Source organism: Lathyrus oleraceus, chromosome 3 (assembly GCF_024323335.1).
Source record: "Lathyrus oleraceus cultivar Zhongwan6 chromosome 3, CAAS_Psat_ZW6_1.0, whole genome shotgun sequence".
Lineage (NCBI taxonomy): Eukaryota > Viridiplantae > Streptophyta > Magnoliopsida > Fabales > Fabaceae > Lathyrus > Lathyrus oleraceus.
The window spans coordinates 352,467,872-352,539,960 of record NC_066581.1 but is presented as its reverse complement, the minus strand read 5'-3'; the positions used below and the strand labels follow the sequence as shown (position 1 = coordinate 352,539,960).

The 72,089-nt window shown below is 35.6% G+C and overlaps 1 pseudogene; it reads left to right on the top strand.

Moving 5' to 3' along the window:
- The first annotated feature begins 53,486 nt into the window (after positions 1–53,486).
- On the top strand, positions 53,487–58,897 carry LOC127131253 (lecithin-cholesterol acyltransferase-like 4; annotated as a pseudogene).
- Positions 58,898–72,089: the final 13,192 nt, after the last annotated feature.

Here is a 72,089-nt window from a genome sequence, read left to right as displayed (position 1 = left end):
GTAATCCTCTAGTGGTTGGTGAGCAAGATGGTCTGCTAGTACGCTTCCCTTGATCGCTTTTTGTGCAACATATTGGATATCATATTCTAACAACAACATATGCCATCGAGAAATCCTACCAGTGAGAGCTGGTTTCTCGAATATGTACTTGATAGGATCCATTTTAGATACCAGCCAAGTTGTGTGAGTTAGCATGTACTGCCTGAGTCGCTTAGCAGCCCATGCGAGTGCACAACAAGTCTTCTCGAGTAATGAATATCTGGTCTCACAATCATTAAATTTCTTGCTCAGATAGTAGATGGCATGCTCTTTTCTACCAGTCTCATCTTGTTGTCCCAATACACAACCCATGGATTCGTCGAGCACGGTTAGATACATGATGAGAGGTCTTCCTTCGGCATGGGGCATTACAATCGGTGGCTCTTGCAAGTATTCGTTGATTTTGTCAAAGGCTTTCTGACAATCCTCATTCCACTCCACGCCTTGATTCTTCCTCAGAAGCTTGAATATTGGTTTTCATGTTGCAGTGAGGTGAGAAATAAACCTGGCGATATAATTTAGTCTCCCCAAGAAACCACGAACCTCCTTCTCAGTCTTTGGTGCAGGCATGTTCTGAATGGCTCTAACCTTGTCAGGATCTACTTCAATTCCCTTTTGGCTTACAATAAAGCCTAAAAGCTTTCCAGATCGAACCCCAAATGTGCATTTATTAGGATTAAGTCTCAACCTAAACTTCCTCAAACGTGTGAATAGTTTCTCCATGTTGGTGATATGCTCTTCTTCTGTCTGGGATTTGGCAATCATGTCATCGACATATACCTCAATCTCTTCATGAATCATGTCGTGAAAGAGAGTCACCATGGCACGTTTATATGTTGTCCTAACGTTTTTTAAAACAAACGGCATTACTTTGTAACAAAAGGTGCCCCAAGGAGTAATGAACGTGGTCTTCTCCATGTCTTCGGGATCCATTTTAATTTGGTTGTATCCTGAGAAACCATCCATGAAGGAAAACACGGAGAACTGAGTTGTGTTACCCACCAGTACATCAATGTGAGGTAATGGGAAATCGTCTTTGGGACTAGCTCTGTTTAAGTCTCGGTAGTCTACGCACATGCGGACTTTTCCATCTTTCTTCGGCACCGGTACAATGTTGGCAACCCATTGTGGGTACTTAGCGACTTCCAGGAAACCAGCGCCAAACTGCTTTCTTACCTCTTTTCTGATCTTGAGAGCCATATCTGGTCGAGTTCTTCTTAGCTTTTGTTTGACATCAGGGCATTCTTCTTTAAGGGGAAGCTTGTGGGTCACGATGTCGGTATCTAATCCGGGCATGTCTTGGTATGACCAAGCAAACACGTCGTCATATTCGTGGAGGAGCTCTATCAGTCTTGTCTTCATTGTATCTTGAAGCGTTGCGCCTACCCTTACTTCTCTCTTAATAACTTCAACGTCTTCCTGGTGTGGTTGAATGACCTTTTCTTCTTGTCTGAGTAATCTGGCCAACTCTTCAGGGAGTTCGCAATCTTCCCCCACTTCGTCTTCAGCTTGGTAGATTGGACAGTCAAAGTCATATTGGACCATAGCAGTGTCGCTATCAATGGTCTCGGTGGTGTTTCTGCATGTTATGATTTATGCAGTTTATTTAGAAAGTGCGTGCATAAAAATTGATTGCCATTTTCGTAAATAGATCAAAACGAAAGAAAAGGAACAAAAATTTGGATGCAAAACGTCATTTCATTAATGATAAAAACTCTTGAAAAAGATAAATGAGGTCCTACAACATGCCACTGTGCCTTGGGCAGAGCACAGGGTTTTGTCTAAAAATGATAAAATTACTTTTGAAATATTTGGGGAACTTCCACAACCTTCTAGTTGGTTAGTTCTTCATTAGGTACGGCTTGACGCATCCAGCTGGACACCCCCTCCTTACGGTCTTCTTCACTGATCATTGCCACCTGCTTGCCAAAGATGTGGCCAGCGCTGGTGAATGTTTTCTCCACAGAAGGAATCTTCCCTTTGTCAGATTGGTTACCAACTTTTTGTGATGATGGGTCATACCCCAAGCCAAACTTGTCTCGTTTCTCTTTCAATTCCACCACTTTGCCCCAATCTTATGCATCTTCACTTTCCATAACAACTTTAGCTCCTTGCCATGAGGCCATGGATGGTCCGGATTTCGGGACCTCCAAGGTCTGTTGAACGGCCATTATGTTTACCACTTCCAGGGATTGGAATGGTGTCTCAGTGATTTCGCTATCCACCTTGATATATCGAAAAGATGTTAAGTGACTGACCAAGATATCTTCTTCTCCTCCAACCACAATCATTTTGTCATTTGTAATGAATTTTAGTTTTTGATGCAGAGTGGAGGTGACAGCACCTGCGGAGTGAATCCAGGGTGTCCAAAGTAGGCAACTGTAACCAGGATGTATATCCATGAGCTGGAATGTGATATTAAAAATAGTTGGACCTATCTTGGTTGGTAAGTCAACCTCTCCTATCACTGCTCGCCTTGAGCCATCAAATGCTTTTACGATTAAGGTGTTGGGCTTGATACTTATCCCTTCTATTGGCTGTTTTATCAAAGTTTTCTTCGGCATGACATTCAATGAGGAACCTGTGTCTACCAACACCCTTGACAGGATAGCATCTGTAACAACCCAAATTTTAGTATTTATTTCTTATATTATTTTTTTTATTATATTTATTTGGGGTGTTAATTAATTAATTGGTTGTTAGGTAGTATAATAACTGATTGAATTAATTGTCTGGGTGTGTATATTGTGTTGGTTTAATTTAATTGAACTAATTAGAGATATTAATGCTATGTCTAATTGGGCCTATTAATTAAATTAGAGGTATAATTTCTTAAGCCCAAATATATACTAGGATAGTAAGAGGTGGGGAGAGTGAGAAGTAGCACTCATTTGGTCATTTTCAAGGCAACAGAGAAAGAAAAGAGGAAGGAAGTAAGGAGAAGAGGAGAAGAACAAGGGAGAAGATAAGGTTCCAGAAAATTGAAGAGGTAAGGGGGAGAATCCTTATTATTATGGGTTAGTATAATTGGGTCAATGGGTAGAAATATGTTTAGGTTGAAATCCCTAATTTTTATGGTTTTGGAATTGTTAGGTTTTGATGAGTAATCTTTGATTTGTGATGTTTAATTGCGTTTGGAATGGATATATGGATGAAATTGAGGGATAGATTGAGAAACCACTTAGTTTATTAAATTTCATTACAGTAATGGTAATGTTAAGAAAAATTCTGTTAAACTGAGTAACGGGTTACTTGCTGAAAATCTGCCTAGGAATTGAATTCTGTTAAACTGAGTAACGGGTTACCCAAAATGCGTTAACGGGTTACTTAGTTAAAAATATGTCCAGGAATTGAATTCTGTTTTTGTGTTAACGGGTTACCCAAATTGCGTTAACCGATTACTTATTAAAAATCTACCCAGGAATTGAATTCTGTTTTTGGGTTAACGGGTTACCCAAAATGCATTAACCGGCTACTTAGTTAAAAATCTTCCCAGGAATTGAATTCTGTTTTTGTGTTAACGGGTTACCCAAAATGCGTTAACCGGTTACTTAGTTAAAAATTTTCCCAGGAATTGAATTATGTTTTCGTGTTAACGAGTTACCCAAAATACGTTAACTGGTTACTTGCTGTTGAAAAAGGGAAAATTGAGGATTTTAAATGCTGTAATCATTTTGAAATGAAATCTAAGTGTGCGTATTTGATAATTAGCTTATATATGTGAATAGTATATTTGTTATGAATGTGTATATGTACCATTGGTGGATAATTCATAGAGTTGAATTATGGTGATATGTTGAATGTTAAGATGGTAGAGATGATCTTAATCGCATATGTTGTTGGTATTTGTACATTCATTCATGGCATGGTCGGCTTTATGGTGGAAGCGGTGAATTTGTGGGTTCACATGGTAATAGACGTTGATCCTTGAATGGAAATAGGCGTAGCAGACGTTGATCCTTAAATGGAAATAGACGTAGCAGACGTTGATCCTTAAATGGAAATAGACGTAGCAGACATTGATCCTTTGATGGAAATAGACGTAGCAGACGTTGATCCTTGAATGGAAATAGACGTAGTAGACGTTGATCCTTAAATGGAAATAGACGTAGCAGACGTTGATCCTTGAATGGAAATAGACGTAGTAGACGTTGATCCTTAAATGGAAATAGACGTAGTAGACGTTGTTCCTTAATGGGAAATAGATGTAGTGGCTTTGATCTTGTCCGGATCAGAAGCGTGGCTTGGATTCTAGATATTGAATCGGAAAGTATATGCATTGATGTGATGGTTATGTGTGTATGAGATATGGTAATTGAATTTGGTGATGTTTTGATATATAACTTGGTAAAATGTGTGGTTATGTGATAATTGAATATATGCATTGATGTGATGGTTATGTGTGTATGAGATGTGGTAATTGAATTTGGTGATGTTGGATACATAACTTGGTAAAATATGTGATTATGTGATAATTATGGTTATGTGTATATTTGGGAATATAGCATTGGATTTTAATAATATACTCCTTTAGTTTTGATGTATGCTTGGAACATGTGAAATAAATATTGGTTAATATTATTTACATGGTTATACAAGGTGTGATGAATTCCTTTAATTGTTAATTTAATCATTGTGCTTTATTATACTTCTTCATAATGATTTGAATTCTCACCCTTCTGTTTGAATGTTCCCTTTACATGGGCATCGTGCAGATACTCAAGAGTAGTATTGCTGAAGTAAGTGGACGGTACCTCACTCGAGATTTAGCCAGAGAGTTTCTGTGTTTTGGTTTAGAGACTAGGTAGTGAGTCAATGCTTTGGTCATGTAACACGGGGTAGATTAGTAGTATTGAACTCATGTCTTATTTGGATATGTATTATGTTATTACTTGTGAACATGTTTAATTGCATTTGCTATTTGAGAGGCCATAATGCCAAAGATTCTGGATATGGTTTTATCTTATCTTGAAGAGATTATTGAGAGATGATCATGGTATGGGACATGGATCATTTTATGAAATACACGAGTATTCATTATTTTCCGTTGTGAACGCATATTCTTGATGACTCATGATATTTGAAGTGTGTTATTTTAAATGACCAGGTGTATTGTATATTGATGATGAATGATGTTGGTTTTGAAAGCTTTTAGTTTTTGAAAACGTCGATGTGACGCCCTTTTGTTTATATGCGTGCTTATTTACTCTGATTATATGTTAAGTATTTTGGGGTATAAAAAGGGGTGTTACAACATCCATGCACTTCAAGGAAATATGGAGAGCCTTGTTATGGTTCTTTCCCTCAATCGGTAGTTCGTCATCATTAAAACCCAAGAAATTTCCAGTAGTCACACAAGCTATCACGTGATCAAACTGTTCTGTTGTTGTGTCCTTGGTGATATGAGCGGCGCTCAATACCTTCAACAGCGAATTCATGTGTGCTTCTGAGTTAAGTAGGAGAGATAACCTAGAAATTTTGGAAGGTGTTTGGTTTAGCTAGTCCACCACCTTATAATCGCTCTTCTTGATTATTCTAAAAAACTCCTCAGCCTCCTCACGAGTGACAGCAGCTTTAGGAGACATGTGCATGTCTTGCATCCCTTGATTAGGGATGGGGATCAGGACAACAACCTCCTTCCCTTTAGCTCTTTCAGAAGTATCAGCAGTTCTTGGTCCAAATACCCGGCCACTACGCGTCATTTCTGCTGGCCCCACAATAGAAGTGACATTTGGTTCGTTAATCATTAAAGGTTTATCTTCCTTCCCCTGCTTAAAAGCTCCGGGCTGATATATCCATGGGACTGCCTTCTCATCTTTATATTCGAATGGTGCTGGGAACTCTATCACCAACGGGCTTATAGGTATTTCTACGTTAACTTCATCATAGGGGATATCTACCACGGCTATCTCTTCCTGGCGCTTGTTCTTGACACGGTAAGTTATCTGTAACTCGCCTCGATCCAGCATTTGTTGTATAAAACTCCTCAACTTTTCATTGTTCTCTTCCTCAACCAACTCTTCCAGGATCAGACCACTCTTCAGCAATTGTGCTCCTATCATGGTGATATGGGTTTGAATCTCTTCAACCTTACGGATCAATTTGCCTTGATCACTCTCCTAGATGGCACTGACGGAAGCATCCTTATGCATCGGCATAGGGTTGGTATTCACGTTCGGGCATCTTGGAGTGCAAGAAATGGCCTTGGCTTCGATCAAGTCTTGTACTCGATTCTGAAACGCGAAACAGTTTTCCAAAGTATGACCAGGTGCTCCCATGTGAAATTCACAATGGGCATTAGCGTCGTATCCAGGTGGATACGGAAAACAGCTGGTTTTAACTCCCTCAATGTTAGAAGGCCCTCCTTCTGAAGATATGGGAATATCTGACTATAAGGTACTGGTAGAGGATCAGGTTGTCTTCTTGGAGGTCTTGGCTTGAACTGTCTTGGTGGTGCGGTATTTTGCTGATGATGTTGTTGTTGATGTTGTGGCTGATACATTTGTTGTTGTTGTATGGGCTTTTGATAGCGACTTGACCATATGAAGCTTGTTGCTTTCCTTTATAGTTCCTGGATATGGCGTTTGTTTCACCTTCTCTTTTCTTTGGGAAGCCTCCAAAATATTTCTTTGGTGTGCTAGATGCTGTCACTGCTCCAGGAATCTTTCCATCCCTTAACCCCTTCTCTATGCGGTCTCTAGTCGTAACTAGATGTGCGAAGTCAGATGCGGCACTACTCACTAATCGATCAAAGAATGGGTCCTTCAAGGTATCTACAAATATCCCGGTCATTTCCTTCTCAGACAATGGTGGCTCTACCTGAGCAGCCAACTCTCTCCACCGCTGGGCATATTCTTTGAATGACTCACTCTCCTTCATAGCCATCCCTTGTAACTGCATTCGATCGGGTGCCATATCTAAGTTGTATTTGTACTGACGGAGAAATGCGTCAGCCAAATCCTCCCAACTCTGAATTCGCCCCTGTTCTAAACTCATATACCATCTCAGAGATGCTCCACTCAAACTGTCTTGGAAACAGTGTACAAGTAGTTTGTCATTTTCGGTATGAGCAGCCATTTTCCTGAAGTACATTACCAGGTGACTTCTTGGACAAGTCTGTCCTTTGTATTTCTCGAAATCAGGGGTTTTAAATTTAGCCGAGATGACTAAATTCGATACCAAACGCATGTTCATGGCAGAAGCACCGAAGATGTTGTTTCCTTCTATGGCTTTGATTTTCTTTTCCAGGGAACGGAGCCTATCTGCAGCGGGATCTGAAAGTATCTTAGGCTTTGGTTGATCAGGCATATAGAATGCATCATACTGGTCATCTCCAATTTCGGATCCATGATGAGTAGACGTATCAGAAGGTTATGCACGGTCTCCATCTCCTTTGCCTCCTACTGGCATCTGAACCAATCTCTTCTTGGTGGGGACGTAACTTTCGTCTTGGGGATTCGGACCTGGTGCACCATCATTCCTTCTTGCCCTAGCTTCTTCCTCCTCGCTCCTCTCTCTTTGAGCGATTGCAAGCATTATCTCCAACAGCTGATCCAGCTTCTCCTGGATCGTATTGATGTATGTCCTCATGGTAACCTGGTTTGCCTCAACTTGTTCTAATGTCATCTTGTATTTGCTTCGCGTCTCGTACCGGTGTCGATTAGTCAGTGTGGCTGGATAAAGGGTAAAAAGGTTGGGTAAGTTTTTTGATTTTCATGAAGTGTGATGCATAATGAAGATGCAAATGTTATGCATATTTTATTTCCAGGGAGTCATTCGAGTTTCATTAGTTGTTAGTAATTCGAAGAAACAAAAAATACTTAGAATAGCAATAATGGAGTAATTTTTAAATGTCATTCATTCCAATACATAACATAGAGGTCCAAAAAAGTCATAGTTCAAAAGTACATTTAAAGGAACAAAATACAAGACATAAGCAAATTAAACAGCTGGCTTTCTGGCCTGAAGCTCTTCTAGTTCCTCATTGAATCTCTTCAACAACCCTTTGCAGAGCAGAACGAAATTGATTATGGCTGGAGGAGTGCTATCTTCTTTCAACTCTTCGACTGCGTCTCTCAACCTCCATGGAAACTCTTTAGCTGCCCAATTACAGAATCCTACTAGCCCATCGAGTTTTGCACGAAACTTATCTCTGTCCCCTTGTAAGAAGTCTATGGTCTTCTTAAAGGATTCATAATCTTCAATCACATAGTCTCGCTTTTTTAACCATATGGAGTTGTCTTGGCGTAATGACTCTAGTTGGTTCTTCCAATAGCTTACAGACTCCCCGACATCTCTTACTTCTCGACACTTCTCCTCCCATACCATGGGTGACACCCTAGAAGCTTCAGTGGCTATTTTCTTGAGTCGGCGCTCCTGATCTACTTCAGCTTTTGCATGACAAACAGAATTGGTGAGTTCTTTTATCTGAGCCCCAAGTGTATCCCTTATTGTCTTGTTCTCCTTTGTGGCCAGATGCCACTAACGCTCATTGTCTTGACATTCTTTCTGAGCTTGTCGTAGTTGACCTTTAAGAGTATCCAAACAATGATCAACCTGTTCTAATCCCACTTTGATCTTCTTTCTCTTATGCTCCTCCTTGTTGAACTTTTCCACGTGGGCTTGAGGTTGTGCCTCTTTTCTCTCAAGCTCCCACTTTATATTATTTTTCTCATTGATGGTTTGTTGGAGTTTCGTCTGCAGCTCTTCATTCTCTTTTTCTAGCTTTGCCATGGTGGTCTTGAGTTCCTCCATTTCTTCAATAGGGACATGGGTGAGCTTAGGTTCAGGAAGAGGTATAGGTGTCCGAATGACAAATGGCATTTTAATTATTTGCACCCTTTCCTTTACCCACTGAAAATATGGTTCTTTTGCAATCCCATTTGCTCTCCCTAACTCAGCTTTCCCTTTCCGATTGATATTCTTCCAAGCCTCTTTGATTCGCTGGAATAAGCTAGGATTCTCAACCCCAAAGTCAAGTAACAAGAAAGCTTCCAAAGAATTTTCCTCTGGAGGGCCTTCCATTGGGTAGCCAAGTTGTCTGAGTGATAGAACTGGATTAGCATTCACACATCCTTGAGTTCCAATGAGCGGTAGATTTGGGAAATCTCCACAACTGAATATGATATCTACATTGATATATTCTTTGGAATACCAAGAGAGATCTTCAGATCGGAGTGATCCTAATCTCTGAGGCCAACTAACATCTGACTGTTCAACCCAAGCACATGTCTTCGGAAGATGTTCCAGAAACCACTGATACAATAAAGGAGCACAACAAGCAATCAATCCCTTCTTCTTAGTATACCTATGACTTATGTGATAATAGACATCGGCTAACAAAGTGGGTACTGGGTTCCTAGTAAGGAAAACACAAATGGCAGTCATGTCTAAGAAACCATCCATATTCGGGAACAGGACGATGCCATAGATAGCCAATGCAATAACAGAGTAACAAGAATCCCAACTTTCTGCCTTCAACAGGGTATGAGCTCTTTCCAAAAGAAAACTTAGTGAAAACCCTTTGTTATTTCCTTTGGTCTCTAAGTTATCTTTTGCTTCCTTTCCATCCATGTGAAGCGCACTAGCAATGACCTCAAGGGGCAAAGATTCATCTGTCCCTTCAAATAGTGACTTATCCTTCATAGGGATCCTAACAAGACGCTCGAATTCTTCCAACGTTGGTGCTAGCTGGAAGTCTTGGAATGTGAAGCATCTTAAAGGTAAGTCATAAAATTGGGCTAAAGTGATCAAGGCTGTATGGTCCACTTGTTGATAGAGGATGCTGAGCAAATTGCCATAATTCTTTCCAAAGTTGATTTTGTATACAGGGTGCATCTGAGAGACCAAGTTACGTAAATTCTTCAGATCAGGATCCTTGAACTTGAAGGAGTAAATGTTTCTTTTGCTTGATTCCATGTTTCTTGAACTCCTGCAACTCATGATACTCAGATTCCTTGGAAATAAAATAATATGAATGCTATGCTATGAATGATATTATGCGTGTCACATGTAGGTTAATATACAGGTCGTGAGGGCGGGTATTCTTGGTTACTAAAAAAAACCCTTTTGGTAGGATGCTAAAGGTAAGAAGTTCCCAAAGTCATCAACCAATATTTAAGAAAGTTATTGTCATGATGAAAACTCATATGCAAATAACATCCCCAAACAAAGTTTCATCTGGGTGAGGCCTTCGTATGGTCCCAAAGAGGAAAACTCCTAGTGGGCCCATACTACACAACTCTCGAGTCCAAGGTTCTAATAAGGTTCTCAGAGTCGTAGATCGAGGTTGGGAATACCACTGTAAGGTAGTAATACGTTCAAGGGATCTCATCTGATTGGGGCTTTCGTATTAACCCAACAAGTTTGAAACTTCTTAGGTTAGTACTACATAACCGCCGGATATAGTGGGTTAAAAGGTCCCTGGAGTCATTGATCCAACTTGAAAATACTATCGTCGTGACGAAGACTCGTCGGGCAATAATATCTCAAGAGAATCTCCTATAGGCGGGGTCTTCGTATCTTCCCAACAAGGAAGACTCCTTGTGGGCGCCCACTACGCAACCACCAACTTAATCTTATGGTTTTTCTCAGACTCGGGTGGAGAGCCTATCTCACAAATTACCACCAATCAGAGAACCCCAATAATACATAACCAATAAAACACTATACAATAATTATGACAGAATAAATAACAAACAAACAAACAAACAAACAAAATTAACACACAATATAGAAACTGAACTAAATTAGGCTTCACTCTCTTTTGCTTGGAGCTAGTCCCCAGCAGAGTCGCCATCTGTCGCATCTCGAAAAATACGAATTCTCGTGATGGTCGCGGAAAAAATTAGTGTTCGAACAGAGTCGCCACCGAACTTTATTTATCCCAATGAAGGGATAGGAAAATATCGATAAAACCTTTAAGAAATGGAATAGTGGTCATCGCAACCATATTCGGGGTCGGGAGTGGATTACGTAAGGGGAAGGTATTAGCACCCCTTACGTCCGTTGTACTAAACGGGAACCTTTTAGTTCTAATGTGTGTTTCGAGTGTTAATTTATGTTGTTTGTTTTCTTCGGGTTATAAATATTGAAAATAGAAATGGATGAGAACCTCATAAAAGGGGAAAAGGGAGGTTTTTTATTAGTGTGCTCGCGAAGATACAACAATCTCCTGACTACGTATCCTTATGGTAATAAGGAAATCAGAGCATTCATAGTTCGGGGAACTACGGTTGGTTGGTGTCTTTTATCGAACGACTGTTTAGGTCGCATCCTAAAGGCTAAACGTTGGCTTGTCTACTCTCGGCGAAGGCTTAAGCATTAGTTTGTTGTGCGCATTAAAAAGGATTAAATAGTGTCTTTTTAAAAGAGTTTCAATCACACGGGGGTGACAAGTTGGATTAATATGTCGGATGTTTTGATTGGTTGAGATGTTTTTGGTTGGATGACGATTACTTGGATAGTCGAGTAAGACAACTCGTATCCTAACAGTCGGGAAAGGGAATAGAAGACTCTAGACCACTTTCTTTTTCATCCTTAATTATAGAAAGGATTTGATAATAATTAAGGTGTTTTAAATGGATGACGAATACTCGGATAATCAAGTAAGACAACTCGTATCCTAATAATCGGGAAAGGGAATAGAAGAATCTAGACCGCTTTCTTTTTTCATCTAAGTGATTACGAAAATAAGTTTGCGCATGGTTAATGTATTTTAGCATGAACGAAAAATACTTGAATGACTGAGTAAGACAACACATATCCAAGCATTTGAGAAGAGGAATTGAAGACTCAAGACAATCTCCCTTTTCGTATAGTTCGTTATGAAAATGATTTGATTAAGTATGAGTTGGTAAAAAATGACAATTGTTCGACTGACCGAGTAAGAGAACTCGTATTCAAACAACTGAGGAATGAAATTGAAAACTCAAAGTCAACTCCCTTTTCATTTAGCTTATTATGAAAATATTTCAATTTAATCGGAGTTTGGAAGTTGGTATAGGAACGACAATTATTTGACTAACCAAGTAGGAGAACTTGTATTCAAATAGTCGAGGAGGAAAAATTGAAGACTCAAAGTTACCTCCCTTTTGGTTTCTTGTTATAACAGGATTTGATTTGTTTATACTTAAATGATTTAGAAATGACGACCATTTGACTAATCGAGTAAGAAAACTCGTATTCAAATAATCGAGGAGAGGAGTTGAAAACTCAAAACCATCCACCTTTTCATTTTCAAATGATGTTTTGTTTAGAAGTGATTAAGTATTTTAACTTTCAATGAAAATACTCGATGTTGGATCGAGGTTTTAATTTTGTGTTTACGAGTGGAGTGAATTTTATTTTAGTGAATGATTCATCTAATCGATTAACTAAAACCGAATAGGTCTCATTGTAAGAAAGCCCAAGAGTAAGCCATGTAAGGTTGATGGCGATGCTTTTACAAGCGATCGACTTACAGAGGTGTTTTGAAAATGGGCTCGACTTTGAATCGAGAATTGTTTGACTTTTGTTTTTTTTTAAATTGGTTTGGATATTTTGAATCAATGATGAATTGGATTGAAATAAATCAATCAATATTTAATTAACCAAATTAATTAATTACAGTTTGATTGAATTGATTAATTAAATTAATTAAAACTAATTATCAAAAATTATTTAATTAAGCCAAATAATCATGTTAATTAAAATTAGTTAATAGTAATTAATTGATTAAGCAAAATCTCAATTGATTAATTAACTTAATTAAAACTAATTATCAAAAATTATTTATTTAAGCCAAATAATCATGTTAATTAAAATTAGTTAATAGTAATTATTTGATTAAGCAAAATCTCAATTGATTAATTAACTTAATTAAAACTAATTATCAAAAATTATTTATTTAAGCCAAATAATCATGTTAATTAAAATTAGCTAATAGTAATTAATTAATTAAGCAAAATCTCAATTGATTAATTAATTTAATTAAAACTATTTATCAAAAATTATTTATTTAAGCCAAATAATCATGTTAATTAAAATTAGCTAATAGTAATTAATTAATTAATTAGGCAAAATCTCAACTGATTAATCAACTTAATTAAGTGAAAGAAAATATGTGATAATGGAAGACATGGTTTATGATATGCAATAAAAATATTTAACTCAATTTCCTAGGTCTGCTTAAATTTGATTTTTTTGTTAATTAATAAAAGAAAATTATCCCATTCATTAAATTAGTTTATAACTAAATGACCTGACTCACTAATTAAAATGAAATATGTAGCTGATTGGTTATTAGAATGATAATAATTAAATAAAATTATGATAAAAAAAATGCAGGGTGGGGTGCACGTTATTGGGGATTAATGGATGGGCCAGAATCGCAAGGCCCATAGAAACCCACCTTGGCCAGTTTAAACAAAAATAGGAAAAACGAGTTTATACTTTTCCACTTCCATTCTCTCTCTTCAAACCAAACTCAAACGAAAGTCTCTGTACAGAGCGCCTCCCTCTGCAAACCCTAAATTTCTTCTCTATTGGAGAAGACGATCGGAGGCGGCGGCTCACGGAGGAGCCTCCGCTCTTCTCCGTCGCTTCACTCTCTCTCTCTCCTAACTCTGTTTCATGAACCACTTCCCTCTTTCTCTTTCTCATAATTTCGAGACACACAACATAAAATCATGCGAAAATAAACTCAACCAAAAAACGATTCTCAAACACGCACACAGCAAAATCACATAAAATTTCAGAGGAAAACTAGCTATCAACTACCACGGATTTAGTTCAACACGGAAGGATGACGGTTGCAGTAAAGTGTGATGGAAAATATCTACAAAAAGGGAAACTCATGGAAGAAGATATGTGTGAATCGTTTACCAAATCGGAAGTTCTGAAAATCTCCGGGTTCGGTGACATCCTCCGGATGCCGGCAACGGTTCTCTTTGGCGAGCGATTCTTCAGTGAGGTAAACCACCTCCCCTTTGCTTTTCCGTAAGTTTTTAGGGTTTTTGAGAAATTTCTTGCTGTTGTTGTTCTGATGTGTGAAAAAAATCGCTTTGTTCTTGTGTTCGTTTTTTAGGTTTTTTGAAAATGTTATTGTGTTCTTGCTGTTAACTTTTTAGGGCTTTTTGAAATGTTGCTCTGTGTTCTTGTTTAGGGTTCTGAGAAATAATATCTTGCTGTCTATCTTTGCTGTTAACTTCTCATGAATCTTTTATGGTGAATTTCTTGAGTCTAAAAAAACCTCTCTGCTGTTACACTTTTTCTCCAGATTATCTGGGAGTCTACTTTTGATAATTTGTTACTGTTTTAAGCTATTGTTGCAATGCTTTTTCAGATGTTCAAATTAGTCCTCTGGATAAAGCTTTGAACTGAGTAATTTAATTAGTTGTTTTTCAGTTCTTTAAGTGCTTTTGAAAAGTGCTTTTTATTTAAGCTATTTTTTCTCTTTGCAGGTTACAGGTGAATTGACTTTGATGGAATGGAAAAGTGGGCTGTAAGAAAGCAAGTTTGGAGGTGCGCCCCAAGTCCAAAGAGATTTCATCCTGATTACTTGGTTTTGGTCTTTAGGATTTGTTTCCATTTGTAGCAATTTTTCACTGTAATTACTTAGGTTTTTTTTTAAGACAAATGTGTGCTTGGATTATTTGTAACTTATTGAATTAAATTTAACTATGTAATTACCCTTTAAGCTTTCAAAACTTAACTCAATATTTATTTATGCTAATCAATTAGAGTATTTTGAATTTTGTCATCTTATTTCAGTTGGCAACCTACTTGGGCCACCATGAACGTCTAACCAAAAATTGTTTCTAGCATGTTATCATTTAATCAAAATCTAACTATGATCAGAAATTTAACATGAGGCATGCCAATGCAATTTCAACTTTTAAAAACAACACACTTTTAACTTAAGTACAGAGAAACCAAATATAGTGACTTAATTTAAAAAACAACACAATTCTAACTTAAGTACAAAGAAACCAACTATAGTGATTTAATTTAAAAACAACACAATTCTAACTTAAACACAAAAATCTAAATATGGTACTTTTAATTTAAAAAACAACACATATTCTAATTTCAACACATAAATCTAAATATGGTACTTTAATTTAAAAACAAACACATACATGCCTCAAAAAAATTCAAATTTAATTTGGGAACCTATGAAGAACTTAGAACTTGGCATAAATATTTGGGATGTGTAAATGGACTAGTAAATAGTGATCATAGAAAAAATAACATGGCTCTTAATACTTACTAATAAAAAAAATAGGTTTTGGATTAGTAATGTAAAAAGATTCAAACCACATTTTAGATTATGAACACACTTATGCAAATGGGCCTTTGAAACAAAGAGATCTCATGGGTAAACCACAAATGGCCGGACAAAATTGGGGTATGACAATCATAATACCACGGCTTATCGTCTTTCACCTCCTCAAGTGCAAACACGTGAGTTGGTGTATCCAAGCGCATCACGGTAATATTCAGGACCTCATTCCAATAGTTGACAGCAATCATTGAAGCAAGCGTTGCGAGAGCATCCGCCATCCGGTTCTCATCTCGAGGAATATGATGGAAATCAACCTTAGTAAAGAAAGTTGAAATCCTCCTTGCATAATCTCTATATGGGATGAGGCCAGGATGATTCGTCTCCCGCTCACTCTTAATCTGATTAACAACAAGGGCTGAATCGCCATAAATATCAAGATGTTTGATCCTAAGATCAATACATTCTTCCAAACCCATAATACAAGCCTCATATTCCGCCATATTATTCGTGTATTTGAAAGTTAGCCTTGCCGTAAAAGGAAAATGTGTGCCTTGAGGAGTAATAATCACTGCCCCAATGCCATTTCCATACTGATTGACAGCACCATCGAACACCATACCCCATCGGGAACCAGGCTATGGCCCTTCATCGAGCGTAGGCTCATCACAGTCTTTCATTTTCAAATACAGAATCTCCTCGTCAGGGAAGTCGTACTGCACAGATTGATAACCTTCAATTGGTTGATGCGCCAAATGGTCAGCCAAGATACTACCTTTAATAGCTTTTTGAGCTCGATACTTAATATCATACTTAGACAACAGCATCTGCCAACAGGCAATTCTCCTAGTTAAAGCAGGCTTCTCAAAGATATACTTGATCGGATCCATTTTGGATATCAACCAAGTTGTATGATTCAACATATACTGGCGTAAACGCTTAGCAGCCCAAGCCAAAGCACATCATGTCTTCTCAAGCATTGGGTACCGAGACTCACAGTCAGTGAACTTCTTACTCAAGTAGTGTATTGCATATTCTTTCTTTCCTGATTCATCTTGATGACCAAGGACACAACCCATTGAATCATCAAGCACAGTCAAGTACATAATCAATGGTCTCCCTTCAACAGGCGGAGACAGAATCAGAGGCTCAGACAGATACTCTTTGATACGGTCAAAGGCCTTCTGGCAGTCCTCGGTCCAATCATGACGCTGATCTTTCTGGAGGAGCTTGAATATAGGCGCACATGTGGAAGTCATGTGGGATATAAATCTCGAAATGTAATTGAAGCGGCCAAGAAAACCTCAGACTTGCTTCTCAGTTTTGGGCGCAGGCATCTCTTGTATTGCTTTGACCTTGGCAAGATCAACTTCAATACCTCTCTCGCTGACAATAAAGACCAATAACTTGCCGGAATGGACTCCAAATGTACACTTGTTCGGATTCAAGCGGAGCTTGTACTTCCTCAAATGCTGGAAAAGCTTCCACAAGTGTTCTACATGTTCAACTTCCATTTTCGACTTTGCAATCATATCATCGACATACACCTCGATCTCTTTGTGCATCATGTCATGAAACAAGGTAGTCATAGCACGTTGATACGTGGCTCCGGTGTTCTTCAAACCGAAGGGCATCACTTGATAACAGAATGTTCCCCAAGGTATGATGAATGTTGTCTTCTCCATATCCTCGGGCGCCATCTTAATCTGATTATAACCGGAAAATCCGTCCATAAATGAAAATACATTGAATTTAGCTGTATTGTCTACCAACATATCAATGTGTGGTAGAGGAAAATCATCTTTTGGACTAGCTTTATTCAAGTCACGGTAATCCACACACATTCAGACTTTTCCATCTTTCTTAGGCACAGGCACAATATTGGCCACCCATTGAGGATATGTAGAAGTCACCAAAAACCCCGCATCAATTTTCTTCTGAACTTCTTCTTTAATCTTCATTGCCATATCAGGATGAGTTCTTTTGAGCTTTTGCTTCACATGCACACACCCAAGCTTCAACGACAAGAAATGTTGCACGATATCAGTATCTAGACCATGCATGTCTTCATACGACCAGGCAAAGATGTCGACATATTCTCGTAGCAACTCAATCAACCCCTTCTTGACAGACTCTTCAAGGAGTGCCCCAATCTTCACTTCACGAATGCAGTCTTCAGACCCCAAGTTGTCTGTTTCCAGATTCTCAAGATGTGGCTGAATGATCTTCTCCTCGTGCTCAAGCAGACGGGTAATATCATCAGGAATCTCTTCAACATCATCTTCTTCTGCCTCAAATACAGGGAACTCAAAGTTGGGAGATGGTGTTGGATCATTATGTTCAATGGGTTTGATTAACCTACATAATGATTTTGAATATAAAAGAGATTTCAGAATCCAAACAAGGCAAATCATTATGCAGATGAAAATATTGATTTTATTCTCTCTTTTTTTAGGGTTTTATGGTGATCACCAATTTCATGCAAAAAGCAAAAAGGAAAAAATAATTTGAAAAACAAACATTTAACATGCGATTATTGAATGAATATCATTGTATTAATCAATTATGCCAACAATGTATTCACTTCTCCTTTTGGCACGGGAGAAGGGTTTTTGAACAAAATTAACATATTACGTTGACTTATGGATAACTGTTGGAACATCAACAGCAACCCAATTATTGCAGATTCCTCCAGGTATGACAAAGTTGCCAAGGTCTTCCTCTTCATCTTCTTCAACGATGGCAGCAGCTTCCTGATCTTCAACGGTGTGGATGAAACCTCCACTCTGAAATAGCCCAAGATCATTGGAAACACCAGAAGAATACCCTATACCGGCCCGAGACTTGTTATCTTCCATCGTTATCTTTTTCCCCAAACCACTAGTTGCACCATGCTCAATGGTCAACTTCGCATCATTATAGGAGACAAATGAAGAAAGTCCTTTCCTAGAAGGCTCAACAATAGATAAGGCTTGGAACGGAGTTCCAACCTCATCCTCAGCATCAATGTAGGAAAAGGAAGATAAATGGCTGACCAAGAGAGCCTTCTCCCCCCTATCACCATCAACTTCTTGTTCTTAACGAACTTCAACTTTTGGTGTAGGGTGGATGTCACGGCGCCTGCCTCGTGAATCCATGGTCTACCAAGCAAACAACTGTACGATGGATGTATGTCCATGACCTGGAAAGTGATCTGGAAATCACTAGGTCCAATCTTGATCGGGAGGTCTAATTCACCAATCACAGTTTTGCGTGATCCATCAAAAGCTTTCACTACCACTCCACTCTGCCTCATGGGAGGCCCCTGATATGAAAGTTTGGCAAGAGTGGATTTTGGCAATACATTAAGTGATGACCCTGTGTCCACCAACACATTGGACAGGGCATCGTCTTTACAATTCATAGAGATATGTAAAGCCAAATTGTGGTCTTTTCCCTCCTCGGGAAGATCATCATCACAGAAGCTCAAATTGTTGCAGGCAGTTATATTTGCAACAATGCTATCAAACTGTTCAATTGTGACATCATGATCCACGTATGCCACGTCCAATACCCTTTGCAACGCTTCACAGTGTAGCTCTGAATTCATCAACAAAGATATGACAGATATCTTCGATGGAGTTTGAAGCAACTGCTCCACAACATTGTACTCACGCCTCTTGATGAGCCTCAGCATCTCATCACCATCCTCTTTCAACATGCCAGACTGGCCAACCAGGATAGGAGTTTTGATAGATTTGACAGCAACAGGGTCAACACTCTTCACAACAGAAGTAGAATGATTCGAAGAAGAAGTCCCCACGAGACCGGCAGGATTGACAACGACGTCTTCATGGGATTTCGGCTGAGCCGAGAAAACACGACCACTAAGGGTCACTCCACTAACGTCGAAAATGCTTACAACAGAGGTTGAGGGCAACAACACCTCCTTCCCATCTTCCAACATAACAATATTATAACGGTACGAGACCGCTTTGTCTGACACATACGGGACAGGGCCCGCTGGCTTGATCACAAGAGTTGGCACTACCTTCATCTTGTTTCCATCATACTTGATGACAACAGGATCAAGAATTTTGAATATTGGGGTGACAACATGAACTTCATCCTCGTTACGATTCTGAAGTATCTTAATCATCCCTTGGTCTAACATCTCTTGGATGTCCTTCCTCACCTTGTGGCATCCTCTTTCATTGATAATGCACACCTGACACCTATCATGATCATGCTCATAATGACTGTGTTCACACAACAGCTTATGCATCTCTACGATGGACTGCCTTATGTCATTCACATAAAGGACTTTGTATTTGCTAGGGCACCCCTGAACCATATTGACAGCTTCCTTCCCATGCTCGGGCAATGGGTTCTTCTTGACATTTAGGCCTACATCCTCAAAGAATAATATCCCACTCCTCACAAGGTCTTGCACCTTGGTCTTCAAAGGAAAACAATTCTCCACGTCATGTCCGGGAGCACCAGAATGATACACACAGTGAAGTTCGGGCTTGTACCACCACTGAGGATTGGCTGGCACAGCAGGAGGATCACGTAGAGTTATCAACTTCCTATCAATTAAAGAAGGATAAAGTTCAACATAGGTAATAGGAATCGGTTCAAAGGTCACCCTCTTCCTCTCATAGTTGTTGGTGCTGGTGTTATTATTGTTGCGAGGCTGGTAAGCCTGTTGTTGTTGACGATGTTGTTGTTGTGATTGTTGAGTTTCTCTGGAAGCAGGTGCTATATGAGCCACCTGGTGTTGGTTAACAGTCAGTCGGACTTCTTTCCTCCTCACGGAGGGTCTTCTCTTAATATGGGAAGAAACAACATGAGTCTCCCCTTCTTTCTTCCTGGCAAATCCTCCATATTTCTTTGCCGAATTATCCTCACGGGCCAGACGTCCTTCTCGGACTCCCTCTTCTAGCCTCATCCCCATATTTACCATTTCGGTAAATTCCGAGGGAGCACTAGCAATCATGCGCTCATAGTAGAAAGAGCTCAAAGTATTCAGAAATATCTTTGTCATCTCCTTCTCCTCCAAGGATGGCACTATCTGAGCTGCCAGTTCTCGCCACCTCTGGGCATATTCCTTGAAGGTCTCCTTGTCCTTCTGGGACATCTCCCTCAACTGATCTCTGTCTTGAGCCATGTCCATATTGTATTTATATTGTTTCACAAAAGCCTCTCCAAGATCATTGAAAGTGCGGATGCTTGCACTCTCTAGCCCCATGTACCACCAGAGCGCAACACCTGTTAGGTTGTCCTGAAAGTAGTGAATCAATAGTTGATCATTATCTGTTTGGGTTGACATCTTGCGGGCATACATCACAAGATGGCTAAGTGGACACGTGTTTCCCTTGTACTTCTCAAAGTCAGGCACTTTGAATTTAACTGGAATTTTCATGTTAGGCACCAAGCACAGTTCAGTAGCACTCTTTCCAAACAGATCTTTGCCTCTCAGCGTTTTCAGTTCCTTGCACAACTCAAGGAATTGGTCTTTCATCTCGTCCATCTTTTCATACACGTCCGGGCCCTCAAATGGCTCAGAATGATAGATGGTGTCATCAACACGCGGTAAAGTATGCACAACGGGAGGTGGCACAGACAGGACCGGGCTAGATGCCGGTATAGAAGCAAGAGTGGGAGTGAAACCCTCTGGAATAAAATTAGATGGCATTCCCCAAGGGAATCCAGCAGGCATATTAGGAGCGAAGTGAGTGGTGGCAGCAGGCACTATTGAGGTAACCACTTCAGAGATGACTGTCCTCACGGGAGGAGTTGCAGGAGTTGGAGAAGCTTGACTTTGCGCAGCAAGAACTGACTCCATCATGGCAGTCAACCTGGAAATTTCTTCTTTCAGATCTCTGCTCTCTTGCTCGAGGTGTTCCATGATCTTCTGATGATTTGCTCGGGTGTTGTACTGGTGTGTCAGCTTGTCTTCAAAATAAATGAAAAGCAAAGAGTTAGACCACTGTATCAGGAGCTTGGAACCAAAACCTGCTTATGCATATGATGCATGCAATGCTCGTGCATATGATTTGTTTTTTATCAGAGGAACTTTATAAAGAGCTATTTGCAAATGTTTTGGAAATGTTGAGCTTTTTAAGACATATATGGAATACTCATAGCAATATAATATTTGGAAACTTTTTTAAACCAAATAAGTAGTACAGTCTTGGTAACCAAATACAATACAAGAGAAAAGGAGAATAAACATCCTATGGAGCCCTAGAAGCAATCGTCCAAAGCCTTCGAGATCGAAAGATACGTCGCACGAAGCCTCTTCACCTCTCTCTCATAAGTTGCTTCCATGTCGACTTTCTCCTTGGCGAGCTGATCATCTTCTTCCAAAACCTAGAAGAATGAGGAAGGAGAGAAGTGACCATATCATCATGCTCATAAATGACCTGATGCTCTAGAAACTCTATCACTGCATCCTTATCCTTGAGCTGCTGAAGAAGCTCCTCACGCTCACGAACCCAAGGACGCGAACAATCTTCGTCTCTCAACTTGTACAACAGACGCAGACAACAGACAATGGAATCACCACCCTTTGCATTCCTCATATGCAAAGAGAAATAAGTGTCACCCAACAGAGTCGGAACAGGATTAAGAGCAGAGAAAATCCTAATAGCATTCACATCCACGAAGTTGTCGATGTTGGGAAATAACACTAGCCTATAGATGAGGAACACAAATATGGCTTCAAAAGCTTCCTTACTCATGGCCTTCCTAAACAAGGTAGCTTTGGCAATCAGAAAATCAGATGGGAGACCTTGAATTCCACCTTTGGTAGTCATATTGGCAACAATGTCAGATACATCCACATGAAGCATGTCAGCAATCTCTTGAGAAGACGGAATCTTCTCCAAGCCACTGAACGGCAACTGGTCCAGAATAGGTATACCCACATGATAAGCATACTCCTCTAATGTAGGCAAAAGCTGGAAATCCGGAACAGTGAAGCACCAATACAGAGGATCATAGGACTGCACTAGCACACTCATTAGACCCTCATCCACTTTGGTAGAAAGAATAGACAGAAGCTTCCCATGGCGAGCTTTGAACTCCAAAGGCTCTAGTACATAAGATGCCAAACTCCTTAACTCTTTCAAGTCGGGTTGTCTGAAATTGTACTTCTTCGTATTCCTTCTTTGCTTATCCATGTCTGAAAATTTGCAAATAGACCTCTTAAGTTCCTTGTAAAATCTTTATTGTTGATGACATGAATGCGAATGAATGCATGAATGCATGGATGCAACAAACATACTCAAGGATCAAGCAAGTCACACCACACAAAGGGTCACGGGATGGCTCAAGTCATCATCAATATCAATCATCCATTTTGGTGGATTATGGTTTACACCTTATCAACACCCAAGTTCCATTGATATTGAGGATATACGATAACGGATCGACCGCGAATCACGGGTTTGTTGTAAGTCACGAGCATGGAGTCTCGGTTAAGAACCACCCAATGGGAGTGTACTATGGTTAAACCTGACAATCATGTTCTAAAAAGGTTCCCATAGTTATCATCTCATCTTTCGGATATTATTGGATAAAACAACTACTCGTTCTCCAAAAATATTCTCAAGAGGGACTCTTACGAGTGTAGTATCGTGTAACAATCGCATCAAGTCTTACACTTGAACGACCTTCGCACTACGTCGTAAAATAGGCCAAGATGGGCTAGGTATCTAAGGTCCGTGGCTTCTAGGGTTCCTATTGGAAAGAGTAATGCCTAACCACGACTACTCATGTGACATTGGTGATCCCAATAAAAACCTCCACCAAGTGGATGGACTTGTAAGTTAACTTGTTAAGGAATAACTCCACACAAGTCAACAAGACTATGCTATTCTCCTATCATAAGTGCACTCGAGTTCGGGTATAGAACTCATCTCATAAGAAACCACCAAGCATACAAGCAATTAATATATCAAGTAATTGATACATTACAAACAATATATTCATCCTAAATTTGCACAAAAAATATGCCACATACAACACATATAAGCAAAAAATAGGCTAAACCCATGAGGCATTTGTATGTCCCCAGCAGAGTCGCCACTTTTCTGTAGCGGGGTTTTCGTTACCTTTAGGTTTATTGACTAAACCAAAAGTCAACATACAATTCGAGTCGCCACTGCACTTTTATTTATCCAAAAGAAAGGCTAAAAAGCGAACAAAATCCAAGTAAGAAGTTTTTCAAATCAAAAACTAATAAAAATATCAGAGATCTAGGTAAGGGGGTTGGTTATGAAATGGGAAGATTTTACGCACCCAAAGCATCCTTAGTACTCTAAGGGAACCCTTTTTGCAAATATGTGTTGTAGGTTGGTATTTGTGAAAAGATTTGTACAAAAGACTGGAGGGATGAGAAGAGAATAAATTATATTTACAAATTTGTTGTTTGAATGGATGAACCCATTGCCTACGTACCATCACAAAGTAGGATCAAAAACTCGTAGTTCGGAGTAAAAATCTCAAAGATTGGTGAATTGATTTTAATCAAAAGCCTTAAGGTCTTTTGTTATCAAAGGGAGAAAACTCAACCTAAACCAACAATCCACCATGTGAGTAAGGCTTCAACATGCTAGTGAGGGGTTAACCCTATAATAAGCATGGAAGGCTTATAATCCAACACTAAGAATGAGGTGAGATTTACATCAACCACTATGATAACTCAAACCTATGACTAATGTTTTGAAAAAAGATTTTGAGAAAGTGGCCATTGGAACCACAAAAAACAACTTGAAATGAGTTATATTTACAAGTTAGACTTATTTCTAAAATGAAGTCAAAGTTTGGATTAAAATTTATTCACAATGAGTATTTATGGAAATAGTTTTGAAAAGTCAAAGGCTTAAGGCCTAGGTTTCTAATTTGAAACAAAGTCAAAGTTTTGAAAATGATTTTTGGCTTGGTTAGAGTGGGGAGAAGAAGAGGAGGGCTAGTCCTAAAGCATACAAAGATAAGAGGAGAAAGATAAACCCTTGGAGTTCCTTTTCTTGAAGTCATAGAGATGACTCAAGATGCTCCTTTCCTTTGGACTTAGCACACAAACAAGCAATCAAACAATTGAAATCAAGCTCCTAGGATCTCCACTTGGCTTGGCTCTTAACTTGGCTACTCATGACAATGGTCCTCTTTTCACAATCTTAAGATAGGATTCCTATCACACAAAAGCAAACATCAAAAGGTTCACAACACAATAAAGGGAATAGACAAAGGATAAGTTTGAGTAGAAGTCCTTTGAGGTCAACTTTGAGTTTTAGCATTCTAAAGGCATGAGACCTCGTTTCTCTTCAACAATTTTGAATTCTAAAGGCATGAGGCCTAGTTGCTCTTGAACTCCTTTAAGCATAGGTAAGTCCTAATTCTAAGTCCTTTCTCCTTTTGCATTGGTCCATACAAAACAAACACAAAGCAACACAAAATAGTAATATATATACACAATAATGGGCTCAAATGAGCAAAAGAAAAATGACATAAACATAAAATATATGCTCAAGTGAGCAAAGTGAAAATCAATATGAATAATGAGCAAGAAATAAATGACATTAAAAGTAAATGGCAAGAAATTAAATGCTCAAATTAAAGTTAATAGTTAGTAAGGTTATGTTAGCTTGTCATAAGACAATGTAGCGCTATGTTAAGCAATCGTAAGTAGACTAATGTAGTAGTCACACCTATATGAGGTCGGTCAATAAAAATATAGGCAAAGAACACAAGTTAGAGATCATGACTAGTAAGCCAAGCTCCATAAACTTGCCATGCCAAACAAAAGGGGAATGGCCTTGTATTGACTTTTAGTTATTTGCTTGACCAAGAAGCAACCTATCCTGGACACAATATAACTCGATTGATCATGGATCAAGTTGAGTTTGGTTTGGATCAAAGAAGGTTAAACTTCTCATTTGTCAAGACCAACTTTAAGACTTTAACTCATTGGCCATTGATGGAAAGGGATGAAGATGAAAGGGAGGGGAAAAGAAGATCACAACCAAATCCAATGGATCAAAAGTGAATCAAACCAACATAAATCAACACCAAACAGAAGAGAAATGAAGATAACAAGTCAAAGAGTCAATGGTATTTTTTTGGTATTTTTTGAATTAAAATAAAATGCAAATAAAAAATAAATAAATAAGGTTGAACCTCAAATTCAATTCAAATCAACTTCAACAAGTCCAATTAAATTCTCATAGGTTCAACATGATCAAACAAACTTTGACTAATTTTCTCACCAATTTTTGAAACCAAAAGTATTTAAAATCAATTAAAAACAATTAACAATAGCATACTATGAATTAAAATTTCAAATAATCTCAAATCAAATAAGAAATTGATGACTATTTTCCATTGACTTATCATGATCCATAAATGCTATAAAAATATTTTTGGATTTTTTAAAAGTCAGAAAGTATTTTAAAATGAATTAAAACCATTAAAAATCAAATAATCCATGAAAAATATCAAACGAAGTCACAAAAATAATTAAAAATCATAATATGAAACTAGATTTTTCAAGATTTTTTTTGAAATTGGTCTCATATTTTTCTGACTTCAAATGAATTTTTGAAACTCAAATGAATTAACTGAAAATAAAAAGAAAATGGAAAAAATGGAAAAAAACGCAGCCACATGATGCATTCATTAATTTACATGGCGCTCATGGATGGTCCAGATCATAGGGAACACGGTGTGCTTGAGTCAAACGCGCAACAACATGCATTAAATGAAGTAAACACAATGAATGAACAAGATTAAAACGTGGAAACCAAATCCAAAGGCCAGGAGGATGCACACGTGGTGGTGGTGGTGGAAACCACCATCTTCTCTGGCCAGACAATAAATTTCGGCCACCAGTTGTAGGAAAATAAAACTTAATGGAAATTAAAAACAAGGCCATGGAAATGAAGCTCGTGCGATGGAGTCATCACTGTACCAATGGATCTTCCTCACTCTTCCTATATTGAGAGGAACATGAAGGAGAAAATCATGGTGTTCAAACTGAAAGTTCATGAAATGAGAAATTGAAAGCACCAATGGCTTGCCTCAAGTGTGAGGACTTCAGAAAACCACAGAAACACAAGAATGCTACATTGAATTGAGAGTTCTAGATCCAAAAAGTTTGAGAAATAACCTTTGAATTGATGCACTTCTGGCCACGAATTCCTCAAGTTCCTTGCTCCTCTTTGATCTATGGATGTAGTGGAAGTGAAAGGCTAAGGAATTAGGCTTTAAAACTCAGCTAATGATGCTGAATTTCAACCTCGAAAGTAAGAACAATTTTTGAATAATTCCTTTGGTATGGCTATGGTTTCAACTCTGCAGCAATTCAGATCTCCAAAAGGTTTATCAATGAAGCTCATGGCACCTCTATTTATAACTGAATGTGGCTGAATCCCACGCTTCTTTCATGTGCATGGCAATCTCAATTTGGATGCATGGGCCTGTACAGGCGTGTAGAAGGCCCAATGATGAATGCAAAAGCTTGCTGAGATCAAGTGAAGGGCAAATGGTCGTGTGCATTGGCAAGTTTCATCATAAAATACCAAAATGCACATAATTGGAAATGAATTTGAAACTCACAAATGGTGAATCCCAAAAAGTAATATGAGTAATGGTTGGAAATTCCTTGAAATAAGGAACAAAAGTCATGTTGGAAAAAAATTCATTTGGAATTTGCAAATTGATGAAAACTGGCTTGGAATATTCAAGTACAAAACAGATTCAAGTCACTTTGAAAACGTTTCACAAAACACAAGCTCAATCAAACCCCTCTATCTTCATGATGAAAGCCTCAATTGAAAAAACATCCAACATAAAAGTTATAAATCTTTTCAAGGTGATCAATTTAGACTCAACGTTTGCATCATTTGGCTTTTCTATGACAAATTTATGGGCATTTGAAGTTGGGTACTTTTTTAAATTCAATGAATAGGTCCAAGATGACCTATAATGTTTTGCATTATCACATGTAATTCTTTTAGGATTATGAAATTTTGTCCAACATAACATTTGAAGTAGACATCTCAATATTTATAATGAATTTGGTCGCACCTCAAAATAATACAAATTAAGGCAGTTATGCCCTTGGTAAGTTGACCCGAAATTAGGGTTTCAGTCAAAATGACCTATAATGTTTTGAAATGAATGATGACCTTCCAAGTTTCAAATAGATTTTTGATGAACATGAAAGTTGTTCATATGGTTCTTAAGAACCATATTTCTCTGGGGGTTATCTTCATTTGACAAACACATCAAAATTTATATTTCAAGGAATTTCAGCTTAGTCAGATGACTTTAACTGGTCAACTATTGAAGGCCAAACTTCTAATCTTGAAGAATAAATGATTTAGGGGCCTCAAATAGGCTCATATATGCATAAAATTATGAATGGAAGAACTTCCCTTGATTAAATTTGATCAGAGGTTGAGGTTGCTTCATGGGCAAGGCATAGTCAAAGCATGGTGAAATTAGGGTTTCCTTGGGAAACAATCCTCAAGCCCTTTGGGTTATCTTGATAAAATTGGAAAATTGAGATACTTGGGAGACATATATGGTGATTAGGAAATTTGTAGACCATTGTCATGCTTTTTCTCTTCTTCACCTAGCCATTTCATTGTGCTTAGGAGCCTCCTAGGAGCATTGGGGCACATGATCACTTGAGCTTCAAAACAAAAAGAGTTAGTGACATATTTTTGTGCTTTTGGTTAGTAATCAAAATATGAAAAGCAATGATATACAGTAAAAGCATGCTTGGTGATCTCAAAACACTCAAACAAGTCACAACCCTAGTGTTAAGGAGCCAAACATGCTATGATCCTTGAGGCAATGCACTTGTGCAATAACATGATGCCATGAGGGATCTTAGGGTCAAAATTAGGGTCTTACACCTACATGTTATATTGATCAACTTTTTTTCTAGAGTTTAAGGGTGATTTTCCTTGGAAACCCTAGTTTGACAGGGTATCTTGAGTAACTTCTCCAACAAGCTATCTCACCAATTGATCAAATTTTTTAAGGGACACTTCAAAATTCATCATCTTATGCATATATGATCTACCATGAGCCAAAGAAGTCCAAATAATTGAAGGTTAGCATGTTGGTTGATGGTGGTTGGCCAGATGAATTCATCTGATCAAAATTGGGTACCCCTAGACTCTATCTCCTACAATTTTCACCATATGAAAATGATTCCAAGAGAAAAGTTAATCTAAATTACATTCCAAACAACTTGCATGTTGATACCTAGAGCTAGTTTTTCTTGGAAAATCATTTTCTATGTTGAAACATTATAGGTCATTTTGTCTAAACCCTAATTTGAAAGTCAACTTCCCAAGGTCATAACTTGCTCAATTTTTATGAGATGAAAGATTTCCAAGTTGCACAATCAAATTCAGGATGTCTACTTCAACTTTGATGTTTGGAGTGAGATATAACTCAACTTTTTTGAGCATGTGATATGAGGTTACATTATAGGTCATTTGTGACCTATGCCATTGAGCAAGTGATTTTTCCAAACTTCAAAAAGGCATAACTCTATCATTCCAAATCCAAATGACATGAAATTGGTGACCATTTTGAAGGTATTTAGAAAGAGCTACAACTTTGATGAAGACACTTTTCTCATTTGAAGCTCACATAAAAAGTTAACCAAGGTGGAATATTGAGATATATGGCTTGACACTTAGAAACATTTTCAACATGTTGAAATTTCCAAACTTCCACCTCAAAATTCTCCATGTTCTAAGCTCCAAATGAAAAAGTGTTGAACATGAAAGTTGTTCCCCTTGACCTATCCTTTCTAAAGAGTCCAATTTCATCCATTTTGGATAAGATTTGAATGGGCTGCGCATGGCTTGAACAGGGCATCATCATTTGGCAAAAAACAAACTTCAAGCTTCCATGTACAATTGCCTAGCACTCCAATTTGATTTCAGACTTGTTCACACTCAATTATGGATCGAATGGAATGATCTCATGGGCCTCTACACGCCCATGCACACATGCTTCACTCATTGCCAATTTTGGAAACTCAATTGTAAGGTGCAAATATCATGTGATTCAGCTATAAATAGAGCATCATATGCGCAGAATTGAGGACTCCTTCGCGCCAGCTTTGATCCCAAACACCAAACTCTTCCATTTGAGAGAATAATCCTGAGAATTTCCTTTGGAAATTGAGTTTGAATCTCACTGTTTTGAGATTCAAAACTCCAGGGATCCAAGACCTTTTGTGCATTCTAATCTACTTCTGCAAGCATCCTAAGTAAGATCAAGCACGAGCCAAAGCAAGAACAAGTGAATTCAGACCTGCATTTAAGGTATTTTCCATAAAAATTCATCTCTTCAATTCTCTCTCAATTCTCTTGGATCTTTGGTTGTATGAAGTCCTACCAATGTAGGCAAGAAGATTGAGTTTCTTAGAGGTCAAATCGAAGCAACTCAGTTGACACACCTCAAAATTCAACTCCTCATATCTTTCTATATATGTGGAGTTAGTTGAAATTGAGGTCACATTCGTACTCTACGACATTGTTTCTTTTAGATCATGTCCTCATTTTTCATTTTCTTGATGGTTATGAGTGAACCAGTCCGGCCAGGGTCCCCGGAGAAGATTACCGGCCTTAGGACTCCGGCGATGCGCTGGAAGTGTTCAGAACCATTAATCTGTTTCAAATTATTTTATTCTCACGTGTTGGTTCTGATTACCATCCTTGTGGCACTTTGACTTAAGTCCACGTTTTTTTTTGTTATTTTCTGATTTTCTTTTATTCTTTTTATTTTCATTAATTCATATTAATTTTAATATTGATCCAAAAAATATAGGAGTTTCACCAAAAAATTTCAACTAATTTCCTCTTTCATATTCTGAATTAATATTATTTTTTGGATCATTATTAATATTTTTCATGATTTAATTGTTTTTATGATTATTTTTAATTGTTTAAAAATACTTTTAAGTCTTTAAAAATTCTGAAATTTTTTCTCCAAGGTCCTTTGACCTTGTTTGACCTACGATAAATCTCATGGCAATTTTTTTGGTGTTTTGATGAAGTTTTAGGAATTTGACAAAACATATTTATTTGAAATGCCTTATTTTAGTTTTTTTTAATTTGAATAAATGCCAAATAATTTTGTTGACCAATTGTGATGACTTGTTTGAGTTTGACTCTTGTTGTTGGGCCTTGGTCAAGGTTGGTTTGACTTTGTCAAGTTAATATCATTAGATATAGGGGATTGATGGAATGTACATTCCATCTCCCAAAATGAATGGATGATATTAATTTGTTAAAAGTCCTCCTTTGATCAATTTGAATTTTGATCCATTCCCCTCCCTCTTCATCTCATTCCCCTTCTCTATGTATTCATCTCATTTGGTCTATGATATCTCAAAGTCCTAAAACTAGTTGATTGAAAAATTAACATGAGTATGAATGAGATTAGGCCACCTCTTTTGCATATCTCTTTTTGTGTGTGGTATGTTTCATGAACATAGTCCATTATACTATGTCTCAAACATGCATTAACACCAAAATTCTATTGTCCGGCCTCAAATAGTTGTGACTTCTACACAAGTCCAATTATGATTGTTTAACATAGCGCTAAATTTATGGCACAAAAGGCATAACATTCTAGTTAGTGAGATTGTAAGTCTCCCCTCTTTCAAGGTATTGTGTGAAAACTTGGCTTTTTTCCTTCCTTTGAAAGATGTCTTGGCTCAAGGATCCATGCTTGTGATAAGTGGGTTGAGTGTTCTCCAAAGAATGACTTGAGAAATGAAAAGCAAAAGCAAAACAATACTAACTTCTAATTCATTAACAACTAACTTTTAATTTCAAGCCATTTACTTTAATGTCATTTAATTCTAGCCTTTATTCATTTTCCATTGTTCATATCATTCTAATTGTTTATGTTAATGCAATTTTCACTTTGTCCACTTGGACCATATTGTGTGATATATCTTGTTTGTGTATACTTTTCTTGTTTGTGTGGTCTTTGACCATTAATGTACATCATACAATAAAAACCCTAAAAAACTTATGTGTGGACTGTTGGCTTGATCTTGGACAAATGGACTTAGAACTTAGGCAACATTCCCTTGCTAAAGGACTTGGCCAATGCCAACTTATTGAGAAACCAAGTGCTTGCAATTTGAAACTTTATCTGACACATCATTCAAGATCCCTCTGAGTTCATCTGCAACATGATCATTGTGAAGCTGTTATTTTGAACCTGTGACTTGTGGAATTCATCTGTTACATGTGTTGATTTTGAAGAAGATCATGGAGTGGCTAAAGCTTGGATGTGGCTATCTTTATTTGATGCCTTTTCTCTTCAAGATAATATAATTGTGCATTTGTGTGTTGCTTGATTCTAAATGTCCAAGGGAATTCTGGGTTTCTATTGACATTCTTGTCTATTGGATTGCTACCCATTTGGTCAAATCTTTTCAACTCTAAACTTTTAATTTTGTGCATAGGATTAGTCTCTTCATCTTCTCCCCATTTCTTTAATTTGAAAATCTCTCCCTCCCTTTTCAAAATCTTCTTTGATTGAACTTATTTTGTTCTAAACTTTGACCACTTTTAAAAAGATAGAAACTTTGGCCTTATGCCATTGCATTTTCAAACTTCTTTTCTTAAATCAAATTTGTAAATAAACTTAATTATACGTGACTTAAACGTTCAAAAAGTCAAAAATAATTGACTCATTCAAACCATTTTTAGGTCTTTGTGCCTTTCAAACTTAATTTTTGTTAAAAGCAATACATCCACTTTATAATTTGTACAATGAACTATGAGGTTTTTATCCTTCACTTTTATGTTGGTACGTATGCACAAGTCCGAAGGGCTTGTCAAACACAAAAATATAATTAATGAATTCTTTTCTCATCCCCCCATTCTATTTGTTTGTAAACATCATTTTTGTACCAAATACATATGCACACAAAAAGGCTCCCTAGGAGTACCTAGGACACTTTGGGTGCTAATACTTTCCCTCTGTGTAACCAATCCCCTTATCTGTAATCTCTGACATTTTATTAGTTTTGATTTGAATACTTCTTACTTTTGGGTTTTGTTCGTACTTTTTCCCTTTTCCTTTGGAAATAATAAAAGCGTGGTGGTGACTCTTGTTATTTGATTTCTAGCTTATCCATAGCATGATGATCATAAATTTACCGCTACAGATATCAGTTAGGGAGATTGAACCAATGATTTATCCATATTCGTCCAAACACTGATCTACTTATTCCCCAAGAGATCTTCTTGAGATTTTGACTATAAACTTGAGCGTTTATAAGTTATGAACAAAAACTTTTGATAGATGCAGATCTAAAGATTTTACAATGGCTTATACCCAACCAAAAGAAATCTTTTACCTAGGTTGAGCTAACGAATCGATTAGAGATTTTCCAGACTAATCTCAATAACATAACATAAGTTTTCAGGCTAAGTTCTAAAAATAAACAAAGATTTTAAGGCTGGTTAATCTCAAAAATCAAACTCAATTTTCCAAGAATATAACATTCTTGAGAGTAGTAACAATAAAGGCACAACACCAATACAATTTCTTTCTTCCTCATAGGTAGATTTCACTCACAATACACTAAGGTAACTTTGGTGAAAGAAAAACTATTTAGAGAGAGAAAGAAGAGAGATAAATTCCAAAGAAATAGAGAAATTTGGAATTTTGGCGTGTATTGAAAATGAGAGGTGCCTCCTTTATATACGAGAAGAAATGACTCAAAAAGGAAACGATCCATGAGCCAATTAACTCTTATAATCGATTAGTTCCTAATCATAATCGATTGGATACATCAAATAATTGATTATTTGTGGCCATTTTGGAAAGTCTGAATAGAGAGTCGTTACCAATCATTAAAACACTATCATAATCGATTATATAGTTGATTTTCATTTTTCTAATCAATTAGATTTAGAATCTAATCGATTAGATAGTTCAAAACGTTGTTTTTATGAAGCTGACAATTTCTTAATCTATTTGCTAAGGCGTAAAAACATTTGTACGCGTTTTGTTAGTTAAAGAGAATTTTCAAAAGAGCTTTTAAGTATGAGTGTTAGTTGCCTTAGTATCTTAGGAGTTAACCTCCTACTTTCACATGGCTCTGGTCATCAGATAGACACGACCAAGAAGCTTTCAAGTTCCTTTCCTAGATACACCTATCATATACGCACTTTAATGGAACCTTGAGTCTTGGTCTTGGTGAGTCTTAAAGGTGTCTTCAAGTTGATCACCATTATCAAGGATTTTGAAAGATGTTACCACTGACTTCAAAATTAATTGTATTGTCATCATCAAAATACTTCTGAGGGTTGTTAGCAGAATCATCAACTTTATACCTGCAAGCATATAGATAAAACATTTTACCTCCTTTTGATGATGATAATGCATCTCTCAAGGAGGTGGTAATAGAAAATGAGATAGATAACAATTTTAGTGGTTAAACTCCCCCTCATATGAGTAAAGAGTCTACTATACTACATCTGAGAGTATACTCTACCCCCCTGAGAGTATATGTCTCCTTCTTTGTTATAATCAAAGAGGCATAAAGTAATCTTAACACATATATCACATAATATCACATAGAGAAATGGAATAGGAAAAGTGAGAAAAGACACATAAGCATACTAGTCCATGCATGATTTATTTGGAATTTCTAGTTTAGTTCTTATGAAAAAGAAGATTTCTTTAGGAAGAGGTTTTGTAAAAATATATGTGAGTTAACTAGATGAAGTGACGAATTCAAGTATGCGTTCCCTTATTTCATCATGATCCCTAATAAAATGGTGGCTAACTTCAACATGTTTAGCTTGAGAGTGAAGAATCAGGTTTTTAGTGAAGTTTATGGAACTAGTGTTGTCGCATCTTATCGGGACAAGTCCAATATTAACACCGTAATCACTGAGTTGTTGTTTCATCCAGATAATATGAGAATAATCGTTACACACAATAATATTCTGCCTCAGTTGTGGATATCGTGACACTTGCTTGTTTCTTGCTATGCTAGGAGATAAACGAGTTTTTGAGTAATTGACACGTACCATTAGTACTTTTTCTATCAAATCTACACCCAACAAAGTCATAATTGGTTTAACCAACTAAGTCACAATTTTCTTCCTTTGGGTACCATAAACCCATTTGTTGTCTGCCAATGAGATATCTCATGATGTTTTTGACTATACTCAGATGTGATTCTTTCGGAGACGCTAGAAAGAAAGCACATAGACATACAACAAACATGATATCAGGACGAGATGTCACAAGATAGATAAGAGATCATATCATGCCTCAGTACTTGCTTTCTTCGACTGGTTTCTAATCTTTGTCCTTGTCGAGATTGCATGATATTTACATTGGGGTTTCTATTACTTTGGACTTATCCATTTCAAATCTCTTTAGAAATTATTTACAATATTTGGCTTTATTGGTGAAGGTTCCCTCTTTAATTTAATGTATTTATAGTCTTAGGAAGTTTCAAAGGTCCTAAATCATTAATATTTCAATTTCATTCTGCATCATTTCATAAAATTCCTTGTACAAGGATTCGTTTGTAGCACCGAATATGATATCATAAACATAAAGCTGAACTAATAAGATGTCATGTTCATTTTTCTTGATAAAAAGTATTTTATTGACTTATCCTCTTTGTAACTTGTTTTCAAGCAAGAAATTTCTTAGACAATCATACCAAACTCTAAGAGCTTGTTTTAGTCCATATTACGCTTTCTTAAGCTTAAAAACATGACGGGAAATGTTAAGTTGATAAAACCTCCTCTTAGCTGTAATAATTTAGAAAATCCATTTTTACATTCATTTGAAATAGTTTGAAATTCATGATGCATGAAAAATCTAATAACACTTTATTGCCTCTAATCTATCCACATGAGCATAGGTTTTATCAAAATCTATTCCTTACTATTGATTGTAACATTTCACAACGATTCTGGATTTATTTCTTAAAATATTTCCATCTTCGTCCAATTTGTTGTGAAAGAATCATCGGGTACCAATCACAAGATTAACCGAAGTTTTGGGAACAAGTTCCTGAACGTTGTTTCGTTCAAATTAATTTAAATCTTCTTGCATGGAAAAAGACCAATGTTCATCAATTATAGCTTCATTAATTCCATTTGACTCAATTTGTGAAACAAAATCCACAAAGTTACATACCTTATTGAGAGATCACCTAGTAGTTACTCTCTTATAGATGTCTCCAATAACTTTTTGAATGAGGTGATCTTTTTTCGTTCTCCATTAGGTAGGAAGATCTTCGTGATCCGAAGGAGTATCCATGTTTTGATGTTGGACATGTTCTTCAACTACGACTCGATCGTAACTTTGACCTTGCTCTGTTTCTTGTTTATTTTCCTTCAAATTTGTCTTTTTCAAAATACCTGCACGATCAATCACTTCTACCTCTAATGGTTTAGGGTTAGATTCATCAAAAGTAATATGAACCAATTCTTTTGTTAAATACTCTAAAAGCTTTGCTCGAAGTGGAATATCCTATGAATTAACTTTTGCATCAAATTTTCCGAGGTTATTAAGGATAAAGCTCTTGCATCCAAAAATATATAAGTGAGATATTTGACTTTATAATTGGTAGGCTTAAATGCACTTTTGATCTCTCTATTTTGATGTTTTTTAACTTTTAATTCCCCATATTAAAAACTAATTTTTTGATCCATCAACTCTACATCCCTTAAAAATTTGTTGGACCCCTCCTATTTTGGATTCGTGTAAATGATGATTAGGATACAAATGATATTCAATGTAGTAATATCTGTATGTACAATGATATTCAATGTAGTAATATCATGAGGAACCACACTAATACTTCCGTTAACTTTCTATCAATCCCTTTACCAAATCCAAAATCATATATGCTTAAAAGTGAGCCTTCTTTATCTATTGAAAACAGAATCAACCAGTAGACTGAACATAATTTGTGGTCTTAGTGTGTAATGTTTAATTTATATTTGAATTGCATTAAGAAGTGTGTATCTTGTAGTGTACTCCACCATTACATTTTCATTCAATATTTTGATGTCTTTCGAAATGGTTTGTACCTCAATATAGACATTTAACTTAAGCATGTTCAGGGAAATGCATGGTTATTTAGAAACAAAAGCTTGCTTAAAAACACTAGCTAGTTTAATGCTGTTTGATATTCTGTTTTTGACAGCTAAAATTTGTATGTTCAGGGAAATGCATGGTTATTTATGAATTGAATGTTCAAACATAATTTCCCACATATAACAGTAAGCAAAATACTGCAATAATACTAATGTAAGGCATTGCAAGAACAATCCACTTCATATGTTAACCAGATATTCGTTACTTTCAATTCATAAAATATGATTGTATTCAAAATTCAATTATTTATTGAGATTTCGTAACATCAATGACAGGGAATAGTTTATATGTAAAGTTATTTTGGATACTCTTGACTTTGTTCATTTTTCCTCAAGTCAATATGAAAGATTTTGCTCTCTATGATACTCCCATGGTTTGTTCTGTACGCTATGAAACAAAATGCTATTGATTTTTTTATGCTATGTTTTGTACGCTTTGAAACAAAGTGCTATTCATTGCTTTCACTTCAAAATTTAGCGATTCAACTCCTGCAATTAAATCCCGATATGTTTGTATACCATTCCTGAACTTTTGTTTCTGACCAGAGATGTGTAATTGACTTGATGATAGTTAGCAATAGTAATGTTACTAGAAGAGAATTAGAACTCATTGTGTGCTTCGTGCTCACAATTTCCACTTTCCTAAATAAAATACAACAATGCAATGGTAATGACGACAACCGACAAGGATGGCCCATCGACACCAACTATGATCAGAAATATTATAAAAGATGGTTCAATGAAAATCATCTACGAATAGTTAACAAAATTGGATATATATTTTGGTTTTTGAATTTGTTAAAAATTAGCTATGATTTTGGCTTCTAATTAGCTACGAATTTTTATGGATTCAAGTTTGGTGTTGACCTTAGACATGCGGCATGCCGCGTCAACATCTTTGTCATGTTGGCGCTGTCATGTGTGCGTCTAGTCACCAAAAAACTTCCACATAACATGCAATGGCAGTTTCTGTTAACGGACGTTGATAGGAGAGACCAAAAGTGTGAACGGAAAATATAAGGAGGATCATTCTTTAATTTTTTTTTAATGAATTGAAAGTGAAAATCGCAATATTTACGAGGACAAAAACATATTTAACCCTTTTAAAAAATATAATTATTTATAATATTATTAAATAATATTATGAATATTACATGACAACCACATTGGTTGCCACATATTAAAGGACAACGCCATGTATGTAAAACAAAAGAGGGGACCAATAAAATTCCAAAGGATGTAAAATTGAGGGACTAAAAAATTGGTTTTTAAAATAGGGGACTAAAAATTAAAAAACGTCAAAATAGAGGGATCAAAAAGTGTTTACTATGTCAACTCAAAAATATTTAAGAAAGATAGTCTCATTGAACATCACTCTCACAAGCTCAACTAGAGATCTATTTTTCTTCTCTACTATCCCATTTTGTTGGGTATTTTGTGGAGTGGAAAAGGTATGCCGAATACCATTCTCATTACATAATTTTTCGAATTCCTCATTTTGGAATTCTCTACCGTGATCACTTCTAATGGATGTAATACTTACTCCTTTTTCGTTCTGGTTAACCTTGACTAATTTTTGAAAGAGAACAAATGCATCTCTTTTCTGAGATAAGAATAATGTCTAGGTGTAGAGAGAAAATTTGTCCATAATTACAAGGGCATCAACATATCTACCAAGACTTACAGTTCTGGATGGGCTAAAAAGGTTTATATGAAGCAGTTTAAAGGGTTGATCTGTAGAAACAATATTTTTTCTTTAAAAGAGACTCTTACTTGCTTCTCCGTTTGACACGTATTACATAATTTATTCTTTTCAAAATATAAGCCTGACCGACCGTCTTGAGAAAGAAGTAGGAGAATATGGTTTTGTCACTAGTCATATGCTTTGAACAACCACTCTCAAAATACCATTTAACGTTTGACACTGTAAAACATTCATGCAATAAAAATTTAAGTCTTAAATTTAGGCACCCATATCATCTTGGGTCCTTTAGTTTCTTAATAATTATTTTCATTTGTATTTATAATAAAGACTTTAGTATTTAATGAAGCAGTTATTAATTTTGCTCTTACATTGTTTTTTTTTATAGAATTATGAAGGGGGATTTCCTTCTTTACTCTCATGAATTTTCTTAATAAAAAAGAATATGACATTTTTTTATCACAATAGTTTCATTTTAAGGTTTTGCAACAAGAGACGAATTTAGAAATACAAATATTACTAAAGGTCTTGATATTATTACTGGGTTCATAGCCGAGACCGAATTTATTATAGGAAGCTATTTGATTTCCTAGTAAGAGATTCAATTTGTCTTTTCCTTTGGTGAACTTGACAAGTGTCTTTTGAAGATTACAAATTTCATTTTTTCAAAGTATCACATTCGTTGCACTTGTCAGATTCATCCTCTTCGTTGGAACTAGAAGGGATTTAAACTGGATCATTTTGTCTTTCTCTAAGGATTTCTATTTCTTTCTCAAGGTTTTTATTTTGAGATTCAAGAGAAGAAATAGTATCCTTGGATACAGAGATAATTTGTTCCAATTTTCTTGTTTCTTTTGTTAGCTTCTTACAAACGTGACAAAGATCATGATGAGACAAAAATAAGAGGTTACCTCCTCATCTTAATGATTTTCCATAAGACAAACTTGGATACATCTCACGCACACACGCACGCACGAAAATAAAAACTTTTGCACTACCACACACAGTAAATAAAAACTTTTGCACCACCACACACACGAAAATAAAAACAGATAACACAAGGAAATTATCCTGGTTCGCTTGAAAATTAAAGCTACTCCAGTCCACCAGACCAAGGTGATTTCGCCTTCAATAAGGACTTAATACAATAATATTAAAAGATTACAACAATTGTCTAAGGGCTTAGTGAACTCTTAGCTCTCTCAAGTCTACAAACTTCACAAGTCACTTGAGAAACCACAACAACTATAGAAAATTACAAGTGTATGTTTAGTACTTCTAGACAAGCAGTAAGATAACAATTAAGAGAGAATGATCAATGATCACATAATGAGCAACAACTCTTAGGGGACTATTGAATTTTACAATAGCAAGTGTTTGATATATTATTCAAGGTGTATTATAGAATTCTCGTGTAATTTATTTTTTTGTTTGTATGATGATAGTGATGCCTTTATAATGCTTGGAGAGGATATCGTTGGAGATAATATTGATGATGATATCTGCCAATAATGGTACTTAATGATATTAATTTTCTTGTCTTTTCCATAGCAGTTTTGGAGTGTAGTCAATACTATCCTTATATATAATCATACCATAATTAGAATACTTCTTGATTAAGTTTATGATTTTGCTGAGTCAGATGATCTGATGGGCGTGGATCAAAGTGAGCGGAGTTCAGAGTCTTTAATAAAATCTTGTATTCTTCAAATAGTTGTTTGATAACTAATATTCAGTGTTAGCTTTGATTGATCTTCAGATAGACGGTCGTCAGATATAAAGTTTTCAGAGCCTTCGGGAGTGCAGGTCTTTAGAATCTTTAGGTGTACGGTTTTTCAGAGTCTTTGGATTTACACATCTTCAAGGTCTTCGTATGTGAGATTGAATGACTGATTTTGTAGGTGATTTATTCAGAGGAGTTCTTGTCCTAGTCAGATCTGATCTTTTCAACGCTGGATTAGCAGTTTCGGACTTCACTAGTTGTCAGATATTATTATCATCAGATCTATTTTTCCTTAGAATCCTGCACACTTAAGGAATTTTGTTAGGATACCAAATTGTTTCATTATTTGTTATCATCAAAACTTAGAGATATAATGCAGAATCAAAATCTTGTTCTACCAATCTCCCCCTTTTTGATGATGACAAAAACTTAGAGTTATGATGAAACAATGGTACTTTACACGATAGATTTAAACAATTCACTCAGAGTCAGATATAGTATGACTTCTCCTGAGATTGACAATCTCCCCCTAAGTTTGATTATCTCTTAGATACTGATTCATTTTTCCTTGTTCAAATATATCCTGTAAAGGCACTTAGAGAACATAATAGATTTATAATATTGAAATGTAAGCGGTGTACTCTGAGAGTTAGATATTTTATTTCATCAGAAGGATGTTTATTTATTTCCCCCCTTTTTGTCAGACTAAAAAAAACACATAAAAATTAAGAGAAAAACATATAGAGTAAATCAAAATGTCATTAGATAAGTTCTGAGAAATACATAGAAGAAGAAAGCCTTAGAGGAAAAAACACTTAGAGCACAAAAAAAATAGAAGGCCTAGGGTGCCTAAGGGTTTGGATGTGTTAGTTTCAGAGTTGTGGGGTTCTGAGGGAGTTGGAATGGAAATAGTTGGTTTAGAGGGAGAATATGTAAGGGGTGGTTGAGGTAGGGAAGAAGATATTTTCTTAGACCTAGAAGGTAAAAGAGCTTCAGAAGGAGAAGACTTACTTGGAGCGGAGGAGCTTAGAGGCACATGCTGCTGAGTTGCCGAAGGTTCTCCCAGCTTCAGAGTCTTCTTCTTCTTTGACTTCTCGGAGGACTCTCTCTTCCTCTTCATAAAATTCGGTGGATGTTCTGGTAGCCATTCCACAGAGAACTCAGATATGTCAATAACTTGAGACCCCAGATCTTGAAGGTAATGAGAAATAACTGTAGCGGTAAATTCGTGACCATCAATCTATGGATAAACTTGACGTCAGTAAAACCAGAGTCGCCACTGCGCTTTTATTGTTTCTAAAGGAAAAGCGAAAAGTATGAAAAAACCAAAGATAAGAAGTTTTCAAATCAAAACTAATAAAATGCCAGAGATTATAGGTAAGGGGTTGGTTACGCAGAGGGAAGGTGTTAGCAGCCAAAATGTCCTAGGTACTCCTAGGGAGTCCTTTTTGGTGTGCATATATTTTTGGTGTAAACGATGTTTGATAAAATATAGAGTGGGGAGATGAGAAAAGAATTCATTAATTATATTTTTGTGTTTGACAAGACATTCAGTCTTATGCCTACGTACCAACATGAAAATGAGGGATCAAAACCTCGTAGTTCGTGGTAAATTTTTTAAAGAAGTTAGTGAATTGATTTTAACAAAAGTTTAACAAGAAAAGGTATAAAAGGCCAAAGATTTGAATGGGATTGTTAGTTTTTCTTTGTATTTTGAAATTTAAGTCAATATGGTTAAGTTTATTTACATGTTTGATTTAAGAAAAAAAAGTTTGAAAATTCAATGGCATAAGGCCAAAGTTTCTAATCATTAAAACATGTCTAAATTTGAAATCACAAGCAAAAAAAGTTTTTAAAAAGAGGGAGGAATTTGGAAATTAAAGAAGTTGGAAGAGATGAAGAGACTACCCTAGGCAAAAATTAAAAGTTAAGAGTTGAAAAGATCTGACCAATGAGATGCAATCCAACAGACAAGAATTTCATATAGAAACCCATTTTCCTTTGGACTTTGGCAATCAATAAGCAATATCCAAGCATCATATGAAGATCAAGGAATCAAATAAAGATGACCATAATATTCAAGCAAGCATTCCAATAACTATTAGTCTTCAGTATCTTCCAATGTAGTAGATGAAATACTCCTTGATCAACTCAGAACAAATATCAGACATATGCAATAATAACAATATAACAATTAAGCATAGAGACAGGGTAATAGATGAATCAAAGGGATCCAATATCTTACATAGGATGAAGGCATAACCAAATATAGATCAGTCTCAAATGTTGGCATTAGCCAAGTCCTTTATCACATAGAATGTTGCTTAATTCTTAGTCCAAAAGTTCAGATCAAGTCCAACAGTCCACCAGCATATTTTTTAGAGTTTTTTTTGTGTTTGAATGAGGCATTGAATGAGGCTCTCATGAGGAAGATACTTATAAACAAGTAGCTTCCCTGTGCCATGAACACAATAACCCAACAAATCCACCACATTCCTATGCTGCACACGAGCTAACAACTTTGCCTCATTCATGAACTTCTTCTTTCCTTGATTTGATGTCTGTGATAATTTCTTCACAGCAATTTCTTTACCATCACTCAATTTCCCCTATAATCTCAAAAAAAATATATTAATATATCCAATAAGTGCTTTCAAAGCAACAATAGATAAGAAGCTTTATAAATTCACCTTGTAGACAAGTCCAAAACCTCCTTCACCTAACTTAGAATTAAAATTATTGGTGGTAGAAACAAGGGTTTCATATGAAAATATCTTCTATTCTCGTGAAGCCATTCTTTGTATCTCGGCTTCATTGTTTTGTTCTAATTAAATTAAACACAAAATCCATAAGCAATTAAGAATAAAATATGCTTTTATTTTATGAGACAATTCAATTCATGAACTATAAAAAAATAAACTGAGTGTTGTGGATTATAAGTACCTGTAGTGGAACCGAATTTGAAGTGTTTGAGAAAAATGTGAAGAAAGGTATGGGATTTGTCCATACGGCGGTGGTGGCTGCTGCTCATCTATGGATTGGTTCCCAATTCCAAGAACAACCCATGAAATAGAAACAGACACAAAAGGGTTAGTAGTTTTGTTGTTGAAGGAAAGGTTTGTTATGTGTTTTTTTGTGTGTTAATTTTATGAGGAAGAGAGATTTGAGAAGAAGAAGAAGAAGAAGAAGGTGAATAATGTATGGCTTATGTTGTTTAGTTTGAGAGAGAGAGAGAGAGAGAGAGAGAGATAGAGAGAGAGAGATAGAGAGAGAAAATAAAGAAACATAGACCTATGCTAAAAAAACAAGAATAGAAACGTGTTTGTGTTGACCCACTGACGCCTGCTTGACTAGAAGATCATGACTCATGACTTACATCATTAAGAAGCATCTCAACAATTACGAGTATATATTTTTCTTGGACTACAAGGTTTTTTGGTCACTATTTTTTTTTAATGTTAGGCGTATCAAAATGGATAGAGGTCATCGCCTCACCTACCAACTATGCACGAGTAGTAATTAGGATGTTTAAGAATTACATATTCCCTAGGTTCGGAACACCTCACCTAGTTATAAGCAACAGTGGATCTCATTTTATTTCAAGAATTTTTAAAAAACTTTTGAACAAACATGGCGTGAGACATAGGGTAGCTACACCATATCATCCACAAACCAATGGACAAGTAGAAGTATCGAATCAAGAAATAAAATAAATTATAGAAAAAACGGTCTCACTTTCCAGGAAAGATTGGTCCTCTAGACTTCAAGACACTTTATGAGCTTATATGTCTACCTATAAAACCACTATAGGAACAACACTCTTCAATCAAGTCTATGGGAAGTCGTGTCACTTGCCCTTCGAACTAGAGCATAAATCCTATTGGGCCATTAAGACCCTAAATATGGACTATCTAGAAGCTGGAAAAAAACAACTGTTAGATATCCAAGAATTAGAAGAACTCTGACGCGACACCTGTGAACATGTGTAATCCACAAAGAGCGAACCAAAGCATGGCATGACAAGCGTATCACAAGGAAGGAATTTCAGGTAGGCGACATAGTACTTTTATTCAACTCTAGGTTACGCTTATTTCCTGGTAAACTACGTTCCATATGGACTGGACTGGACAGTTCGAGGTCACGAGAGTCATGCCCTCTGGTGCAGTTGAGATTAAGAGCCAATCAGCTGACCCGTTCATGGTTAATGGACAAAGACTTAAACACTACACCAACGGTGACATGCCTACCTATTATTCTCGCCATGACTTAATTGAACCACCATTTGCAACACAAGCATCCTAATTACACCACTGTTGAGCTACCGACACTAAACAAAGTGTTGCATGGGAGGAAACCCACGATTTCATTTATTTTAGCTTTTGCAGTTTTTTTTTCTTTTCTTTGAATAACGGTGATTTATTTTACTCCTACAAACAATACTAACTTTTAGTTGATTACCTTACAGGCTTAACTCAGACTAATGTTTCACACTAATCATTTAGAGATGAAAGGTACTAATAGCATGCAAGCTATTTTCAGAAATGAGGCTCAAAGAAGACGCTATGAAGTCTTGGCTACACGAACCATTTCGCCAACCAGATGCCCTGACTTCCTTGGCCTAATAGCTTTAGGCCTCTGCGATAGTGTGAAGTTTATGTTCAACCAGCTTAATTGGGACCACTTATCTTTCCATGGGCAGCCAACCTACAAAAACCTAACATTGGAATTCCCGAGCTCCTACTGATACAACCCTAATGTGGGAATATACCGTGTCGAGGGATTTGCTACCTTCTGGCTCTTTGGGAAGGAATACAGACAGACACATAATGAGTTGGCCAGACTTTTAGCCTTCCAGTATGATCCCCAAGCCTACACCGAAGTACCAGTAGGTTATGATATGCAATGTGAACTCGACTTTTTCTGGGGTAGCATTACTGAAGATTACCCGCCTGATTACGAAAGAATGAATCCACCCATAATCTATAACCCTTCCATCTGGTATTTCCAGATGGTTGCAGCTCAAAGTTTCTTTGGTAAGGCTGAAAATATTGGACCTGTCAGTAAATAGGAGGTCTTTCTCATATTCAGTATTTTTCGATCCCGCTCCATACACTCTGCTGCTTTCCTGATGGAAAATTTCGCCAAGATAACCGCCCAAATTGTCGAGAACATTTATGTCGGCGGTATGGTCACCCATATCGCCATAGATTTAGGCCTCCACAGCCAAGTTGTGCACCTCGAACCTTTATGCGATTATAACCTGATTAACATTCAACATTGCCTAAATAGAGGATTAGTGAGGCAAGAAGGACCCAATACCTACAAGATTCTAGTCCTTCAAGATCCAGTACACCAATTCACTATCTCAAACCTAGACAGGATGAACGTGCATAATTGGGACAACTAGCGATACCTTTTAGGAAATCAAGTGGAGTACCAATCATCTGATACTGACGAAGCCCCCCCCCCCCCATCACCCCTGGCTGAACCAATCAATCATGACCCACTTATTGTCGAACGTACTGGCATTAAAACTGATATTTCAACTCTCATTAGCGTTCTACATAACTTCGTGGATTCTATGCAAAAATAGATGAACCACATTTTTCATGAATTCTATTCGATCCATAGATTTTTGGGAATTGAGGATGATGCTTAGTTCTTGTGTGAGGAGGAACTTATTTCACCGCCGTCATAAAGTCTACTTGAAATTTACTTTACTTTTATTCTGCAGCTATTTTACTCATGCACTTTTGGGCTTTTGCTCATTTTTTTCTAATCTTTAATGCATATCTTGATTATTGTATTTCCCGTGTTTTATTTTTCCCTACTTTCTAGATAAATTTATTATTTTAGTCATTGCATGTGTTGTGATATCGAGTCTTTATGCATGTCTTTTTGTCAGTTATTAATTCTTCCATTTCATGAACCATACACTTTTTTTTTATTTAAGTAAACAAGTGTTATTTGTAATTTCATGGCGATTAGACCAGTTATAAATAGGTTATAAAGAGTTGGGAAAACCTATAAAAGATCAGTATCGTCTTAACTTCGTAAGTCTCCTAATTTTGGAGATCAATTTGGATACTTGTTATGTTACGGCCTTGAAATCTCGCCCCTAAATAAATCTTTGAGTAGTTTATCCTAGCAGTCAGCACCATCTAAATCACCATCGAGTAAGCGGACCGATGCAAATAGGTGAATGATCCCACGATAAAAAGAAAGAAAAGAGAAGTAAAAATCTGGAAAAGTAAGAAAAAGAAAGGAATTTTCCTTCTAAGTTAGGTGACCCTCAACCGGTCATTTAGCCCAACGGCTGTGAAACCTTTAAGAATATTGCATATTCATCAGAATTTTTGACAAAATATGAATCATGGTCACGAACAGGTTCGACTTTCGTGTATGAAAAGATAAAAGGCTTAATGTGATTGCACATGAATGAAAAGGGACGAACCATGGGACGAGTAAGTTAGGCACGAGAATAACAACGTAATGCGAATTGGTTTGTATAGAGAGGAGATTTACGACCGCAAAACGCGGAATGTGTCACTACGACACCCTTGGCTTGCGAGTTAGTACCTATCAATATGACCTTGAGTAATTAGAGTATTTATCCTTAAATAGTTACAAAGGCACCATGTGAGAAAATTCTTTACTTTGAATAAATTTTGAATGATAGCAAATTGTGTGATCATCATCCAAATGTTGGTTGTGCATTACCTTACATGATACATTTGTGTTTTTATTGTGTTTTTATCCCATTCTATTGTTGCATGACTGTACATAAAGACCTACATTGATACATCTCTTAAAAGAACTCATAAAATCCATTTTGTGTCAGTATGCATCAACACATAATCCCATGCATCGATACATACAGTATGTTTGTGTCAGTATGCATCAACACATAATCCCATGCATCGATACATACAGTATGTTGTAAATCACAAAATTCTTTTGTTCAGTATGCATCGATGCATACGAATCATGTATCGATACATGGACAGGCAAAATGCTCTATGGATCGACCCATACGTGCCTTGCATCGATGCATGATTAGTTGAAATGCCCTATGTATCAATGCATACGAATTATGCATCGATCCATGTTAGTGGAAATATCATATGCATCAATACATACGAATTATGCATCGATCCATGCTCACTTAAATTCACCAAAAACTCACTTATCTTACAGTATGCATCAATGCATACCCTCATGTATCAATGCATAAGTCTGTTTTATGTTCTAACAGCTTCTGTTTTTGCATATAAAAGAAATGTTATGACAGCAGTGGTCAACACGAATTCTAAGAGGGAAAAACAATTGAACACAAGATCAAAGAAGTGTGTAGCAGCAATTGTTTTTGAGCAGATGGAAACCTGAAAGAGACTTCATCTTCTCCATCTTCTCAATCACTTTTCTTCAAGAACATCAACACATAACCATTCTTGTTCTTTGGATTAAAGGATCAACGAGATAACGTTCAGTGGTACGATCAAGGATCTAGCTGAGGTTTTTCAGTGGAACGATCGAGGATCTAGCTGAGTTGAAGATTGAAGGGGGTTTCGAGGAAAAACCTATTGGTTTGTCCTTCAAGAACTGGAGTGTTCTTGCGGGTTTGTGAGTCACGTTTGCAGAACAGATTCAGCCGCAGCGTTGCGTTTGGAGATCGGGGGATTTCGCAAGCAGGTCGTGGAACCGGTGAATTGTTTGCAATTTTGTGCAGGAAATTCTTGATTGTGCTCAGATCAAGTGGAGGTTTCATACAAGAAGAAGTTCTTGGAATTTAGAACTCTGTCTTAGTATCATAACCTTGTATCAACGAATTCGGCAATAATTGATAATCAAAGTTCTCAATTTCATTTGAAATTGAGAGGGAGACGTACCCACACGCGAGGACGACGTGGGGAACTTCCTTACCAAATCTCTGCGTATCGTATTCTTCCCTTACTCCTCTTTACGTTTCAAACAGTTTTCGCAATTTCAGTTAGTGTGTTGTGATTGTACCTTTTACAGGACAGCAGTGGCAAGAAAACTTCTTTAACTAAACTCCACTGCTGTTCATCATTGATCACATACACACCAACTGTTTGACAAAATTGTTAGCTAGGTTTTATTCATTGGAAATAGACTTTAATGATAAGTGCATTCAATTAGCTAAAACTCTGGTGTTGATAGTTTCTGTCATTCTCATTCAAATCCAGCATTAAACTCGTGTGTCCGGTTTTCTAGTAGCGGTTCAGAATATACGGAAGTCGATTCGGGACTGATATTTTCCGCCAACTTTAAAAACTCTGATAAAACTTTAAATCCGTTAAATTTAAAAGAGGTGATCTATTCACCCCCCTCTCGATCACTAGCCACACCGTCTAACACACCAATGTTTTCTTCTTCATAAGTGTTTGCTTAAGGGCAAGCAAAGGTTCAAGTATGATGGCGTTTGAATAACACCAAATTACATCGTTATTTTGACTCATTTTGTACATCGCTATCATTTTAGCTCTATTTCCAGTGTTATGTGGGTGCTTTGTCTATATTTCAGGTATTTAACCATATCGGGACCATATGCAAAGAAAGGAAACAATTCAGATGCAAAATAATGGAAAAATGGAAATTCCAAACAAGGCGACCTACATGGCGTTCGCTATAAGGAAGACCATATTAGAAATGACGTGTCCCACTCACCAATGGGTGGATTGACCCACTCTTCCACACGTTGGGAAGATGGAGTTCGCCCCCTTAACATGGCGTTCTCCATCCTTTGTGAAAGGAAGTCGGTTAGAAAATGGACCCACTTGGTCTTCCACTCTTTCCATGTTCCCCTATTTTTTCTCCCACGAAATGAGAAAGCTTCACATGCCATTTTAGGTTTTTGGAACATTATAAATAGGCTTCAAACTTCATTTTCCAAACCATTCAAGCTTAGCACAATCTTAAGCACGAAAATCACCAATCAAAGTTATAACTCGTCCTTTCGAGGGGTTATAACACCAATGAGTATTGAGTTTGTACGAAGTTTAGAGCATTTTAATTTCTCACATTTTAAACTTGCCACCATTTACATTCCTTTACCAGTCTTCAGCAAATTTACTTTGTATCACATTTAAGCCTCTGTTTGGAGCAGGTTTTTATCGCATTTTGCATTTTATTACAACTTTATTTATTTACTCGCTCTTTATTTATCTCGCCTCGCAATACTTTTATTTACAAGTCTTATTTATCACACCGTATTGCTTTAAACTATTTTTCTGCAATGTTTACTTCTAAGCTTCAAACTTATACTATCATGTTTGTTATAAGCATATCCAACTAATTCATTAATGATGGGATGTGAGGACCGTCACTTGTCGATACTCTAACTGTTGCTTCTTTAGGATTTAGATTATGGGCTATTTTAATTTTAATTCAATCTTTTTGAACTCAATTTAATCGGTCACTGCAAAAGTAGAGTTGTGAAAACGTCGGGTAATATCAAAAGTCGTCTGACATTAAAGAATAAGATTGGTTTGTTTTTTATAAATGAATATCGCGAAAGCACTTTGTTAATTAACAAGGAAAGTATAATATTTCTAGAAGGAAGTTTTAAAATTATTTGCGGGCGCGTTTGTAGGTTTAGTATCCGGTTACCAGAGCGAAGACCTATAACCCTTTTAAGTTAAATTTTACAATCAAAATTACTTTTTAACTGAGTAAAGAGTCTGATTTCTTAAAAAAAGATTTACTACTTTAACATATTAAGCGCCGGTCACATGTGACAGTGGACGATATAGATTAGAGAGTCAAATCCGGTTCAGAATATGCGGAAGCGACAGTTCCTGTTCAATCACATTTTTTTCAATGTAGAAAATATTGCCCCGTACAATGATCCTATTTAGAAGCAATCAAGAGTACTGTTGTTTGATAAGAGCCACATCCCGATATTATTTTTCTAAATATATTAAAGTTATTTAATTTCATCTCATCTTTGTTTAATTGATTTGCCTTAGATAACCATCGTGACAATTAGAAACGATAGATTGATAGTTAGGTCTCTATGGGATCAATATCTTTTAAAACTACGCGATAGACTGTAGACTTGCAAATAGTTATTTCGATAGACTTAAAATCTAGAGAACAAACATCACCTTCGATAATGTCTCACTGATTTCATCACCTCCGGAATCAGCTACCGACCCAATCCACACAATGGGATTTGAGGCTCACCAACAACTATCCATCTATCCAACAACATAAATGCATGCGACATACAATACATGCAACAACAACATCATGCACAAGGACCCACCTCTATAGTCAATGTACACCTCCAATACTGGCCATCATGTATCAAACACATGTTATACAGTTCAACAATATCAACATACAACATAATAAGAAACAACAATGCATTTAAGGTTATGTCATGCCACCATATAAATAATACAATGCATATCAATATCATCACTCAGAAAAATATTCAACTTCAGGTACTAAAACTAATTTTAAATGATAGTACATACTCTCAGTTTTCTGACGCTTCAAACCATGCGTCAAACAGAGTTATGGAGCTCAAGTTACATCATTTTCAATTTCCCAATTCTTCACGTAACAGTGGTAAGCGGTTACGCTCAAATCGGTAACCGGTTACAAGCTCATAAACAGCCCAGAAACCTATTTTTTCAAGTGGTAACCGGTTATACTCAGATCGGTAACCGGTTATAGGTTCGAAGAAGAACCTAAAAACTTATTTTTAGCCGTTGAAGGTCTTTTAGACCTTCGATTGCGATTCCATAAAAACCTCCGATCTCCGAATTCGACATACTATAATTATTCAATTATTAAAATAGAAAATTCACAATAAATCACATATTAGCATAAGAAACCATTCATTCTCATCAATTCATATGTACCCCAGACCTTCCAACAACAACAGTTGCAACAATTCATCATTCCAACTCTGACCCGAAACCATATTAATTCTCACAACTTTTACAACACATAATCCAATCAAATTTCAGGGGTTTAACAACAACATTTTCATCATTCACATAATTCAACATTCATCATTCCCACAATTCAACAAAGAGAAGAAAACACAAAATCTACATGGCATAATCTACCTACCATCATAATGTTAACCCTTAGATAATCAGAACCCCACCCTTATCTTAGAGTTCCTATCATTAGATTCTTTAACCTTCAATGGTGAATCTCCCATTGAGCCCTATCCTCTTCTTTTCTCTTTCTTGCTTCTCCTCTTTTCTCCCAAAAGTTATGTTATTGAGTTTCTATCCCAAATCTCATTTTCTATTATTTTTATTGTAATTCCTATTATTTTATTAACTTATTATATTATCACTATTTTTTAATAATAATAATAGTAATAATCCACTCAAATTAAATAATTAAATTAATATTTATATAATATTAATTAATTAAATAAATAATAACTAATATGAATAATTAATTTTACTCATTACACCACCCTTTCTACCTCAAGGGCAACACAACACATCAAAATATCAATCAACACAACACAACCACAAGTATCACATAATTAAATTATGAAAAATAATTTAAATAAAATTGGGACGTTACAATTTACACATAGAGATGAGTTCATTGTTTTTACCTCTGATGACGCTTGCTTGAAGGCATTCAAAGACACTTTTATGTGAGAGATGCAGTTCACTCCCTGCTTTGGTTAGGTGTTCAGAAATTGAGAGAATTGTAATTGGTTAGGCCATGGTAACTTTGTTTCTTCCAATCATAATAGGAAAAAAAATTAGTTGCTACTCCTCGTCAGTGGAATTGTCTTCAATATGGTATTTTGGGTAGGATATTGAATTTGTTGGCTATTCCAGTAGGAATTAAACATAAACAAGTTGTCAATAAAATCGTTAAAAAGGTGATTGTTATTTCACTTGTATAATTTCACTTTGATTGAAAACTCATATGTGCTAACTCATCTGTGTGTATTAACTATTATTCGTGATGGATAGGTTCTATTGTTTTGTGGATACTTACAGCCAAGGTGTGACCAAGACATCTTTCTGAAATTCTTGTTGTAGAAGCCCTTCAAAAGATGCTGCTTGGTTGGTAGTGTTATAGATATTCACTCAACTTTTCAAGTTTCTGCTATGTATATTTACCTTTTAAACACATGGCTGATATATGCCCACAGAGAAATTTAGGCATCTACTTGTGGTGGAGAATGAAGAAGTTTTGGCTTTACTTGATACCACAAAGTGTTGTTGAGAAAGGTAAATGTCATCTTCATGCTTAGCTCTTTGATTTCTAATGTCAGCATCCCTAAAAATTATAGATGTTGCAATGCCTATAGTTTCAAATAACTCAATTATATCAAGCTAATTTGGTCTTTTTGCAGACTCTAATTTTATGGACATTGTTGCTGGTGTTTGGTGTGATACAAAATCTGTTGTTACTAGTCCAATAACGGTAGATACATTGTTGACGCGTCTGGGGAAAAAGCCTATGTTGAGTCGGTTACACGTTGCAAGCATGAGGTGACATGTAATTGAGGTATGCGTCTGGTGGAGATGCCTGCATAAGAACCGGGAGAGCAACCTCGGCCATGCTTGACAAAATTGAGGTATGCTTGCAACCGCATTGTTAGCCTGTTACTCTTTTAATATGCTTCTACTGCAAAAATGCATATTGTATTGAAGTGGTTTTAATTTTTTGTTCCATAATTAGATCAATTAGACTTATGTGTAGTGATTTCTAACTACATGTAGCTTTCGAAACTTTAAAACTAAGGTTTATCACGTCTAAATTTCTGGTTAATAAAGTTCACTAGATAATTAACAATTTGTGAGATCTAATATATCTATTAACCAAATCTAACACTTCATTTACCAATTCTGATGACAATTTAGTTCGCATGTTTGATCATCTAAAACTAAACGGTCACGGGGTTGGGTCTCCCTAATAAAATTGGCTTTGCATGTATGACTCTAGGAATTCCATTTTGGAGTGGTATGTCCTTCTGATTCATAATTCAAACCGCAGGTAATGCTTAGTTTGAAGTGACCTATTAAGATTGATTTGTTTTGTCTGATCTTAAAAATTTGGCAGTGGGTCAATGGAGTTTGTTATTCCACAAGCAAATTCATCAGCATTAATTCCCATTTCAGTTCATTTTGCAGCAACTGAGACATTTAGTGACCCGAAGGTTTGTGTTTTCCTTTATGGTATTCAATTTTATTAGGGGCAGTGGATGTAGTGTAATTTGGAACAATGTGTCAAAATGGCATAGTTAAAATTTGAAACTGACAAACAGTTGATCACAGAAAACTACCAAGTTGGGTGATTGATTTCCTCTTGATTTGTTAACATTCCATTTGACATTTTCCTAGATTACAAGTTAACATCTTGTACAATGTTTCTTGTAGGCTATTAGTTACATGGTTGAACGTGTTGTAGGAACTGTATCATTTGAAATTGTTTTTCAGGTATGGTAATACTAGATTATTCGTAATTGTTGTCGTCTCCACCTATTTGTTTTTGCCACATGCTGAATTTTTTTCTCTTAGGAAAAATGCTTGGAAACTGGAGACACAGTGTCCATTAGTGTAATCTATGGTCATACCACTGTTGTTGAAGAACATCATTCGATCCATCAAGTTATGGCTACATCTCTTGAAGAAACCCTAACCCTAAACCTATTGGTGCAAAGGTAGAATAAATGATGGACGAAAATATTCTATTAAGAGAATGACGGCTACAAAACATGATAAAAGTTACAATGATTGTCACCCTATTTATAAGTTAAAACTAGGGTTACTAGAATATGATAAAATACTAAAATACCCTCTAACAAACTTAGGGGCTAAGAAAATAGTACAATTAATAAATATGAATTACTTCTAATACCATCCCTTAATTCATATTCCATCAAAACTTGTAACACCAATTCCATCCCTTAATCTGAGAAATTGATCAGTCTTGATAGCTTTCGTCAGACCATCTGCCAACTGTTTCTGAGTGCTGCAGTGTACAACTTCTAACACTCCCCTCTGAACTTGATGTCTCAGAAAATGATATTTGGTCTCAATGTGCTTGCTTCTCCCATGCAACACTGGGTTTCTGGCAAGATTGATTGCAGACTTATTGTCAATCATCAACTTCAGAGGTTGATTTACTTTAATCTTCAGATCCTGCAATAGATTCAGAATCCACACAGCTTGGCATGCAGTAACAGCACCTGCAATGTATTCAGCTTCACAAGTTGACAACGCCACAACAGGTTGCTTCTTGGAACACCAAGAAATGGGACCTCCCAGAAATTTGAATAAGTACCCAGACGTACTTCTTTTGTCAACTCTGTCTCCACACCAATCAGAATCTGAATAACTCTGAAGTTCTGACTCATCCTTTCTTCCAGAAGGAAATAATACTCCATACTTCAGAGTTCCCTTGATATACCTCAGAATCCTGACAGCAGCTTCGTAATGGGACCACTTAGGTTTACTCATGAACCTACTAACCATCCCAACTGAATAGCAAATATCAGGTCTGGTATTGCACAAATACCTCAGAGAACCAACCAACTGTTTGAAGGTTGTAGCGTCCACATCCTTTCCATCAGAGTCAGAATCCAGTTTCTGATTTGTATCAGAAGGTGTGACAGCAATCTTACAATTCTTCAGATTAAATCTCTTCAGAATTTCTAATTCATACTTGAGCTGATGCAAAATAATACCTTTCTCAGAGTATCTGAATTCCATCCCTAGAAAGTATGTCATTTTGCCTAGATCAGTCATTTCGAATTCATTCATAAGAACTTTCTTGAACTTGGCTATCTCCTGTTCAGAACTTCCATTCAGCAGTATATCATCAACATATAAACATACCAGAGTCATATTTCCTTCAAAAGTATGCTGAACATAGACACCGTACTCCATCTCACATTTCTGAAAGCCTTGCTTCTTGAAAAATGAATCAATCTTCTGATTCCAAGCTCTGGGCGCTTGTTTCAATCCATATAGAGCTTTGTATAATCTGTACACCATCCCTTCCTGATTCTTTTTCACAAATCCAGGAGGTTGTGACACGTAAACTTCTTCTTCTAATGGACCGTTCAGAAATGCAGATTTTACATCTAAATGCATCAGAGGCCAATTCCTGTTAGCAGTTATTGCAATCACCATTCTGATTGTTTCATGTCTTGCTACAGGTGCAAACACTTCAGAGTAATCCAGCCCAGGTTTCTGTAGAAATCCTCTGACTACCAACCTTGCTTTATGTTTGCCAATTGAACCATCTGGCTTTAACTTCTGCTTGAAAACCCATCTGACGCTGATGGCTTTCTTGTCTTTTGGAAGTTCTGTCAGCTTCCAAGTCTTGTTTCTCTCTATAGCATCAAGTTCTTCTTTCATGACCTTCAGCCAGAGCTTCTTCTTAAGAGTCTCTTCTGTACTTATGGGTTCAGAGTCTACTAACATGGCACACTGAATAACTTCTCATTCAGATTCTACTTCAGTGTCTTTCAGCATGTCAAATTCTGCATATCTTCTGGGGATGTTTCTTATTCTTTGTGGTATCTGAACTTGTTCAGAGTCTTGAGCTTCAGAGTTTCTAGCTTCAAATGGTTGACTTCCTCCAGAGCTTTGACTATCTTCAGGAGTTGGCATATTTCCAGAGTCTGAATTGCCACCAGAATCTGGATTACCATCAGAGTCTGGGTCATCAGAGTCTGGATCATCAGAGTCACCTTCATCTTCTGAGTCTTCTCCAGAGTCAGAATCACTATCAGAATCAGAATCAACGTCAGAGTTTACTCCAACTTCAGAAATTCTTAACTCTGACCTTTCTTCAGAAGTTCTAACATCAGAAACAGATTGAGACTTATCCCAATTCCAAACTTCTGATTCCTTCACAATCACATCTCTGCTGAATTCAATTTTGTTGGTTTCTGGACAATAGAGCTTGTATGCACCTGTACTGTGGTACCCTATCAGAATCATCACTTTGCTTCTATCATCCAGCTTCTGTCTTCTGGCTTCTGGAACATGTTTATAGCAAACAGAACCAAACACCTTCAGATGACTAACACTTTGATTATCTCCAGTCCACTTCTGTATTGGAACTATTTCCTTCAACTTCTTCGTAGGACATCGGTTGAGTACATATGTTGCAGTGGCAACAGCTTCTCCCAAGAGCTTCTGAGGAAGTTTCTTCTCCTTTAGCATGCTTCTCACCATATCAAGCAAAGTGCGGTTTCTTCTTTCAGCAAGACCATTGTGTTGAGGGGTATAGGGAGCAGTGACCTCATGCTCAATTCCATTCTCCTCACAGAACTTCTGGAACTCTTTGGAGTTATACTCACCTCCACCATCAGTTCTAAGAATCTTCAACTTCTGACCACTCTGATTCTCAGCCTTCATTCTAAACTTCTTGAATTCATCAAACACCTCATGTTTAAACTTAATAAGGGATACCCATGTCATTCTTGTGAATTCATCAACAAATAACACAAAGTATTTATTCCCTCCAATCGATGCTACTGGAAATGGACCACACACATCAGAATGTACAACTCCAAAGGCATGTTTTGCTCTTGTAGCAGTTTCTGACGCAAATGGCAATCGTGGTTGTTTTCCTTCCATGCAAACTTTGCATGATTTTTCAGGCTTCTTAATTGCAGGAATTCCATGTACCAACTTCTTTGAATTCAGATGTTTTAAGCTTCTGAAATTCAAATGACCAAATCTTCTGTGCCACAACTCACTCTCCTTCTCAGCACTTGTTGCACTAAGACATTCTGAGTCTGTAGTTCTGACATTCACCTTGAATGTTCTATTCCTTCACTGTTCTGACTCCATAATCAACTTCTGATTGCAGTCATACAGCTTCAGAAGATTGTCCTTCATGGTAACTGAAAAACCTTTCTCAATTAATTGTCCCACACTCATCAGATTGCTTCTGATGCCAGGTACATACCACACGTTCTGAATCAATGTTGTTTTCCCATTGTTCAGAATCACTCTGACATTTCCCATACCTCTGTATTAAGATATTTGTCATCAGTACATCTGATCTTTGTCCTCTTTTCAGAGTCAAAGTCAACCAGCCATTTCTTGTTTCCAGTAAGATGATTTGAACAGCCAATGTCCATATACCACCAGTCTATCAGATCCATATCATCAGATTCAGAGGCCATCAATAGCACAGATTCGTCATCAGAACTTCTGGCTATATTTGCTTCTTCTGATTTTCTCTCCTTGTTTGACCAACAGTCTCTAGCAAAGTGACCAAACTTCTTACAACAGTAACATTGGATCTTCTTCTTGTCATACTTCTCTTTTCCCTTTTGAGCATTCTTTTGTCTATCAGAGGTTGAGCTTTCTGACTTCTGACCACCATCAGATCTTCTCCTAGCTTCTGACTGCTTCTGATACCTCCTATCAGAAGTTGCTTTCAGAGCCTGTTGCTCTACTTCCCTTTCAGAAGTTCTCTCAGTCAAACGCAACTCTTGCGCTTCTAGACTGCTCTGCAGCTCTTCAATTCTCATGGTGCTCAGATCTTTGGAATGTTCTATTGCTACCACAATGTAATCAAATTGAAAGGTAAGGGATCTCAATACTTTCTCCATGATTGTTTCTTCAGAAAGAGTTTCTCCACACGCTTTCATCTCATTAGTGATCAGAATCACTCTGGAGATGTATTCAGAAACTTTCTCATTATTCTTCATGTTGAGCTTCTCATATTTCTTTCTCAAGGACTGAAGCTCCACCTTCTTCACTGATGCGTCACCACCATAACATCTAACCAGTGTGTCCCACGCAGCCTTTGCTGTCGTTGAATCTGCAATCTTCTCAAACACATTTACATCAACACATTGATGAATGAAGAACAATGCTTTCTGATCCTTCTTCCTTACTTCCTTCTGCGCGTTTTTCTGTTCATCTGTCGCATCTGCTGCTACCGGAACATAACCATCAGTGACAAGATCTAGAACATCTTGAGCACCGAACAGTACACGAATTTGGATCATCCAACGATTCCAGTTTTTACCATCAAATACTGGAAGTTTGGTGTTCATGTTGCCGTTTCCGTTCATCTTTCTACCTTGCACAGTACACTCAGATTTCTCACAGTGTTTCCCAACCCACAGAATTAAAATTCTGATCAGATTTTGTTCAAGATTCAACACGAATCTAAGAATCAAAATCAAACACACAAGACCTCACGTTCACTCGTGTTTCCCGTGTTTCCCAATGAATCCGAACTGGGCTCTAGATACCAATTGTTGGTGCAAAGGTAGAATAAATGATGGACGGAAATATTCTATTAAGAGAATGACGGCTACAAAACATGATAAAAGTTACAATGATTGTCACCCTATTTATAAGTTAAAACTAGGGTTACTAGAATATGATAAAATACTAAAATACCCTCTAACAAACTTAGGGGCTAAGAAAATAATACAATTAATAAATATGAATTACTTCTAATAAAACCTACATCAACCCCAACTTGATCCTGTGTAATTGACACGTTGCATTGGTGGCTCGATTCTTAGTGCTTTTAACATCGACGGATCCAGGAACGTGTTTGGGTTCGATTTCGCTCTATCGAGTATAAGCTAAAAACTAAGGTTTGATTATGTTATGATCCTTCTACGGGTAAACCTTTTTTAGGCTGAATATTTGTGATATTTTTGATCATGTTTGTTAGAATAAGGAAAACCTGTGTAATAAAGGATCAAAAGTAAACAATTGTGGTACCTAAAGATAGACATGGACTCCATGCAATTGATTTTTTAGATCCTAGTATGGTATGTGTGGTTTGAACTGAATTTTTGTGTGAACTTCATTGCTGATAAAAGTTATTTGTTGTAACTATGTATTTATTTTGTGATTCGCTCAAATGAAAGTGAGATTATATATTATTTTCATGACATGATAGTTCAAATGCTAAAATGCGGGAATCAAGAGGGGAAGTTACTTTTTGGCTTTGGATATGATTTTCGACAAAGGAATAGGTAGCTAACTAATCCTAAACTGGAACAAGAACATGAGCGATTTAATGATAGTGATTTGATCAAACTTTAAAAATGAGTTCGTTCACTTCTTATTACTTACCCAAATTAATTTATGATGTTTATTCATTTCGGCTTTGTGCAAAATATAAATAGATTCTATCTCAATTTTGATAATAGATTTTGACCCTATTTACATAAATAATTAAATTTGTAGCTACTTCAAAGAAGTGTTATATATTGGTGTTAAAACTCATATTCGACACTTTTTTTCTCTTTCAAAGAAGTGTAAACACTTATAAATTGTACCTAGTTTTTCCAAAAATCAGTGTTAATTAATAATTCAATATTAATTCTTATAAAACGCCATCTTTTATCGAATTCACAATTTCTTTCTCTTTAAATTGATGTTGCTCTTCAACTATTTGAAAAAAGAATTGAGCCCCAAGTTGTCGAATATTATCAATAACGTCATTGTCATATGATGATGGACTATCATATATCTACAAATTTAAACAATAAAATAAATTAAATGAGGACATGTTAAAACATGAAGTGACGTGATTTACATATTAAACATTAAATATATTTGTTATTGTCGCACCTCGAAAAATGCGATCCCTCGCGATGGACGCGGAAAAATAGTTCGAACAGAGTCGCCACCGAAATTTATTCATTCCAATGAAGGAATAGAAAAATATCGATAAAACCTTTAAGAAAATAGAATAATGATCGTCGCAACCATATTCGGGTTCGGGAGTCGATTACGCAAGGGGAAGGTATTAGCACCCCTCACGTCCATTGTACTCAACGGGAACCTCTTAGTCTAATTTGCTATTTGAATGTTAGTTGAATGTTGTTCGCTTTCTTCGAGTAATTTAAAATATTGAATAGATATGGATGGGGACATCGGAAGGGGGAAAAAGGAGGCTTTTTATTAGTGTGCTTGTGAAGATACAACAATCTCCTGCCTACGTATCCTTATGGTGTAATAAGGAAATCAGAGCATTCGTAGTTCGGGGAACTACGATTTGTTGGTGTTTTTTAATGAACGATTGTGTAGATCGCGTTCTAAAGGCTAAACGTTGGCTTATCTACTCTCGGCGGAGGCTTAAGCACTAGTTTGTTGTGCACATTAGAAAGGATTAAACAATGTTCTTTTTTAAAAGAGTTTTGGTCACGTGGGGGTGACAAGTTGAATTAATGTTTTTGATGTTTTGTTTGATTGATTTCGATCACAGGGGGGCGAGAAGTTAAGTTTAGTGTGTTTAATATGTTTTTGAAGAAAGACGAAATATTGAGCAATATGGTGCACACCAATCGTTCAATTCTTTCTAGGAATAATAAGGTGATCGCTTTCTACTCCTTTTTTCGTTCGAATTATTTTTGAAAGTTTGTTTGCGGATGTCGAATATGCACGGTAGTGAGGCCTGCGCCTCCCACTTGCTTATTCAAGGAATAATAAGGCGTGCGCCATCATTCCTTTATCCAAGTTTTAATTAACGTGTTTTGATCGGAAGTCGATAATTTGAGCAATATGGCGAGCACTAATCACTCTATTATTAAAGAGATGGTGAGGCGAACGCTTCCCATTCTTCTTCAACCGAGGTTTGAATTATAAAATTGTTTATATTGATTTGGAAGAATAATTTCGAATTTGGACGGTAGCGGTTTTAATCGGAAATCGATAACTTGAGCAATATGGTGTGCGCCAATCATTCAATTATTCGAGATGGTGAGGCGAACGCCTCCCATCTTTTTATTATCCGATTTTTAGAATTGAAAAGGTTTAGAAGTTGTGTTAATTTGAAACAAATGACTTGAATAATGTGGTTGAAGCTTTAATCGGGTGACAAGATATCGAGCGATGTGGCGTACGCCAATCGTTCGAACACTTGAGAAATAATGAAGCGAACGCTTCCTATATCCTTTACATCCCAAGTTTACGGTAAGAGAGAAAATTCTTTAGAAGTTAAAATATTTAGAAGAAAAAAAGATTTGAATTTGCGTAGTTATGACTTAATCGGTTTTGAAGTGAATTACTTGGCGTTGGACCAAGATTTCCGCTTATGTGTGAGATTAAATGGGTTTTGGTTTAGAAATGATGTGAAATGGTGATAGTGAAAGAAATCGATCAATGTTTAATTACCAAAATTGATTGATTAAAATTTGGTTATATCAATTAATTAAGTTAATTAAGATTAATTATCATAATTATTTATATGAATCAAATAACTGAGTTAATTAACATTAATTAAAATTAACTAATTAATCAAAATTTAATTAATTAACCGATTTAATTAACGGTTGTAGAAATAAATATTAATGCTTGATTTAGCGAACTCAATTAAATCGTTGTGCTCAAAACCGGTTCATACATAACGACAACGGAGTCGGAACGTCGTATGTGGGTTGAAACGCGGTGAAATGCTCCATTGATATATCGAAATTTGGAATAACGACATCAAATTACCGATTCCGTGGATTAAACTTTGATTAAAAATGCAACGTATTAAACAGAATAATGGCTACTTATACAATTACTAATAATGATAAGCCAGTTTACAAAGATCGCATTATAATAAGAGGTGCAAAATAAAACAAAAGTACATATGGGTTTGAGTAAAAATATTGGGCCCAACAGTAAGCCACTCTCATACCAACCTTTAAAACACAAAAACAAAAGTTCAACAACCTTATTGACCTGTAAAAAAAAGGAACAGTTACAATAACAACATGCTTTGCCAAGTGCTCTAACAGAAACAACTGGTTCCCCACGGCATGAAAAAGACGCGATCAAATTGAAAGAAAAAACGTCATTTAGCAAGCAATAACGCATACTTACTATGAACAAATTTGAGGCTATGCATTGAAGATTAAAACATAAGCAATACCTAGAATGAAAGAAACAACAGATGCACAACCAACATCAACCGGCGGACACTCATTATAGTCAATATTAACCCCATAATAAAGCCAGTGTACAAACGCAAACGCCATAAAATGAAATCAAAACCAGAATTTATTCACCGCAAGGTCGTGTGCTGAACCAAAACTTAAACCGAAAATTATCGTGTAGAGGATGTCGTGAGCAAAGATAACAACTTTTTGTCGGAAAGTGGTAGTGGAGAGCGGATCATTGAATTGATTGAGGTTACCGTTTGAAATGGTTGAGTCGTGAATGTGGACTGCAAAAGTTGTGAAACGGAGTTTCGAATGTACACTTGGGATCGGAGCTCCAGATTTTTTGTCATCGGAGATAACAAAGAGCGTTGTCTTGGTTGTAGCGGCAAGGCCGGTGGTTTGTGCGGCGTTGCAGTTGTCGGGTTGTGGTGAAGAAGAAGATGATTGGGTTTGTTGTCAGTGGTTAAACGCGGCGGAACAGAGTGAAGGTCGTGTGGTGATGGTGAATGAACGGAGGGTTGAAGAAGAAACTGGTGTTGAAAGGGAGTGATGCGTCGGTTAACGAAAGCGGAAAGAAGGTGACGAAGAAGATCCACCGTCTTCTTCCACTTTTTCCTTTTTTTTTTATTTCGTTCTTTCTTTTTGTTCTGTTTTTTTAGAGTGAGTTGAAAAAATGAGAGGGTATTTGGTGCCAATAAAGGGAAAAATCCATCAATCCTCTACCGTCCCTTTTTTAAAGAGAAACCCATCTAATTCTCCTTCCCCTTTTCACGTTTTCTTTTTCCTTTGGTCTTCTAGCAGAAAGAGAGTGTGTAGTGCGAATATTGGTGTGGGGCAGGTCACGTGGTGAGAGAGAGGACCGTTGGGAATGGGGTCAGATAGGTTTTTGTGGTGGTGCCGAAAAGATTTTGGAAAAGATCCTCTCTACTTACAATTGGCTACCTTATCCCTTAAATGAGGACGCGTGGCCATGATGGAGGAAAGAGATATTTGCTTACTTCTCATTACTAATATTCACTAAATTTAAATCTTGTTTGGACAACAAAATGCACATGGAATGCAAAGTTAAACCTTTGATTAAATTAAAACAATGATCAAGATTGAATCGAAGAAATACAAATAATTTAGAATACCTATAATGCCCATTCTATATGATTTAATTGACTTAAATGAGACTAAATCAATTAACTCAAATAAAAATCACAACTTTCTAAATAAACATGATAAAATTAAAATAAGAGCATGGAAAATTTTATTTATTTAATTTGAATATTTTGACAAAAGAATAAAAATAAAACGACCAAAAATGAATAAAAGTCGGGCGAAAATTTGTTTGAAAAATTATATCGGATGCACTAAACTGATCAGCATGAAATATACTTATTGAAAAAATACAGCGTTTCTTTTAATTTTGAAATAAATTTTCATCGGTTAAACGGCTCAAACGGATTAAAAAGCAGCCGAAACAGTGGCTGAAAAATATAACGGGCACACCAGGTTAAACTACGTGAACCGTAGATTAATAATACTGGCGTCTGCAATTTTAATTTTGAAACTTTTTGCCCGTTGCTTTTGCACGTTTTTGAGAAGTGAATCAACTGATTTGTCTGTATTTTCAATAATTTATTCCGACTGATATTTTAGGTATTATTTATGACGAAATGCATGTCATGTTGTGCATATGATGCAAATTAAAATGAAATCAAATTTACGGAAAAATAAAAATGTCTGGACAAAATTGGGGTATGACTGTTATTACCTCACGTAATTCTTAAAATATACTCGTCTCGATAATGTCAAACAAAGTTTTCATTACATAACAACCACAAGCCCAACTATTATCGTGTTGATAGGTCTACAAATTAACTAAATAAATAAAAAACACACATACATACATACATACATATATATATATATATATATATATATATATATATATATATATATATATATATATATATATATATATATATATATATATATATATATATATAAAATTCATATGAAATATCAATAAATTTAAGACAATTAACTTACCTTTATAGATATAAAATTAGGCTTTTTATAACTTCTCATAGCCTTAATAAAAAAAATATTTAACAAAAATCTAATTGTATTTAGTAAAAATATAAAGTTAAACAAATAGAGAAATTTCAACATAATTTTAAAAGAGACCTTTTATCTTAGAAATGTGTCCCACACCAATACATTGTTATCAACACATTTATATCAACATGTTTGTATTTTTAACGCCTATTATTTTCTATAATATTTGTTTTAGAAAATAAAATATTTAATAGTATTTAATTCTTATTATTATCAATATTGTTTTGGTTTCTATTTAATTTCTTTTTCAATGATGCAATATTTAAGATTAAATATGTGTGATTAATTAAAATATGAAATTGGTCATTGATATATTAAATAGTGTGTAAGTCTAATGTTTCACCCTCCTATATTTTTGTTTGGAGATAGAGTCCACAACTATATCTAAAATAAATGTGAAAAAATAATTAATTATTGAATAAAACAATTAAATTTTATTCACCAAACCTCACAGTTTTTATTTAAATTCTTTTTATTTGTTTAATTGATTTATTTGTGAATTTTTATTTATTATATAAAATTTTATTTTATTAAGGATTATATCAACTCAAAATTTTGTATAGAGAATTTGAAATTAAAAAAAAAAGTTGAACTTTTAATTAAACCATAAAAAATAATTTATATTTTGAAACTCTTCGGATTCTCTATGATCCTATAGCCTTTCATGTGTTGGTTTTTATATTATCTATGTCTTGCAACTAGATAGAGGTTTCTTAAATCTATTCTTTTACCATGGTGAGGCTACTGTAAATTGTTGCTGGTGCACCTGGATGTACCAATTCTACCTTTTTAAATGGAATGCCATTTGTGAAAGGATGAGAGCAAACCTTTTTTATTTCCTAATGGACCGTGCACCAGATGGTACAGATCATTCTTAATTTGTGTTCTGACTTCAATTATTAGTGCAATCAATCCCTTTTACATGGACTTGTCATAGTCATCCTACATTTCTCTTGTTATATATATTATCTTTGATATATGTTGGGATCTCAATACATATTTGAGGCTGATGAATTTATCCTTCAATTATATCATATAGTTAGGAATTCAATAATTGGATTCCAAAGAAATATCATTATTTATTAGAAAATATGAAATGATACGAGAGTTGCACTCTAGTCACAAATTATGATTATTAACTTTACATTCGTATTCATATATATATATATATAAAATGACTCTTAAACCAAAGTCATAAAAATAATACTTTTAAATATATATATATATATATATATATATATATATATAGCAAAATAGTAATGCAATGATATAATACATAAGAAATAAATATGAAATAGTTTTTGCCGCCATTACTTATAGTAATGCAATGATATATCTCGAGAGCAAAATAGTAATGCAATGATATAATCATTTGACATTAATGGCTCGATTTGTATTTTTCATGTATTCTATGATGGAGTGTTCCTCAGTTATAATATTTTTCTTATTCCCTTTACACATGATTACAACCTTAGCCAACCAACTAACAAACTTTTCATATCGCAGAAATTATATTGGCCGGACAAAATGAAACTAATGATCCAATTATAAATTATATGATGATTTAATAAAACTTTAATAAATTGTACTTGTTTATGTCGTAGAAATTATATAAAATGGAAAAAATAAAATTACTTATCCAAATATGTTAAATCAATAAAATTTTAATAAATTTTATTTTCTCATATCGTAGAAATTATATGAAAAAATGAAACTACTTATTCAAATATGTAATTAATCAATAAAATATTAATAAATTATATTTTTTCAAATCGTAGAAAGTATATGAAACGGTAAAAATGAAACTCCTGATCCAATTATGAATTACGTAGTGAGTCAACAAAATTTTAATAAATTTTTCTTGCTCATATTATAAAATTATATGAAAAGGAAAAAATGAAACTATTGATCCAAATATGTAGTGAGTCAATAATATTTTAATAAATTTTATTTTTTCGATAACGTTTAAAAGTATATGAAATGGAAAAAATAAAACTACTGATCCAAATATGTAATAAGTCAATAAAATTTTGATAAATTATATTTTCTCAAATCGTGAAAATTATATGAATCGAGAAAAATGAAACTATTGATCCAATTATGAATTATGTAGTGAGTCAATAAAATTTTAATAGATTTTACATTCTCATATTGTAGAAATTATATGAAAGGGGAAAAATGAAATTACTGATCCAAATATGTAGTGAGTCAATAAAATTTTAATGAATTTTTATTTTTTATATCATGAAAATTATATGAAATGGAAAAAATTAAACTACTCATCCTAATATGTAGTTAATAAATAAAATTTGTTTTTTCATATCGTGGAAATTGTATGAAACGGGAAAAGTAAAACAATTTATCCACTTATGTAGTGTGTCAATAAAATTTTTAAAAAAATTATTTCGCATATAGTCAAAATTATATGAAACGGAAAAAATTAAACTATTTATCCAAATATTGATTAATAGAAATCTATCAACCATTTTTTTCATATATGTAAAAAAGATTAAAGGAGTTTATTAAAAAATATTGAGTAGATATTATAAAATTGTATTAGCTTTTATAAAATAATTGTCTTATTTGTAAAAAATTAAAATTTTGATTTATCTAATACAAGTTTTAATAATTTTTATCTTTAATCATATTATTCATAATATTCTTATTTTTAATTTTGATTTAACTAAAATGTTGGTGTTTATTGATATTGTTGTTTTATTTTGGGATGCTCAATTTTATTTTACTCTCAGAAACTATAATGGGCTTTTTTGGTGTTCTTGTAAAATTTGTTGAAATACGCAAAAACATTCAAGGATGTTATATTCAATCATTTAGGTTGTGATCGAATTATTCAAAATTACACGAAATGGGTATGACATAGTGAAGTGACCAAAAAATACCTATGTCACATAGAGTTGAAGATGATGAATTTATGAATAATAATCTAGAAGATATGATTCGTGATATTGGAGTATATGCTTTTAAGAAAGCTCATCTGGAAGATACTTTTGAAAGAGACCTCGAAGAATCGTTATATCAGGGATGAATTTTTTTACAAGATTGTCAGTTCTGTTAAGACTATTTAATCTTAAGGCATGATGTGAGTGGACGGATAAAAGCTTAACTGAATTGCTTAAACTGTTACAAGAAATGCTTCTAGAAGGTAACACGTTATCAAAGTGTAGTTATGAGGTCAAGAAGATATTGTGTCTAATGGGTTTGGACTATGTCAAAATACATGCATGTTGTAATGATTTCATATTATATAGGAAATAATATGAAAACTTGAAGGAGTGTCTGAGGAGTGGGGAGTTATGCTACAAGAAGAGGGACAATGATAATGAAGATGATGATTGTGTAACTAGAAATGGTGTTCCTTCCAAGGTGATATGGTACCTACCGATAATTTAAAGTTTTAAGAGACTATATGCTAATGTAAATAACGCAAAGAATACTAGATGTCATCCATATGAAAGATTATTTGATGGAAATTTCACTATGTAGTTGATTCATTGTAATGGAAGAAAGTTGATTAGTTGTTTCCAGTTTTTGCCCTTGAGCCAAGGAACCTTAGGCTTGGACTTGCCACCGACGAAATGAACACGTTCGGTAATTTGAGTACTAACCATACTTCATGGTCCGTTCTTCTCATGATTTACAACCTATCTCATTGGTTGTGCATGAAGCGCAAATATATGATGTTATCAATGATGATTTCGGGTCCAAAATAATCAGGGAACAACATAGATGTTTATTTAACACCATTGATTAAAGATTTAAGAATTTTGTGGGAGGAATGTGTTGATGTTAATGATGTGTATAAAGGTGATAACTTTAAGATGAGTGTCATGTTGTTTTGCGCAATCAATGACTTTCCTACATACGGTCATTTGTCTATGTACAACATCAAGGAACATAAAGCGTGTCGAATATGTGAAAATGATACATGCTTCCACCAATTAAAAAATGGAGAAAAAAACTATTTACCTTGGGAATCAAAAACTTCTAAGACTTAATCATAAATATCGTAGATTACATAAGGCTTTTAATGGAAATTTAAGATTATCGTGTCGCTCCAAAGCCCTTAACCGGGAAGGAAGTTTATAAAAGACAACAAAGAAACAAAAAAGGGCCCGTGGAGAAAAATATTTGGAAAAAGAGGTCAGTGTTCTTTGATCTTCCATATTGGTCTAGCCTCTATGTAAGACATTATCTTAATGTGATGCATGTGGATAAAAATGTATGTAATAGTTTGATTGGAACACTTATAAACATTAAAGTCAAGTAAAAAGATACTAAGAAATCCCGTGAAGATATGGTGGTGATGGGTATACGACAAAATTTAGGTAAAACAGATATAGGAAATAGAACATATTTGACCCTATCATATCACACTCTGTCTAAAATAGAAAATAAAAAGTTTTTGCAATCGTTTGTAGGGTATCAAAGTTCCCCAAGGGTACTCATCAAATATGAAAAAACTTATGTCAATGAATGATCTCAAATTACTTGGCTTAAAATCTCATGATTGTTATGTCTTGATGCAACAACTTCTACCAATGGCAATCTGTGACATTCTACCAAAAAATATAAGTGTAACTATAACCAGATTATGCTTATTCTTCAAATTTTATATGTAGTAAAGTCGTTGAATCTAGAAATTTAGATGAGTTGGAACATGAGACTGGAATTATCTTGTGTCAATTACAAGTTTTTTCCTCTATCATTTTTTGACATTATGGTTCACTTTATTATTCATCTAGTAAGGGAGATTGAAATTTATGGTCCGATTTATTTATGATGGTTATATATGATAAAGTGATACATGAAGATCTTTAAAAGGGTATACAAAGAATTATCACCGTCAAAAAGTTTTGATCATTAAACGGTACATCACATAAGTAGCTACTTTGTTTTATACAAACTATTTGTCAGAAACGAACTCTATAGGAGTTCTCGAGTCTTGTCATGATGGAAGATATGATGGTAGAGGTATTAAAGGTTTAAATGTCAAGACATTTGATCAAGATGTAGTTCTTCAAACACATTTGTATATATTGAATAACGTTAGTAAAATTCAACCTTACTTGACCATTCACAAAAGTTTTATCAAGGAAAAATTTCCTCGAATGATTGAAAAAATATTGTTGAGAAAGCATAACAAAACTTTCATAACATGGTTTAATGAAAGAGTTTCTAAAGAGAGTAGTGCATTAGAGACAATTAAATGGATGTCACATATGTCTAAATTTAATGTAATAACTTGGAGTGCATACGAAATTACTAAATATTCATTCTATACATAATCAAAGGATGGTCGTAGTACTATGCAAAATAGTGGGGTTATGGTTGAAGTTGAATCCATGTACTTCTCAAGTTCAAAAGATAAGAAGCTTGTATTGACATCTAGAGCGTACTTTGTAGCCATTGAGGAGATTATGAAGATTGATTATGTTACTTTTAAAATTCCTTTCTTTAAGTGCAAGTGGATTGATAGTAACATTGATATAGAAACCGATGAATTAGGATTCACACAGGTTGATCTTCGAAAGGCGAATTATATGAACGAGTCATTCATCATGGCATCCCAAGTCAAACAAGTTTTTTATGTTATTGATCCTTCTAACATAAGATGGTCAATTGTTCTACAAGGAAAATATATTCCTGATAGTGATGAAAATCAAGATTTAAATTTTGATACCCTCTCTTTCGTAACACATGTACGTCTCTCATCTGAAGAAAATAATTTCGATGATGATGTGCATGCTATTCGTCATGGTCATCAAGAGGAGATACGAGAAAAATAGTAAGTAAATGTTTTATGTCGCTTAGTGATACATATTTACTCATTTATCTTTTTATATATTTTACTAAAGATTTAACATTTTTTGTTATTTATGATCTTAATTGGTTTCAAATATGATTCAAATTGTAGGTGTTTAACGAGCGGTGACAAATCACAAAAGAGAATTTTTGGGCGATCTAAAAGACTTTGCATTTTGGTTATTGCTTTTGTTAGTTAATCATTTGTTTTAGTTTTAATTTGTTGTAAATTTATAAGGCGTGCATGTGCCATTTTGGCTTTGCAAATGGTATAAACAACGAATATTTATGTACAATGTGTCTGTTTGAGAAATTGGCAAAATGTACGATGTTTCTTTTTATAGAAATTGCTAAAATATGATTCTATAATACATGTTCAAACCAAAACATAGAAGAAAAAAAAATTAAATAACAATGTTTTCCCCTCGATTATTATTATAAATCGAGGTAATAATTGTTCTCTATTACCTTGCCTTCTCAAATAATGGAGAGAAAATATGTGATGCACCATCCAGTTTTAAAAATAATAAAAATGCAGAAGTTGGGGGCTCTGTAGTCGAGGTTAAACCCCCTTCGTAACCGATGTTAAATGTGTTTTTTTGGTATAATGCTATACAAGTTTGATTAACATGGCTATGAATACAAATCACTCTCATATTCTTCAATGGTCAAATTCATGATTGAAGAATTTCTACAGTTGACATTGTTACTTGCAAAGTGTATGCATGATCCTTTGTAGTGATTTAGAAGGGAGATGTTTAGGTGGATATGAGCTCAGCTAAGACTAGAAGGATATTAGTAGTATTACTCTGTCTCTTGACCGAGTGACTATGATTTCAGGAAGGTAAAGGAGAACTAAATTCATAATAAATCTTCATTATGGTATGATCTGACTTGAAAATAGGCAAAATGATTATTGAGGTCTAGGAGATGATGATCAATGCATATTGCATGACTCAACACTTTGTTTCAATGCTGATGTTTCAGCCTTTTCTCCCCTATGACTTGAATTTTCTTATACTAGCTATTAATTTTTTTTCATTATGAAATCATGAAAAAATTTATATAAATGAATTTTGTTGCGGATTGCCAATCTGCATTTACATCATATTTTAAATTCAAAGTTGTTACGGATTGTAAATCCGCATCATAACTTAGATAGTTTCCGATTTCATTTCCAGAGTTGGGATTCTGTTTGTAAATGATTGATCAACTTGACAAACAGTTAAAGTCTACTCTATTTTCCATGAGTGGAACTATCTATTTTGGGAGCAATTGATTGTAACTAAACCTTGGTAAGCACAATTTTATTTTCACAGGGAAATCATAGTCATTTAAAGACATATTACATTAGCTCTACTTAGTCTAAATCAAATTTAAGAGAGACATGTTTGTTATTTATGACAAGTGGCTTTCACATCTCTCTTTAATATCTATAATAAAAATATATAGATTTTAGCATTGAGATCGCTTTTAACTGCTTTTTCATCAAAAGATATCTTCAGATATTTGTCGCAACCTGAAAAATATAGTGCGAAAAAAAATAATCGGCGAAAGAAAAAGACAGAAGAGTCGCCACCGTGCGTTATTCATCCCAAAGGAGGGAAAGGAAACGCTCGAAGTAAACCTGAAAAAGGAAAGGACAAGACAGGGTCTCGCAACCAAATCTTGGGTTCGGGAGTCGGTTATGCGAAGGGAAGGTATTAGCACCCCTACGCATCCGTAGTACTCTACGGGATCCACTTTTGTAGTTCTTGTCTAAAGGGTGTGGGTTTATCTTGTGCTGTTTGCCACAAAAAAAAAGGGTTAAATGAAAATGACTCGCGCGGATGTCGCATCCACTGCATACGTATCTCATCTGAATATGAGAATCAGAGTCTTCGTTGCTCGGATGACCTATGGGTTGGGGGGATGTGTGCTCGCTAAGACATCGCGTCTTATGCCTACGTATCTCATCTGGCCTGAGAATCAGAGCAAAACGTATTTCGGCTAACTACGGGGTTATGGATTGGGTTTTGGGCGAACGACGTCACTACGCAATCTACCGGATGCTCGACCTTTGGAGACTTACTCGCCTGTAGTAGAAGGAGTTAACGTGTTGCTTTGGGTTTTAGGGTTTGGGATGCTCGAGGGCAAAAGGCAGTCCTTGACGAAAGAACCGCGCTACCTGCAGGGATATGAATACAAAACACAAAACATGTATCTCAAAGTAAAATGCCACCAAGGGGCTCAAACGTTGCCTCCTATCGAGGTCTTCCAGCTAGGAAAGCAGTAAAATGCGGGAAAAATGTAAAAGTACCACGCGGATAAAGATCCGAAGTAACAGCAATTAGAGGAATGGGAAACCCTGAGATCCTTCCAAGCTA